General features: G+C 34.0%; 1 protein-coding gene and 1 long non-coding RNA gene across 3 annotated transcripts; one reads left to right on the top strand and one right to left on the bottom strand.

Moving 5' to 3' along the window:
• Positions 1-5,831: 5,831 nt before the first annotated feature.
• mirr (mirror) lies at positions 5,832-49,511 on the bottom strand. Of its 2 annotated transcripts, none has more exons than XM_053768368.1 (5): positions 49,113-49,511; positions 32,678-32,991; positions 28,913-29,022; positions 8,400-8,698; positions 5,832-8,288 (listed from the first exon to the last, which is right to left on the bottom strand). In XM_053768368.1, exons 2-5 carry the CDS (start codon positions 32,957-32,959, stop codon positions 7,780-7,782), a joined length of 1,200 nt encoding a protein of 399 aa, XP_053624343.1. In that variant the 5' UTR covers positions 32,960-32,991; positions 49,113-49,511; the 3' UTR covers positions 5,832-7,779. The 2 variants fall into 2 exon arrangements, with proteins under 2 accessions (XP_053624343.1, XP_053624342.1); XM_053768367.2 differs by having other exon boundaries at positions 5,833-8,288; positions 32,678-33,007.
• Positions 49,511-54,456, top strand: LOC128683111 (uncharacterized). The gene is made up of 3 exons (XR_008406252.1): positions 49,511-49,840; positions 53,696-53,770; positions 54,118-54,456. It is a non-coding gene; the product is annotated as an uncharacterized LOC128683111 (long non-coding RNA).
• Positions 54,457-72,089: the final 17,633 nt, after the last annotated feature.

Genomic DNA, 72,089 nt, shown 5'->3' on the forward strand with positions numbered 1-72,089 from the left:
CAGGTCGGCTTATTAAGGGAACAACTAAAATTTTTCCAAACGTCGTAACAATATATTGAGCTAATACATCAAAAAAATGTATGAAGTATGTTAAATACATACAGTAATAGAAATACTATTTTTGTTTTGACTTTCCTAGATTATGAATTATTCTATTAATTATATATTTAAATTATCGACAAAAGATATGAAAGTTTTTAGATCACACTAGAAAAATCTCATTTTAGATGTAATTTTTTTATATCGATGAAAAAATATTATTATTTTTTGTTGGATGTTAGTGCAAAGGTGAACACAAATTATGAGATCTGCAGTAAATTATCCGTAGTACATACCTTAGTATTATAAAGAGGAATGATTTTTATTTGAAATGAATAAACTTAAAATTTGATGAAATTTGGCACACCGATAGGCGAAATCTTCAGGACTGACATAAGTTACTTTTTTATGGTTTAACCCAAACGAAGCCGGGGCGAGACGGTAGTATTAATTAATTTCGTGCGTGATAAAAAAGATTTGCCTCGTTTGGCGGGCTTCCCTATCACAACCTAAGTATTGATCGATTGTCCTTAATGTTCGCACTGACTTCTACGTACTAGATTCGTTGAACAATGAAAAATCTGTAAATATTTAATTTAGGGCTTGTTTCTGGCTGGCTTGTTTCACAATCTTGCTGACAATGTATCTGATAGGCTAAGTATATAGCGACGTATTGTAAAAATTTAAGTAGTGTTAAAAATTGTGTTTCACATGTGTCGATTAGGGCTTAACTGGCAAATTACTTCAGGCGGATTTATCAAGCAGTTTGTTTATCTATCACATTACAATATGATATTTTATCAGCAAGTGTATAAATAGGATTTAAGACTAGTAAATTTTTAGAATTTATTCTTTTTTCGACCTAGTGATTTTCGCCCCCATAGGTATAGTACTCGTCCTTAACAATAACTTCGTAGAAATCTTGTGAATGTTCGAAGGAAGAAAGTGATAAAATTATTTACTCTAATTTAGTTCAAAAATTTAACGAAGATCATTTTATTTTAGCTTCCTTTTAACAGAATTTGAAATGAACTGAAGATAGAATAAAATGTGAACAAACACTCGTTTAAATTATTCGTTTGGGATTGAATTATTAAAAGCCGAATATTGAAGAACATCTGAATTCACGAGCAATGAATGGACTACACTGATTGAAGTCCAAAATTAGCTGAGATATGAATAAATCAAAAGGAAAAACTAAGCGATTGTTTTTGAATTCCAATAAAATAACATATATTTGGTATGACAAAACCTCCGGTCAGGATTGTTGGAATACTAATATGGCTTAAAGAAGAAATAAACAATCGTATAATCTGTGTCGTATTTGTAATACGGCCGTCGATAAATCATAGTGGAGGAACACAATCGTTCCGATGATATGGCATTCCTACAAAAAATTATACAGGCTATCATTCAGATGCTCGTTGAAATGGGTGGGAGCTCAGCTCTTTCCTAGGGCTGAGAAAATTAAAATATTCTTATAGAATAAACCGTTATTTACTTAGAAGATTCGATTTTATATCAATGATTTTTGTTCTCGTTTTTGTCTCCTTTGGGATCTCAGCTCCCTTGATGTTTTCAAAGTACACAAACAATTTTGAATTTAATTTCAGGTGGATTTATTTTGACATACACTATAAATGAGTTATTACATTTCATTAAAAACTTAGGGTGAGTTTCACAGAAATTTAATTAATAATCCAGAAATCTTATTTTGCCGTTGATTTCTGGATAATTCATTAAAATTACGTAGCAATAATGATTCTGCATAGACAAAATTAAATAAGAAAAAAAATTATTAAATTCCAAAAGAAAACAGCGAAAATAGAACATTAAATCTTACATTCCTAACAGTTGAACAAGTCCAATCAGCTGATCAGCAAATTAATTGACTGACATGGATTTCTGTGGAAATGAACTTAATCCATAACTTATATAGAATAACACGAAGGGTCCTTTCAATTCCAAATTACCCACAGAAGCGAAGTCCCGGAGTGGAGCTAGTAAAATTATAAGGAATTCCATAATAAATAGGTTCCATAAAAATGTTATTTTGAACAAAATAAATAAATAGGTTACCTATACAATCATTTTAAAAGTTAAAATGTTGCTTCATTCAATTTTTGCCAACCATTGTCGTTTTGAAACAAAACCGCAAAGCATGTTGTGTTGAATATTAATATGACAACTTGTTCCTAATTTATCTATCTATTGTATTGGTTGCTAATAAACCATAAACTATCTATAGCATTATAGATACCATTCAGTATACCATGACTTAGTTACTCTACAAAATAATCAACGAGGCAGAATCGGTTTTGGATTTTCCTTTGAAATAAATATTATACTTTGTATTAACAAGAACATGGCTACGTACCAGTATTTTACTGGGATTACAAGCATTTACTTAGGAAATTATAACCACGTGAGAGAACAGTTTAACTTATTTCGAAGTATGCATGCATTCCCTTGACGGTCCCGGCTCATTGTTTGCGAGCAGAAAGAGCAAAACACCAGCCAAGATGGAGATGTCCAATATTTTAGATGGCATAGCAGTCGCCGCGCTGCTAAGAAATCGGCATTCTTGACTCAAGGATTCCCTGCAAACATGACATCAAAAACGTCTGTAAATCAATGTACCTAGGGTCCTTAATACCCTGCTGCTCTCCACCACGACGAGACTGTATCGGAACATTCGAACAACGCTTTAGTAACCAGGTATGCAATAGATAACCATGTTTTATGCTAATCCTATAAACAAAAACATAACTTACAAATTTTCGAGGGCTTTCGAAATATTTTGTGTTTAGTCACAAGGAAGTCAGTATTACGTCGATAAGTGACGCCCAAGTGTGCGTATGAAATTATGAGCAATCAGCTCGTAGATTGTTGTGTTGACTTTTGCCCGTCATCGGCTATTAAGATTTCTTTGTTATAGAAACATGTTGGACTATTTACACAACACGTTGCCCTGAACGGCTTATTGAGACTTTTTCTGTCTGGTGTTGTGGATGAACACATATCGTTCTCATGATTTTGAATGAAATATCCAAGTCACTTAGCGATGCGACGTTAGAATTTGCTTTCAATACGAATCGCTGGGATGAGTTTATAATGCGGGTTGAGTGATGGCGTTATAGATTGGTAAAGATGTAACAAAGAAGGGATCTTGAGTTGACAATGAGAGGTGATTGGTCCGTGAGAGTATGTAATTGAAATGTGAGGCTAAACAGTCGGATCTGACTCATTGGAGAAAAATGTTGATTGGCCTTGAGACGTTCCGTCCACCATGCGGGAAGTTTGACCTATAATGTCTCCACTCAACAAAAGATAGCAACAAATAAGCTTTAGCTAATATACATACGCTAATACGCAGATTGCGTAAACTGGAAACTTTATCAGAAATATTAGTAAGATTTTTTATGGTAAAATCATGGAATTATTGACTAAATCCATGGGTAAAATAGTTTTTTGGTATAGTGCTTGATGATTGGGTAGTAGTCCTGACAATCCTAAGTGTCATAGTACGTAATAAGTATTATGACACTCAAGATTAAATCCAAGTCGTTTCTCACACAACAATATTTGTTTCCGTTGATTTTTCATCGGATTAAACCGCTGCATAAAGAAATGATAAATCAGTCATTACTGTTGAACTCATAAACCGAGGCGTTTATCACAGGATGGATAAAAGCGATTGAGTAGTTCTCATGAATTCCAATATTATAACTCCATTGCAGAAGCACGCAGTCGTAGGAATATCGACAGCGAGCGCGGTTTAAGGTTAAATTAAACGAAAATAAATTACATTTATTTTATTAAAATAAATTACATTTATTGTAGTTGATTATTACAATACCAAATAAAGGGTATTTCACCAGCCCAATTTTGTCAATATTTCAATAGTATACATACAACTAGTAATTAAAAGGCACATTCAGAAAGTAGACACGTTCCATACTAAAGTCATATCAATCAGTTGATTGGTCGGTTGGTTGGATTGGTTGAAGCGGTAACTATTTAGTAGCTCCCCATTTTTGTTCTACGGAGATATTTGAGGGAAACGACAGAAACATTAGAGTATTATGAAAGAAAGCTAGAAAAAAAGTTGATGTCTAAAGTTGGTGAAACTTACAGGCGCTAAGCGACAGAGTCCAACTCCGCGCTAGTCACCGCCACCGCTTGTCAATGTAGACGCTCACTCACGCGTCCTTTTAACGTTGTCATAGGCTGTGCTTCACACGATTTGTTTATTTATATTGTGCTCTTTCATCTATACGTGAGCAAATAATGAATGTAAGGCGTATCAGCATGTTGACGTCATCATACACGTGAACTTCAAAGACGCCCCGATGATTTACTGTATTTTGTTTTCGACCTAATTATGTGGTTGGAAATTTGTGCATTCTAAGTACTTTGATGTCTAATTAGAAGGAAAGACGCGAGATAGAGTCAACAGCTTGTACGACTAGGTAAATTTGACATGATTTATACAAGTTGCAGTGTTATAATTGGCATGCCCACTATATTACAGAAATTCCATAGAAAATATCTATATGTTGAATGTATCGCGGTACCTTTGCATATGATTTTCGCTTTATCTGTTATGTATATATAGGTTTTGATTTCATTTTGAAAATATGTACAACATAAGCGATCATATATTTTGATCGCGTTTACTTAATTGTTATGTGCGTTGACTGACTTTCAGAAGCAATCATAAAACCGAATTTTTATATTCGCAGAGAATCGATACACAATAGATAAACAATTGTTATCTCCGGCTACCGATTAGTAGGTGACGGGCTAGTTACAGAGACAGGACCTTGATAGACAAACGGAGAGGTAACAGATCCTGTACCTAAGTGTTTACTTTACTTTACTACAACTTAAGGATTTTTATCTAAAATCATAGATGGACTAGTACCTTGTGTATTTTTATCATCTGCACCAACTTGTTCTTGGGAGTTTTCTTAAGGTTACTATAGAAGCAATGCGTGATGTCTGTAATTGCATACTTACCTCTGGTATCGCGAGATCAAATTGCAAAAGCGCATGTTGTCATTAGACTCGTGCGAAATTTTATACATATCTACTTACTTGTGATTTATTCAAGTAGAACGTGAAATTTGTTTGAGTATCATTGTTGTATTATGTCTAATATTAATTATTTTTATCCGAGGCCACCACGTCCATCCTCTCGGATCCACCTGGGTTCGATTCCCATGTGCGGACAAATATTTGCAACTGTTATCACAAATATTTGGCAGCGGTTCAATGTGTTGCGCCTGTTTCTGTGTTCGGGTCCATCGGACTCATGAGATAAGTTTTTTGCTTCATTATTTATTTTTAAAATAAAAGTATTTAATTATAAAATTTCATCGTTCGAACTAAGTAGTTAATAGAATAAAAAAAAAACAGATTTCTATAATTCTGATCTGTTTCTGTCTTACGTTTAGGGTTATGAATAGGAGATTCATAAAACAAGTGACTACAGTCAACGTGTAACTAAATTTTTATTATATTTTAGCTAAATTATGCAGTAGGTAATTATCAATTTTTTTCTACATGAATATATATCTATATCGATCCAGTTTTAAAATCAATTAGAGTGGGTTGCACCTTCAACTTTGATGTTAACTTTGACCTGCGCAGAAAAAGGTAAGGTACGCCAAGATGCCTATCAGTAGCGCGCAGGTTAAATTTCAACATCAAAGTTGACTGGCGCAACTCACGCATGAAGTAGGTACTATTGGATAATAAAATTACAACACAACAGATGGGACTATAGGGTTAAATAAAATAGATAAATATTATTTCTGTATTAATTTTTATTGCATCTATTCACACACCTTCTTGGGGAACGGTTAAGACGTTTGAATCTATAAAAACAAAATAAATATGTTTCTATTTAAATAAACTAAATTGTTGAAACATAAACGATAAATTTATCGTCCATGACATGAAGTATTGTTACAATGATAAAAGTATGAATGACAATAGTTAATTTGAAAATTAACCAATGACTTAACCTGCGAATAGCACAAAATATAATCTCTGCTATTACATCACTAACATATAAACATTTTGAATCCTCCGCCAGAACATAAAAAACACTAACTATATCTCATTCGTCTTTGAAGAATATTTCGTTGTATATGCCGAAGGTTTCCCGTCTCGCCAGAACTTTTATTTACATCAAAAGGACTGCTAATACAGAAAATTTATTGCATTTACCTCTCTTAAATATTGACATTATTATTACAATATATACTTACAACAGTGACGTATGTACAAAACTATAGACTCAATTTTGGACTTTCAGTCTCTACAATATTGAAACGAAAACATTTTACTGGTTCGGAAACAAAATGAGAATATTATTACTTTACATTAATTTTACTTTTACAATATACAAGGCCATTTGAGACTTAGTAATTTCGTAACTACGAAGGGATAGTCTTAGGCAAACATTTCAAACAGAATACTATTTTACGCGGCAGGGTTGTCGCTTAAATATTTAACAAGAATTTATCCACTTAAATATCTGTACATAGGTACCAAAAGTTTTAATTTATTTTGGTTACAAAAAAATTAAGGATAATTGTAACGAACCATTGTTCGTTGCAATGTGAGTTTTTACTTTTAGTGACAGAATAGTGCCGTAAATAAAACCTAATAACCAGTCTTTATTTAACTTAAAATTATAACTTAACAAAATGTCATGGATAGAAAATTATCAAGTAAATACAACTAGTGTTTCATATAATTTTTACCATTTGGTCCCACAAATATGTATTTTGCTGGGATAAAATAACCTATTTAAAGTGGGGTTTATTATCTTGTTTTTTTTTTACTTATTATATGTATATATATAGTTTTATTACTTTTAAAGAAACATGCTAAGAATTGAACCTTCAACACATTTGCAAATTTGATAGCACTTTCTCTGTTTTACTAGTTTCCTGAACAAATATGTATAAAACAAAATTCGTTTGCAACAACCCTGCCATTCTATTATTAACTAAAATGTACATCATTCTTATATGAAAGAACATATTGATTGTAAGTTATTAATGTTTAACATAGACAATCATAGTCTGCTGACTAGAAATTATTTTATACAGATTTTTCAAAATCCTCAACAGTGTCTATTGAATAATTAGTAGATTTTAACTTACAATAAAAGTTTGATATAACTACTGACCTCATATCAATAAATATTAAAATTCGAATGTTAGATATTCAAGAAACTATCAAACAATAGAAAACACTGGACGTAATTAGGCACTAAATATAAAGAGAATATTTTCAAAATAATAATTTACACTCTACATACAAATAATAGTCTAGAACAGTGTTTGTTATCTATTAGAAACGTAACACATATTAATACCTATTTTTGATTTAAAAATCACTTCGTTAAACCACCTCCGTAATAATTACAGCAACATGTCGCAAGGTCCAACTTGTATAGCACCTAGTATTGTCGGTCAGTCGGCGCGACTTCGCTCCGACGTCGTTTGCGAGTTGTCAACCTCACGGCGCGGCGTCGCCTGTGTCCACTATCACAAATCTAAGCTTCTCTACCGGTGCATAATTATTATCACGTATATATACGTATGTATACATATTTATATTTAGTCTATAGCTATTTACAGGTGAGAAGGCCCTCGTGGCACTCGTGGGGCGAGATCGCGGTTATTGTCGATGCGCCAGTGGCGGACGAGGGGCAGGGGGTCAGGCGCGGGAGGGAGGCGGCTCCGCCAACGAGGATGTGGACGACGAGGACGGCGACGGAGCCGGCGGCGCTGGCGCAGGCGCGGCCAGCGCTAGTGATCGGGAGTATTCCAAGAGGGCCACATCAGCGGGATGTGTTGGCGGGTACAAGCCCCGGTACAACTCTGGCCGGCCGTAGGGATGGGCGAGCCGTGCTGCCGCCGCCGCTGCCGACTGGTAGAAAGCTGAAGCAGAAGTAGGCGGCGCCGGCGGTTCTCCTTCTTTGCTTGCCATATCCGCAAGGGACCATATTCTCGGTTTAGCTGAAGCTGGAGTGCTACCTGGTGGAGCACGAGATGGTAAATGCTGGTACGCTGGGTGTATTGGCCGCTCATATGGCTCTGGTGACTCGGGACCACTGTCAGCGCGTGATTCTGACCATTCCGATTCCGTTCTCTGTCCGAGCAAGTCTAACCTTTGTTGTGGCCGGTCACCGTCTTCGCTCGATCCTGTACCGGAGTCTTTCCCATCTATAACAAATATTACATTTCAAAACATATTCATTGTCTTATGAGATGGCGCAAAGCATTAGTCGTTATGGCTTAGAACTAATAAACTATTGTCTATTTAATTATACACACCTAAAGCATCTTTTCCATCATTACTTTTGTGGTCGTCGTCGTCATTATTATTGTCATCATCATCAACCCTGTTTCTCGGTTCCCAAGTCATCTTGTTCTCCTTCTTGAGTCGTCGTCGCGCGTTCGCGAACCACGTAGATACCTGCGTTAGCGTCATCTTGGTGATTATGGCGAGCATAATTTTCTCTCCTTTTGTGGGGTAAGGGTTCTTTTTGTGTTCGTTGAGCCACGCTTTGAGAGTGCTGGTGGTTTCCCGCGTGGCATTTTTTCTCCTAGCTCCGTTTAGGTCCATTCCATATCTGCGAGGAAAAAAGAAAGTTAATGTGTTTGAAAAATAAAAGGTAGCATCCCTAGAGAGCTTAAATTTAAAAAGTACAATCAAGCGTAAACGGTCGAGTGTGATTTGGGCGAGATTGGAGATAACGGGGATCGAGACCGCCCCAATCCGCGGCGCCCCCGCGAGCCGCCGACGCCGACGCCCGGGCCAATGAAAGCGGCAGCATGATAATTGAAATCGAGATAAACCATCGGCTGCTGCGCCAGCGTTAAGCTGCAGCTTATCTCAGACGCCGCGCGCGGTGCTGCCGACCACGCGCTCTTATTTGATTTGTCCTATCTTTATTAGAATTCGGCGTCCGTATCACGTTTGCTAAGCTCAGTTTGTTTTTGTTAGTAATGTCGGGACGATTGTTTGAGAAGAGATGAATGAAAACGCTTTAATCAAGATGTCACAGTAAATAAGATATGTTTTGGGGGGCGGCATATCGGATATAAAACTTCTTCTTGCTATGTGTTGCGTTTAGGTTTGACAACTTTTTTGGTGTGGAAAACGCTATTCACTATTTTATGTTTACCTTACCTTTACGCCATGAAATATAATATTGTTACTATACAACGTTATAGAAGAAATTAATTATTAAAAAATGTGTTTTACAATAGTCGTTATTTGTAAAATAGATTTATATATATTTATATATATTTAGAAAACCTATCCTTAGATATTATAAAACAAAGTCCTCTGCCGCGTCTGTCTGTCTGTTCACGATAAATTCAAAAATAACTGTACAGATTGTCTAGTGAAATATAAATTAGTAATAAATAAATGGCTATGACATATATTTCATAGACAATAATCGCAAAGTCACAATTTTTATGGCTTTTAAGTTGTGAAAGCAGAACAGTGCCGGCTCCATATGCCACCGCTGCAACTGTCGGAAACTGAGGGTGGAAAATAGGGATGAGTAGTATGGGAAATTAATAAAACTGTCACTTAAATCGCAGAAGTGACGGGCAGCACCCCTTGGCTTCGAGAGCAGCACTCGATATTGTATCTTAAATGCAATGGATACGGTTACTATTCGCTCAATGCACCTCTCAGCGAAACAAACGATATCTCCATTGTTGGGTTCGTTGTTGACTTAATTCTTCTCGCCCCACGATCGAATGAGACCTCGTAAATAAATATGAAGCGAACTCCTTTTATTTTATTTAAACAGCAACGTGTCGGGAATACTGTATGATTCAATACTCGCCGTGGATGCAACCGCGCGTCCTATATGATAATTTGTGGATAAAACGCCGCTGAAACGCGACATAAATTTAATGACGCTGCTGGCGTCTCGGGTATATGAATGAACTAACATCCATAGAATTGAAGCGACAATACGAAAGTGGAGCGATGCCGGGCTTAGGCGTATTCCACAAACAAAAAAGCTTCATTTATCCACAGCGTGCCACTTTCACAGTATCCGCGCTCGCGGGGATAGCGCGGCTTCATTTTTTTATTATTTCGCTTCCCCGCGGTCTGCCGGCGTGGCGGCTCCCCTCCCCAACCCATCGCTACCACCTCGCCTTCAATTAAATCCCTATCTCTCGCGCCACCTCATGCTTCCTACTTAAACTCATAAAAATGAGATAAACATAAAAATATTGCTGGTAACCGCTGTTATATCAAAGTGAGCCAATGCCACAATGGTTGATGCGGCCGTTTTATTTGAAATTCGTTGTCTGTGATTGCACCTAATTAATTATTTTGTCGTGAAATGCTGAAAGGTGGTGCTTTGGAATGTCCGTCAACACTTGAGTTGGGCAATGAAAGCGGCGCACCTACTGGGCGGTTCGAAAAAATGAAATGAAGGTGAAACGAATAGAGACCCACGGATTTTTAAGCATAGGGTATGTGCACTTGAAATTTATGTTATTGGACATAGAAGCAACAGTCATGATTTCCTATTTATGTATTTTACACTCAAATATTTAATAATACTACTTCAAGTAAAATGTATTTAGGACTATACTAGCTACTACTCGGGCCTAGTTTATGTGGGAACTTCGGGATAAGAACAAATTGCCGTACCATTGCCTTACCAAATTTCACTTAAATGCGTCCAGCATATTTGATTAATAAATACTCGTCATATATAAAAAATAGGATACGATATTAAAGATCAAGGCTAATTTGTAAGAATTATGAACAATTATTTGACCTTAAAATATCCTCCGTTGGCAAGCACTTATGCAAACTTGATTATACTGTCTTGTATCCAGGTCATTTCATGTTTCAATCAAAATCACAATTAGTCTGTACATCAACAGATTTGAATCGAGCATTAATTGTGTTTATGTAATTATTACATGTACAGGAGTCCATGGTTAGCGATAATGCAATCAGGACTTATCTGATGACATTAATATTATCGATTTAATTAAATCAATTGTCATTACTAGAGCAAACGAGGTTTGAATGATATCTAAATATCGATGTAGTGTCTGAATAATGAATAATGAATATCTATTCTAAATATTATCATGAGGTCCAGTCCACCTGATGATAAACAGTTATCGGCAGCCTCAGTATAATAAATAGTTAGTACCTACCTACTTGTCGCAGCTTATGGAAAATAAGGATATTCACACGCGTGATGCTGGCTTTGTTTCTATTATTGATGATGATCACGAACTATGGACTAAGCTACATTTTATACTCGTATTAATTTATCGATATTCTGAGACGTTGAAATGGAATAAGTTGAAAATTAATAATCCGCTACGGCTATAAGGGATATTAATATGGTATGGTAGAGTAGAGTCGAGTCCTCTAAAAAGGGTCTACAAGAATGTTTGAAAAAACATTGGTGACGACTTTTTCTTGGGTCAACTTAAATAATACGATTAAGATGACACTGGTAACTCGATACGGTACACGGCACAATCTTTAAAGCATTTTATAAAAAAAGAACTGTCACCATACGTTGACGGCCTCTTTTAATTTCATAGTGGATCCTAATTTGATCAGGCGTAAGGAATAGGTACATCTATTACCTCACAAAATATCGGTTGTAATTTTATATGCAGCGATGTCTTTAGTACAAAGTGTAGGGAAACTTTATATCTCCCTTGCTACATGTAGTGGAAGTGGATTGACATGACTACTCGTACAAAAGAGGTAATATGCCGTTAAGAGCACCAATTTGTCTGTCCGTTGTTTCGTATACTGTTCGTGCGTTACTGAAGTTATTATAACAACATTCTCTACTAAATATTCGTAGAACATTAATCACAAGATTTCTTTCCACATTCTTCCATATAAAATCACAAAAAACATTGTACAAAAGGTCCGTTTTCGACAAACATCGCCTTTCATGCTACAAGTAAATTACTGTTCGTAAAATTATATCAGATGAAGCTAATTATTCGTAGTAATATAGAAATGGTCGCACGCAACGACCAATATCGGGTGGACGATTTTAAAGGTACAGTTGGTAAATTGGTGAGATAGCAGGCGGTTGTGACACGCCAAAAAGGCATTACGAACGAGCGAGCGACTGTTGGGGCGAACCACACGCGTCAGGGTTACCGATAGCACCACCCAAACATGCTATATACCAACTAATTGGTCAGCTCCATGCACAAAAACCCCCAAAACGAGGGAGGTTATATCGATGTAAATAATTCACAACTGCTTCGTGTTATGCCCCGTAGAGAATGTCAGCGTTGTTTGTGTGCGTTTCTGAATGACACAGCAGTTTCTATCTAATGATTTCTTTGTGATATGTCAGGATAATAATACTTAATACGTAATAGAACATACGTACGTAATAGATGCAATGTTGCTTCGGTTTCATATGTTACTGCCAGTACTCTTTATAATTTTAATATTTTTTATTGTTTTTTTTTTTATTATTTTAGGGCTGGATTCCCAATATTAAGTCAATTACCAAAATCAAACTTAATAAGATTTTTAAATTAACATTCTTTCTTTGGAATACTTGATGACTACTTGCAATTTTGAAATTTTATAGAGGTAGCGATGTTATAAACGACTTATCGCGATACTTCACCTTAATCGAATGAAAATCTTAATCATTCACAGCCAAAAATTGGCTACTAAACTAGCTCTTATCTTAAGCTAGTTAAACATATGAAACCATATACCCCTTATAGGTAGACAGAAATAATATATCCGGTTTTGTTGTTTAACATTATTCAAACATAACCTTTCCGTTTTGTGACATTCCAAAAACGTCCTCCACATGTATTTTTACGTGTAAATACACCCCTCTTTAACATAAGGGACAACCAACCGTTAATAAGATATAAGGGCGTGTTATTCACCATATTGGGCGTCGCCGGCAGGTGACCGGTATTGGGTAAAGGTGCGACTTAAACTGGGCTCTTTGATAAATTTCAGAAATCTCCACATTTCAGCTTAAAGATCGGCTTCCACACACTTAAAAAGAAGGACACTTTCGCTGAAATGTAATCCTATCTAGTGGTATGTTAACCATATGGTAAATGGGGTTTGTTCTGGCAACGAGTTGGCCGGTTTGAAAACGTCCAATTTCGATAGGTCGCCCGATACTCCAGGTGGTCGCCATCTTTATTTGGGGCTAGCTAATTTTTGGTTTCGAATTACCGTGGTTATGTGCAGTTGTGCACCCCATGTATGGGCTATGTTCGGATTTGGTTAGCTGAGGTGAGGTTTGGTTACATACAAACGGATGTAAGTATCTGTTTCTTTTACAATATTTAAAAGAAACGTAGGTACTATAGTATGTTTCCTATCGATTTTAAGAAATAATGTACAGCACTAATTTGGTCCATACCAAAGTAAACTATAGTTATTACATTAACTTTCAAGATTAGTACTTATTGAAAATTTAATAGAAAATAATACTTGCCTATTTCAAAAATTAATATACCAAGGAAATGTTCAAGAGCAATTGTTTAATTAAACTGTGCCAACATTTGTTACTCGGTCTTGTCTCGACATTTGCTAGCCGTTATCACCCGGGACCACCCTCGCGGCAATAGACTCAATTAACTCGCAGATAATTGATAAATTGAATTCAATAACTCTTTGAATTAGGTGACTATATTTTTATCGTCAAAATTCAAATCATGTTACATAGTTCTATTAGATTTTTTTTAACGTACTTATAGAAATTTCATGAAAATATATAATTTTATAATTTTGGTCAGTTGACTATATCATTTTAAAGATGAACGACACTTATGGTCTGACAGTTATGGCTATGATAGTATAAGTGTGACTATTATTAACTTTTATCCAAATGTTATTGCTAAACTAGGACTTTCCTAAAATGTATCAAAATTGTATACACTACACACGTCAGTGGATGCTGATCGTGGAATGGAGTGCGAGAACCAGCCAGAGGAAAGTAGTAGCCATGAACTACGACCATGATGATTGTAAACTGCAAGACATAGACGCCCGGGCAAGAGGTAATAATACTTATATGATGCATATTGCATATAACCGACAAGATGATTACGAGCTGAGGAAGAAAGAAGAGAAGAGATCATGGATTGAAAAACATTATATAGTATCGACCAACGCCTAATTTATTGATTACGTGCATTGGACGGATTTGTCGGCTGCGCTGTTGATTCCATTTCAAATTTAAAACACAAAATTCCTGTGAACATTTGAATATCCAATTTAGTGCGGATCTAGTATCATTATTCCTGTAATGCTGACCAATTCATATTTTATTTTTAACCCGATGACGCAAAAAGAGGGGTGTTATAAGTTTGACCGGTAAGTGTGTGTGTCTATCGGTCTGTCTGTCGGTCTGTCTGTGTACGTGTCACCACAGCTCATCAACGGGTAAACCGATATGGATGCTTTTTTTATTTGATAGCTAATCGTAGATATGTTTGATCAAAATCGATTTAGCAGTTCAAAAGTTGTAGCCAAATTAATATTGAAAGTCGTTTTTTTAAATATGTCTAATAAACTTATTATTCGGTAGCAATATTTTTCTGTCAAATAAATTAAAATCTTCTTGTTCCACCGAATTAATGTTAATTACGGCATAACAAATTATGAAAATAGTGCTATAACGAAAATTTTAATTATCTAGTGTCAACTCTAGCGTTAACTGCGCATGAAAACGCAAAACTCAAAATGGCGTAAATCATTTTGTCTAAACGTCAGCAGTGTGCAAGTAAACGTAAAAGTTGGCTGGTACAACTCATCCTACCCTAAAACCTGTCAAAAGTCTAAGGAGTTATTGTAGATCTCAATTTAAGTGATTCTTTCTCTCTAGCCTATTCATATCGCTTTCTTTGTTTAATTTGGAATTCTGTTTCTCAATTTTCAAGGTAAGTTTGTAAGCAAGTTGTAAAGCCAAATAATGTGTCAGATTTTTCAAATTATTGTATTCCAATTGAAATAAAAAAAAAGTCAAAATCCAAATCGAATTTGGTTATCGTTCTGTTATAGGACAACTTTCTAACTAGTGTGCTTACAAATAAAAAAATGAAGTTTAAATATACATATCAAATAAAGTAAATACTTACGATGACGAAATTCTTAATTATAAACAAGCTATCAGTGTTTGAAAATTAATGTAAGTACATACAAAATCTGTGAACTACTCTGTTGTTCTGATATCAAGTGAAAAACAAGGTTGAAATTGTCCCGCCTTATCTGTGGCAAATTATTTTTCTGTTCAATTCTGTGACCCCAGTTGCAGCGCGATATGATAACGCGGTCAGTCCCATTTTTATGTATCTTCACAATAACGGCTCTGTTTTCGAGATTTGAAGACATGGTCATTTTTCTCAATGACGATTTAAAGTGAAAATGTATTTCAGATTAATAATTGAAACTGATGAATTGGTTATATTTTAAGTGTGAAACGAAAAAAAAGCCTAATATATTAAATTTTCTGGAAAAATTAGTCCACTTAAGTGAATTAGATGACTGAACCAATAGAAACGATAAATTACATGTGTATTACGCGTGCTATGAAAAGTCAGGAGTCGAACGCTTACATAATCCAATTATAGGAAAATCTCGTAGTCTCAAAACAGCAATTAATAGATGCAATTAATATTAATTGAAATCTATTTTCAACTAAGATTCAATGAAGATATCCTTAACAACAATGCAATTTTTTTTACAAAATATCGCTAAATTGATACAGACATATATTTTGCCCAATAATGGGAATTATTTTTGTATTATAACATAGACGGCATTAAATAATAATAAAGTATATGCCTACAAGTTTGACTTGAATTAAAAGCTGAATAATACGTCGGACTAAAGTTGAAAAACTGAAGTTATTCAATGGATAACGAAGTATAAATCACTGGATTATTTACAAAAGTGCCTGATCTTGCCTAGCTAGTTAGGAAAGAAGAAAATGTAACGACACCACACAAACTTATACCATTTATGTTAGATTCCCACTACTGGCGTAAAGTTCTATAAGTAATAATATTTTTAATCGAATGAAAATCCGTTGTGGGTCGCGAATAAGAAGAAGAGAATCACAAATAAAGCATAGTGATAATTATAAGAAGATTTAATTTGATGTAGACAGCATTCGTCGTTTTAGTATCATTAGTAAAATGTTCTCCTTTCACTTGAATCCACCATCTTACTTGATCCACAAATGGATATGTTTTAGGTATTCGCTTCCAATTTTCGTCAATTATAATGACTCTCCATATTCATCAAGTTGACGATAATTTTATTTTTCCCACCACTTCTTACCTATGTCAGTCACATTGTTATCTGGCAGACGAGTGATGCCTTTTCAACCGGTCGTTATCGAGAAATTTTATAGACATTTTCATATCTCAAATTTTATTGAATGTCTTCAGAGCACAACTTGTTACTATAATAGATACAAAATAAATTACTGTGATGTTTTGTGACACAGATATATTCTAAATGGCACGTAAAATATGAAGTAAAGATCCATGTTTGCTTATCGCGATGTTTAATTAAAAGCAATAAATCAAATAAACAGTAGGTTCTTTGTCTCGACAAACAAGTCCAAATGATTTGTATATTTATACAAATCCTTGTATGACACGTGATGCAATTAAGGTGATAAAAGTTTTTATGCGGATTATTAATTTTTTTAATAGTTTTTTTTTATATAAAGACAAAGCAATTTCCGCAACTATATTTATCATCTGGCTACAGGGCAGAAATAGTTTTTATTTTGATACGAAAACATTTTAAAATATGAAATGAATCTCTCTCGTATGACGTATTCTCGTATTCTTATCTAGTAAAATATTGCATCTATTAATTACTAGGTATAATGTACATAACATAAAAACACAACAACGCAATATTCTACTAGATACGTAACATAAGTGAACATCTTCGAAATATATTACACAGATCACTTTGATTTGAACATTTAACTTTCCATCTCCCAAAGTAATTTGTACAAAATTACTTTTAGGTATTTACATGAGATATTTGTTACCATGAAATTATTAGATTCTTTTCGAATCAAGTACTTCCTAGCCATAGCTAAACTAAAAAGTACTAATATCGGAAGACAGAAGGAGAAGAAGGAAGTTTTCATGGAAAATCTATAAACGCTATTCCATTGGAACTATTTCTGTTTTTTGCTAGAACCGAGCCACTTCGATAACTTAATCAGAGCTGCCATAAAAAAAACATACTGTGAAAATCATGTGTAAACATTCGCCATAGATTTTCCACACTTATATTAGGTAATAACAATTTATCATTGACCTCCCAAGACAATCAGTATCAACTTTAGTGACACTATCACGACGTCCAGCGAATAATACGTTGAAGTGATGGGTTGGCGCCACTGATACGAGGACCTCACAAGTCGCTGTATGTGGAACATATAAAGTAGTGAAAATTGAGTGTTGCGACCATGGTTCACACGCTATCTAGGGTCACAAGAACTACTGACATATTAATAACATCGATGCACAATGAGATAAACATCGGGAAGTGACATAGAATTTTGACTGAGCAGATCAAACTTAGGGATTTATTAATCGATCAATGATTCATCAGTTTGTAAGTTTGTTGCAGGAGCAACCGAAACTGATTATGTAATAGATAATTTTATTATAAATTTATTAGCTTTTGCTTTCATAAGTTTATTCCTCGACTCTTTTAAAGTTAGTCTATAGTTAGTGTTTGTTGATTTTTGTTGTATAGCTAAACGTAGTTTTCGTAACCCTTGAACCTCTGCCTAATCTGTAAGGTAAAAAGACGTTAAATGTGTGTATGTATACTTGTAATATTAGCTAGAATACGTAATCAAGTGCATAAAACATGAACATTTTGATAACCTACGTGTCGCCTCCATACAATATTTACTCAATATTAAATTAGAAGCAGCGATAATTTCGAAACGCTGCCACAAAAGTGAATTGTGCAACTGCACGGTTGGACATTATTAAATGTCTCGATGTATTTTTATATTGATAAGGATAATTGATCAGACCATAGGTCGCTGTTTATTTCTATTTGCAATGTTTTATCTGATATTTAGGGTTAGAAACTTTAATACGTTTTTTTTTTATTACACTTATGTTAGATATCAGTGATTTGGTTTGTATTTTGATAAAATTTAATACGTCATAATATCGCCAAAGCAATTTATCGGCAAAAATAGGTCAATTTTTTTTCCTGAATTAGAAATTGAACGCAGATTCTATATTTACATATTCATAAGTTTTAGAAGTTGTTTTTAATCAGTTCAGACAAATCCAATTTAATATACTTTGTTATTGTAAGCATCGGCTAGACCGTTTATGAATTTGATGCACTACAACATCCGTTTACAAGCTAGCAGCAAGCCGACCATGTAATGTCGGCCGGGACCTGTACTACAACGGCCTACAAGCACACCTTCGTTCGACGCAAATTACTGCTCTAGTAAGACTACATTGTAGCTTCAGTAATGCACAGAATATCTAAAGTTCTGTTATCTGTAGTCAATACACCATGTACGTATATGGCTGATTAAAAAAGAAACGGATTTATTTTAATGGTGGTCATATTACGAAAACTTGTGAAACAGAAATATAAATTACTGATTTTACACCTCCACAATCAACTGATCTGCCAAGAAATACCCAGTCTGATCTGTGTAATTTCACAGAATCCGATCTAGTATCGGGAGATCTCGTTAAAACTATATTTGTTGAAAACCCCTACCGGGTTTTCAACAAATATAGACTAATGTCAAGTTCCATAATAGAGGAGCGCAAGAGCACATTAAAGAACCTCAACAAGGACATGGTAAGCCTATTGCAGTTGCCACATATTGACCTAAATTAGTATAAATTGACAGTCATATCGTCTCGAAAATATGACGAAATTTATTGGACAAATATGTCCTTCGAATCTGGGATCGTTTCATCCCATATAGCAGACGCTTACGCGGATGCATTCCAATAGAGATGATTAAACTGGAGTCGTAAGGTGAAGATTCATTTAACCAGTGGAGGCGCAATCTCATGAGTACCAACAAAAAACACGCTTAATACAAAGGTACTGACACTATTTTTAGAATCTCATTTTATAAGTCTCCCGGATTTCCAATTTTTCTAAACATTATTAATGTCATTACTTCAGTTTTATTGGGAATATGTTTTATACCTTGAACTAAATAATATTATGGTTTCATGTAAGGTCATTACAAGGAGACGCTGTCCCATTAATTGGAAAGTTGATGGTTAAATATACTTAACAAATTTTAACATTATATGTAATAAAGTTGCAAAAGTATAGATTAAAATGCCAGATCTATAGTCCTATTTATAAGTAACAACTAGGAGCTGATTAATAAGGATAGTCAGACAAGCAGTGTAACAGAGTTACAAAATGCCTCGTGGCTGACCGATAGGAAAAAGGAAAGAGGAAGCGTCCAATGCGTCTAGAATGAAATTAGCTGGACGGTCAATTACTCCTGCCCGCTGTAGCCTACTAATGTCTCGGCCGGCGTTGCCTGCATACGGCACCGCTCATTTATATGCCTTCGCGCGTTCTCTTTATTGTTCCATAGATTGGTAATACACGGGAGGACTGGCACTTTGTGCTGTAAATCGTGGTACATACACGTCTCCGATTAACTGTGTGGTACGCTCGGTAGTGTGTGCAAGTGTGTCGGTGACATCATGTCCGGAATATGGCCGGCCACACAAACTCGCTACGTGTCCCCGGGTCCTATTATCGTCGCACGTTCCATAAGTTCCGCGGGTGACGCATGCCACGGCCCTTCAATCGAGAGGCTATCAATTTGTTCATGTATGACAGCAAGCATTTCACTCAGCTGTTAAGATGTATTTGTTTTTGTGACTGTCTGTTGCTTGAATTTATACGCTTCCCTTACTAGACATTTTTCGATTAAAAGTGTGTAAAAAAAATTATGCATTTTCAAAATACGGATTTTAGTTGGAAACCAATATTGAAATTACTAAAATTTATCAAAGCAAAGAAAATATATCAATTGGTGATCAATTGGTGATATCGGATCACCAATTGTCTCGATGAGACGCGTTGAAATCTCCTTCAAAAATTTTTTTTGATTTTTTTAAAAATTTAATACAGAATTTAGACTTTCGCCCATAATTAATAATTATGGATAAAAGAAACCTTTTGATGCACAAGTACTTGTGTGATACATTGACCATTGTCTCCGTCAGCATAAGTACCTCATTGTATGTTCACCAGCAGTATCAGATTGCTCCTGATAGAAACTTGGTAAAATATGACATCAATAGACACCAGTGTCAATTGACAAACTAGATGGTGGACAAAAAGTAGTCATTCTTGTTTCACCGTTTCGTATTATCTTAAATTAATAGTTGATCTAAAACGAAATGTGATACAGCAACCATATTATGCCGTTGACAAATTATTTTCTGGCGTTCGTTTTTTACCAATGTTCAGTCTAACATTTACTAAATTATCCATGATAATTTATAAAATTTGGTAGCATTACATTAAAATAGCATTTAATGTCTTGTATTAGGTGGGACTTCAATGATAATTCGAATGAGAAATCATATTTCATCAGTATTTATTCGAATGTAACAGATTGACAGCCAATTTATTTCTATTTTCTATAATCCAAGTTCCGTGTTAGACATTTTGCTAACATATAAATCACAATGATCAGTGGAAAAAGTGGAAGTCTTAGCCATTTCCCTTGGGCCGTGATTGACAAATCGTCAACGTTAAGCTTGTGGCCACCCCAACCTAGATGTCCCCTAAGCTCTTGGTGAGTGTGAAAAATCCTGGGATTTAGTGGACACCACTTCGTATTCCTTGTCTAATCAGCAAGTAATTGTTAATATCTTATGAATTTCTAATATTTATTTCTGTTTATGTGTTTATATATTTATAGTAAAAACAGACAGAGATTGGTAAATACATAGAAAATAATTCCGTTAACAAACAAGTTTGTCGAGAAAATTCGAAATCGGCTATGTACTTGAGAATAAAGATCGAATTAATAGTCCCGTCAAAATAATATTAATTCTAAATTCACAGGTACAAGGTAACATTTCTATTTCAATCCGAAAACCGCAAGCAAGACAGAATATTATTTGTTGGCTAGCAATGTAACACAAGAGAAAACGACTCGATTTTAAGTTTTAAGTACATATGTACTTAAAATCACCGTTATTTAATAAATAAGATAGGTAAATTTTAAAATAAAATTAATTACGATCCGGCGTCCACGGATAACTATACGAGTACCAAGAAATTTCAATAGTAACCATTTTATTTTTTGGAACCTACATTGGTATGCAAACACTGGCCATAATTTTGCAATGATAATAATATACTGTGATCATAGCCTACGTGGTGGCCATCACATATATCTTGTTCAAACACGAACCGGCGCCTCTTATTGGGAAGTTATAACCATTAAGAGAATACACAATCGCAATTTCTTCCTGTCGTAAATAAACTTCGGCGGGAATGAGTAACCGCGTGCAATATCGGGCAGCCGAATAGATGGCTACGTGATTGGAATTGTGGTTAGGTTCGTCGAAATTCGTCTACTTTATGGTGTAGTTGAATTTTCCGTCTGTAATTATACCGGGGCGGAAGTGTGGGTTGCTATCCTGGTCACGCCGAGGCGGTTGACCGGCGGTAACGGTGCCGCCATAAGGAGCTGGACACTTGGGACACGCCGCGGCTTCTTCAACCAATTGTAATTATGTTTCATGATAAAATATTATACGTGTCACAATTTCATTATTATACAATAATACATTGTCTTCATTTTTTAAAATAAAATAAAAAATTAAATCGTTGAAGATGCGCAGCAGAATTTTTTTAACTCTATTGAATGTTAGGTTCATATTAATTCTTCTAGATCATTACATAGGTCAAGATCATATCAAACCTGGACATTGTTAGTCAGTAATTGAGTCAAAAGTATGAAGTATCCGGCCAGATTCGTATATTGTTTTGTTATTTAGGTTTTCATATATCTTTTAAAATATGTTTTACTTGAGTTTAATATATATTAAAATAATGGACATATATATGCCTGTGATGTTTCACTATGGTGAAACTGGGTTCGGTTTCAAATAATCATATTTAGAATTCGGTAGCACAAAATATCACCTGACAATAGAATGACAGAGGTTAGATGTAGTGACCACTTAGCCGGGACGCTCAAGATGAATTAATCATTACTCTCCGATCTAAGTGACCAAGGGGTCAGTAAAGAGGGTTTGTTTGTTCACGTAATTCCAAAACGGGAGCGTTGTCACTCTTCATTCCCGCCGAGTTTCCCTAAGGCTAATTGTCAGTGAGAATTCTCGACTTTATACGGGAGACGAATGAGTTTTTAAATTACTCTGCTACTATAATAAGCACCCATGTGAAGTTAAGATGCACTTATGATGATGATGCTGTCAGAGTTTCTGGACATAAATCTTTTGTTGACATTATTTACAGAGAAAATATTAAATTATGGAATTATTTATTATAAAGGAAATCTTAGAAATCAAATTAATAAAAAAATACAGGGGAAAATAAGTATTAGCCGCTAAATTAATAAAAAAAATTATAATTTATAATACAGTCGACCGCACTTCAATCTACCAAAATTCATTGCAAATTGTTTTTTTGTACTGTACAGTAAATATTGAACAATTGGCGTATCAAATTTTATATAAATCAAAGAGATTTGAATTAAAAATTATATAAATAAAGCGGTTGATCATGACAAGAGGGCATACATTATCGCAGTATTCACCCCTTTACTTCACGAGCTGCACCGACACCAGCCCCTGTCCTCTTTCAAACAAAACCTTCGTTTGAACGATCACTTCCCGAGTTTAATCCGCGTAATTTCCTTACACTGTTACTACTTAATTGTACTTAATTACGGTGTATTTTCGTGTTTCTTTTAGTAAATATTGAGTGAGTGATAATAGTTTGATACTTATCAGGATTCTACACCTGCCGTGGACTCAACCCGCCTATTGAGTATAAGCACCGTTTACAACCTGATAAATGCCTTAACGCTTGTTAGATTCCACCGAATGACCGCCAAATTTCTAAAGAGCCTTGTATTTTTTATTACACGTGCGATAGAACAAGTTCTCGGAAATTTCATGTTTTCTCAGGAGTTAAGGAAAATGCGCGTCAGAGGGATTTTTTGAACAGATCACTATATAAAACGCGATTTTCCATTAAACAAGTTATTTACTAAATGTACAGTGATAGATAATATTTTTTCATTTATTGCATAGTTGGTCTGAATTAACTTATATGCATATTTTAGGTTAATTCAGACCAAACTTACAATTCACATGAATAATTTTAACACGGACACGGAAACCCAAGGACTAAATTGGTTTCGATAACACAAATAAACGTTGCTACACAAAGCCAAAACAGTATGTTTGCTTGTGATTACTTCGTTTATGAAAAATGAGTAAATAAATGAGAATTAACAGAACGACACATGTAAAAATGTGAACTTATACCATATATAAGGGTGCTCTTGCAGAAATCCAGCGATATTTTTACATATTCAAGTTGAAATTAATAATATCAGAAAATAATGAAATAGCGAGTTGCTATCGTTTCGATCTATATTCATTTAGCAAAGTTACCGCCGCTGCGACACTGCAATTAAATTCAAATAAATCAAGACATTTTCCCACCAGCGCCAAATAAATATTGTGCAGAAGTGCAAGTGCACACGGGCTTTAATTTATGGCTTTTTGACAAATTACCTATGATATTCTTTCTTATTAAATGCTTTTGACTTTAGTAATTTTTATGTACATATTTCACAACTGTAATATTTCTGTGAATTCAATTTACAACATGTGAAATCTAATTGTTTTTGTTGCAGGCACTGTTTTTGACTATTAGACAATTAAATTTATAACATGCTTAGAATGCGGTTCTTATAATCAAATCGTAACTTTGATGGACGTAACGTAAATATTATATTTTCGGTTGGCAAAATTTCCCTTCTACAACACAATTTAGTACTTCCTGCATTAATCAAATAGCATTATTATAAAATTACTCAATAATAATGTGCAATAAAGCTGTTCCAAAAGATTTCAGGCAATTTGACTTCACAAGTTCACAACCGCATTCTGAGCGCGTAGCAACTGTAATTTTCTGAAGAACATGCGTTCTCTTCTACGCTATCGGTATTTTGTAGCACGCTGCCAAATGCGCTAATGTATCAGCTATTAGCGATGAGACAGGTTCCAACACGTTTTTCTGCTGCACATTTCATTATTTAATTACGTTTTCCATCGAACAATAGAGGCTGGGAGAAAAAGTGCGCTACGGACTTTTTTAAGTGCGCGTTAATGCGGCATGATTATTTAAAGATGAACGATTAATTTAACTTTAAGTTTCCAAAATTATTAGCAAAATAATTATGAATATATATTCCTAGGACACAGTATAAAGTACTTTCTTAGCTCGAAATTGTAGTATGGTGTAAAGTACATTATCATTAATTTCATGAATCGTATTTACTATTATAGTAACTTCTTTGATATGGTTCCGCTATAGAATAGGACCACTCCATATCCTGTCAAGGATTTCATACAAGGTAGTATAAACCTCCACCACTCAGACTGTCCTTGCATCATTTTCATCTTCAACTTTTGCAGTCTATTGAACATCTTCCAGGCAGCGCAAAACAAGTCGCCACCAGATGGTAACTGCTATATAATTATTCTTATCCTGATTTTCATCATTAAATTAACGTTACCAATTACCTCTATTAAAGTAGTAATCATAAATATCTGTATGACTGTGACATTCAGATGTTTGTCTATACATTATATATACTAAGGTCTAATCTTCTTTACAGTATTTCTTATTTACACGCATTAAGAACTAAGACTATTGAGATGAGAGAGAATCGACACTCTAATTGTACGCGTTACGTAGACTTCAATCACTTGTCTAACAGAGTTACTAGAGTTGTGCTAACAAAACAACCTAAATTAACAGGTCTAGCTCAACTAGTCAACTTGTCGTCGCCAACTTAATCCTCACGAACTCCGATACACAAAGTTGTCCTGTTAGGTCCCTGGATATGTTATTCCAACACTAGTGTTTTCTTCTGCTACGACGCTTATCTCTTTTTTTATTTGAGCGTGTCCATTTTGACATTCTCGGCTGTGGCGTCTTAAAGCCGCTCTTCTCTGGCTTTACGACCCACCGGTTGATCTCATCCCTCTTTGAGCAGGCTATTGTTGCCTCTTAGCTGTTAGGCATTTTTAAACTTTAGCCAACTGGTAAGACATTCACGAGATGTGGGGAAGTCTTACTCCAGGGCGGAACCCGTACGCCCCGCTCAGAAGAGAGGAAGAAATTTACAATTCAAAAAAATGATTTATTATTGGACTTGTTTTAAATATAATGTGCCGATTATACTATTAATTAATCCATGCAGTATTCATAATTTTCTTTTCGCCGTTTAAAGTCTGGCATACTACATTAGATATGTTTTATCTCGAGTCAGACTCGTAATGTACATAAAGCACATGTAGTAATCGGACACAAATTATGCACGACTCAAAATATAAACTGATTTTATAGGAACTTAATTACTTTTAGATATGCGTTTAGATTTGATAAAAAAGTGCTTAACTTAAGCCATATTTAAGTCGACATACTAGAGTTAAGCTCCCTTTGCTTTGTACTCGAAATGCACTTTTAAACACCACATTTTACGATGAACACGCACAACTTTTATCTAACATGTTCATAGGAAATATTGCTTCTGTATGATAGGTAAAAAATTGCATAATACAATTTAATGTGTGAATTCAGAATCCATAAAAAATTAAAAAGTCTCTCATGTGTACGACATGACATGATAATGCTTTACGTCTAAAACAAACATCTGTGAAGTTTACCCGCAATTAACAATAAAAAATCATGTAAATTCCTCATGCTGTTGTTAGTTAATGATGTGTTTCAAATCAATGATATAAAAAGCTGTTTTCATCCTATCATGTATTTACACAATTCTTTGTTCAATAGTGTGTTAACTAGAGCATATTATATTAAGTGCATTGTTCTTCTATTAATGGTTCGATCCATTTGAGAGTCGAATTTAAAAAAAATATTACAAATTGTAGCAATATTTGAGTACTTACAGGAATTTAGTGTTAAATTGTGTATGTAAATAATCGCAAATTAAGCATAGTCACAGTACGACAAATATAATTATGACACATTATAATAATCACGAACAATGTTGGTATATCAAAATTATTGTTAATCTACAATGTTCCATATAGTTTGTTTAAGTTTGATCTAAAAAGTAGTAAAAGTATTCGATAAAGGTCATTTTACTAAAAAATTTGTTCTTCAAATGTGTCATCAAATAATAATAATAATCGTTTATTTTCAGACCAAAGATCCATATGTAATAATCCATATGTAATAATCCATATGTAATACACATAAAATGAAATGATAAATACATTAAAACGAAAGTTCGTACATACAATCATCAAATAAATTAATTATTTAATCAAAGGAATTTGAAAATTTATAATAAAAGACTGATTTTACTTTATTGGTGTGTAGAAGTCAACTGTGAATTTTGTAAATCCATAAGTTAGCAAAATGTCATCGCGATGTCATTTCCGATATCGATTGTCACATGTTATATGCGTAAATACGGTTGTTATCTTGATTGGTGTAACAGTTATCTTTTGTATCTGTGATTCATTTCTGTCTTATCGACTTATTATTTTCAAAGTTGGTAAAATAGGCTGTATTCTTGTCGTAATTTTCAACCAACTTTCAATAAATACAGTCTACTTTTTGCACTTTTGCCCATATTTGGATATTCACCATGCTTTAAGTATATTTATTGAATTGCTATTTCATATATTCGTCAATCTTTTTCATTATGCTGTTATTGCCAATATACAATCTTTTTCCTTTTTGTAAAGTAACACAGCCAATAAGTACCTGCAGTGTTTATTTTTTATTTGTAGTTTAATCATGTGCTCCCATCAAAATTAATGCACTGACTATATTTTGATTATGATTTGATTCATCATTATATTTCTCAGTAATAAGCATCATTGTGTTGAAATATTATTATTTAAATGATTTTTTACTATTAATTGATTATGTAGGTAAAAATTTAGAAGATTCATTACAACTCCAAACTCCCTTTTTTCCAGTTGAAGACGTTCAAATACCAAAAAATAAAAATATGTGGAAAATGATTTTATCCACAGCGGTAAACGACACCGATAGATAAATTTAACATTTATAATTATCTAATAAACTCATGTTTTGTGTCCTTACATGTTGCCGCTATCGTCTTGTCTGCCTCGCATCCATTTTACATAGCTGATAACGATAAGGCTCATGTGTCGATAGGTATGCTTAATAGATAAATCACACTGTATGTAACAGTAAATTCCAAATATTAAGCTGTTCTGGTATTGATATATCACGTTGTTAAAAAATTAAATTCAATTTGGCGCAGCGTAAATTATAGCGTTATGCTTGGAAATAAATTGCTCGCCACAGTCCGACATACTGAAATAAGTAGGCAGCTAAAGTCTTTGCTCAGCAAAAGTCGAGCTAATGCCTTTCCCATTAGCAGGAGTGAGGATGGTAGATTGAGTTGGAAGGCTGTTAAATTCTAATAGGGACTAAAACAGAAGAAAACGCATAAGATATACCGATGATATAAATCCTTCAATAAAGGCATAGATAAGAAGTGCTCAAGGCCGAAAGAAATGGTATTTGCATGACGCCATCTACACTCAGCAGTACATGAGAAATGATTTAAGATGACATTTTCGTTGCGATAAATAAACAAAATTCGATTTTGAAAGTGGCCGTACTAGTGCAGATTATAAAACTTTTAGATTATCGATTTAACACACTTAATAAACTTTCCACTTCCGAACATGATCACAAATTGATGTACTCAGGTCACTGTCAATGCAGCACTCAATCAAACACATTCAAAGATAGACCCGCCATTCAATATTCACTATCAATGCAGTCGCATTAAGTCAGGTGGACACAGGCTATCCCTTAGCTGTCCTAATACTCGACAGGAATTATCAATTGACAAATTTCTGTTCTGTGTTAAAGGTTACGAGCATATTCTGGACCGATATTAGGATTATTGATTTTAGCTTTACTATTTGAATTCCCAAATACAGCAATCCAGCGGTAGACACTATGACAGTAAAAGCCCACCTCTTTCAGAGATTTGTGCATCCGCCTGTCGATCCAGTAGCCGTGGGGACTTATCTATCGACGTCGCTGTCTACTGACAGCACCGCGCGACTTGCTCAAAAATTAATTATGCCAGATCCAAACTCCCCAATGCTGTCACAACGTCGAGAGAGAGCACTGAATTTTAGATAAACTGGACCATTTACTAATCGTTGCAGTTTAGTTTGCCATTGTATACCTGTGTCTAATCAAAAAACTTTATCTATATTGGAGATTCGAAATGTGGACAAAGTTTCGAAATGGACATAAAACTATTAAGATAGATAGACCTCTAAATAGAATTTTTATCAGGTTTAGAATGATGAGGTGAAGAACTATATCGAGTTATTACAGTGAAATTTGAAAATAAAAAATTATAACTAATTCTAAAAACCAGTAGTAAATCCCGTGGAGTGAGCTGATCCTTGGAAATTGAGCATAAATTAAGTGTAATAAAATCATGACTTACCCGTTAAAAGGGTATCCTGCGAAGGCCGCGTCGTAGGGGTGATAAACAGTGGGATACGGCCAGCTGGCTGCGCTCGCCGCCAGGTTCTCCTTCAGTTCGATGCCTGCAGCCTGCGATCAATTACACTCCATCAAATTTAAATTAATTCAATACAAAATTTAGTAGCTTGAAGTAAATTGTAAGTATGGCAACTAAAATTGAAACACGAACAAAGAAAACTCAGAAAGCAAACGCAAAATTAAAAAAAAGTGTTCAACCGAAGCGGTTATCTCACACTTTACAGTAAAAGAGATAAAAATCAGACACATACATGGAATGATAACCTTAATGAGAATCACACTACAACAATAAATCATATCTGAAGCTAGATTGTCGGAGCCACAAGTTTGTTCATCGTGATTTTTAATAAGCCCATCATAATCTCGTTAAACATGGCTATTATAAAATAAACATCTTCGAATTCTCCTTCAACGTTTCCGGTAGCTTTAACCCGATCCATTACGAAAATGATCCTCATCGGATTGATTTCTTGATCGATCGCTTTAGAGTTTCGTTCTAACTATTATTATTTAATGGGCGAAGATACCAGCCACACGCATCAATCATCTTTCGGTCGACAAATGTATCTTTTTTTGTCTCTCAAGATTGTTGAACTTTGCTTTCTTTTATGTCGTCAAGATAAACAACTAAATTTATTACTACGATTTGTATGTTCACCATTATGATTAATAACTTACTGTTAGCTAAGCGGTACATTTTATACTTATGTCTTCGCTGAAGTTTTGTAAGTAAAATGGCAAAAAGTGGCATAAAAACTCAGGCAAACTAACGGACAGAAGGTCCAAAAAATTTATAGCAATGCATTAAAAATAACTTCGGAGCGAGTCTTAATGCGGTCAACCAGGATAAATCTATCAAAAGATTTTGTTGTCCAACAACTTCATTGGTGGCCGAATCGAAAATCCGATAATAAATTTTACTCAAGTACGACAGCGTAATCCAGTCGCGCTGTCGCTCTTTGTTGCTCCGACCTCTCCTCTCTGATAGCTATAATTCCAGTTTTCTGTTACCTCCAATAATCTTACTAAGTCGTAACGCAAATATGCACTTCGATTTATGAATGCTAACGACATTTGCCTATAAAATGCAGCTTGAAACTTATTGGCTAAAATTGAAATTGAATTTACATGAGCTGTGAATTAATAATAAAGCGAAATTTATTTTTTGTCATTCCTGTAATATTTTTGAAGGTTCAAATGACTTACAAAAATGTATTTGTTGTGTTTCCGTTGATAAATATTATAAAAGCGACCGCTGATACATTCGAACATCAATCACGGCATGCTGGATGTCATAATTAAGATTATAATTTGTATTTATTAAATACGTATCTTTCATACACTTAAATATATTTATATTTTTGTCAAAAAATATTATAATCACAATATGTAACATTAGGTATCTATATTTTGTATTGTCATTCGAAACAAACTAAAATATAACAAATTACCGAAATGAGCTTTCACTTAAATCAAAATATAATTTTTGACGATTATTTAGATTTTTATTAAAATGCTGCAAAACGGCCGTTGGATTTTCTTTGTTGATTTTGATTACGTAGATTTGTTTATAGTATTTTTAATGTAAGGCTTTAATTTAATACTATTATTTTTTTATCTACATAGAAGTAATACAAATACTTAATATCCCATATAACAACTCCCAACACGATGACAGGTATTAAAATATTTCAACGACAAAAAAAGGCACATAATCTTTATTGGTATCAACATCATAAGTTTAATGGAACCCACCTATAATCCTTTTACATTTACAACTTAAACTACGAATATTTTGTGGAACGGATGAATTTAATCCTTCAAGTGAGGTAGTCAGCACGGATACTGTAAAAACTTTATATAAAAATGTAGGTAAAGACGGACGAAACCTATAACCATTGAACTCGGATTTATTTTATTCTAAGTAATATTATATGGCAAATTGGCGTGTTGATAAGAATCAGTTAATGTTATAAGTTAACTTATAATAATAGAAAAATAACTGCATCAACCGCAATTTTTATGTTTCCAAATAAAACCTAGTATATATGTAGTAGGCTAAAGGGTTAATGTGAATCGCGATCGCAATGTATAATTCCGCAATAAATTTATTATTGCAGCCGTGAAATAAACTCCAGCTGAACTATTTCGAACCAGACTGTAATTATGTATTATTTCCGACTCAAAATACGGCCGAAGTGAGTCGAGACGTCGTCGAATCGAAACGCCATTGATGTTATTATTATCTTGAGTTACGACAAACATAAACCGCAGATCAATTAATGAGTTACATAGTGATGAGGATGATTTATTTCAGAATTCATTGGAACTATAAATTATTATTTTTTCAATATAAGAACGTCCGTTTCCTGTAAGCGGGCCACATGTGTGCAAGAAGTAATAATATCAGTGAGCTTTCAAGTACATTATTTTTCCACTGAGACATCAATCAAATGAACACACAAAACTCATAACAAAATTTAGGAACAGACAAAGAAATATTTCGGTTGCAGTCCTTGAGAGTCAAAACAAAATTATGAATTGTAGACAATATAAAAGGCGTGAAAAAAAAAACGAGTGAGGATCCCATTGAAGGCAAGGCTGCGGGCGGTGAGTTCACACTTTCGCCGATGATATATGATCATATCTATATGAATGATTGAATCATCTGCCGAGACACGTTCAGAGCCCCACCTTTTAACACCTTCCTCCAAAAGTTTTACTACACGTCATATATTACGCACCGTGGCTACTTTTATGTTGTTATGATCATTATCATTCAAAGTCACTACCCACACACATGGATTACGACGGAACTCGCTATTATTACGACTAGCATTTTTGTTACAAGTATTGTTTTCCCGGCTTTTATGCGATGAAATGGAAACATCAGTAATATTGATTGCTTATCGCCAACGATACCAAATCATGTAATTACAAAAAAAATCGAATTCGAGTTACAATATATATTTGATTCCATCAATATCCTGATAATGTCCGAATAGCATAATCTTTGTGTCAAAACATAAATAGCGATAGAATAAAAATATAATCCCGCTGCGCAAGCGATATAGGTTCCAGGAGATAAATTTTAATCTCCAAGAATGAAATTGTTAAACTTATTAAGTTATTAAATCGGACCAGCGTAGGAACAACTTTTTTGAATTGACGGACAAAAGAATATACATCAGCGGATTATGATTCTAATTTATGTGTATTTTTTACGTCGTGTCTTTGTGATTCGTTAACAAGAGGCAGTGGCTGTATCCATGGCTCTATTTTGACATCGTATCCTAATTATTATAACGTAATACCTTTCATAGACGAAGCTGAGAGAAAAAAACACTATCGATATAAATAGAGATTTGTAGTTGGTTATAATTCTTTTGATTTTAAAGATATCGTAGCGAATGACGCAGAGTTTAGTTTAGTTCTGTTCGAGCGAATTAATTTATTCGAATTTTAATGCTATTAAACCGTACTCTATCTTGATGTTGAACAACAATATTTTTTGTTCGTCTATTGTTACTTTTTAGGTCTACAATTTTCAACATTATTTTGACCAATGATTTTACACTATATTTCTTTATTTGAGACGACTGAACAAATTTGTTAAACATACCAAAGAAACTAAGGTTTTGATAATTTAATCGTTCCACTCTGTGATTCTTACCTCGGTACCTAAAAAAAATGAAAATATACTAACAGCATTTGTGTAAAACGGGGGTTGGTCAGCGGCAAGGGCTGGAAAGTAGGCGGCCATGCCGGCGGCGGTGGCAGCGGCGTCGGAGTATGGCGCGCTATACATGGACAGCGGCACGCCAGACGCCAGCCGCTGGTAGTTGAGAAACTCGTACTGGCACGAGCACACGGTCTGCCCGGTGATGGGGTCCTGAAAGATCGGCCGGCCCGTGTCGCAGCATCGAGCTGCGCCCGCCGCTGGGGAACTCGCGCGCCCCGCACCGCTTGCACCCCCTCCGCTGCTCATTCCCGCTTGCGCCGGCGGCGGACTGTTTGAGGCTGTCGATATGGTGCTCTGTAAGTTGTAAATTTTGAAATGCCTTTATGGCACGTTTCCACATTCGCTTTGCAAAACAAACTCAATTAGGAGGCCTCCGACGACGCACAGCGCAATCGCTTGGCAAATAAATATTCTTACGCTTACGTGGTTACTGATAACAAATGACAAATGAATAGTGCATTAGCATAAAATCAAACTGATGGATAATAAATGATCGTTTAATGTGTGAAAGGGGTGTGCTGGGCGTGCCTGCAACGTCGTCAGTACGCAAATTCGAAACGCTCCAGAAACTCTTTTTAGTTTAATGAACTGTGTGAAAAAGCCATGCATCGGAAAGTAATACGATTGAAGGATTAAAAGTAAATGACAATAGAGCGTCGTAATGGTTTTATTTGGCCGACTACCTGAATCGATGAGTTGTAACAGAATAAACATCCGTTGTTGTTCGATCATAAAGCGGAGACGGACACGGCACGTACTGCCTTTTAATTGAACATACGTAGATAAATAACTTTCTAAATATTTGTCATTCGAGTGAAAAATGGTCCCCAACCGTCCGATGCTCATTGTGTCCTGTATGGGATTAGAAACCGAGAAATGCCACCCGACCGCTTATGACACAACCATGTGTCACATTTTGAAAGAAAATCATAATTAATTCCCCCATTGTGTCCTTCCCATGTTATTATAGGATATTTCCGGAAAAAACCTACAGAATGAGAATACTCCCGATAGATGACATTAATCTTTTTGATAGAAAGTCCTAGTGACGTATTATTTATTTGATCAGGACGTAAACTGCGGTTCGCGTTATTTCTTTGTACAAAAAACTGTACGCACCTTTGTGTGTTTAACCTTTAATTATGTAAGGAGGGGGTGTTAGCGCTTCGTAAGCCTAGCAAGTTAGTCCGCGGTTGACTGTGGTATAAGCCGCCGTGACCTGTCTACCGGTAGGGCTTCATGCCCAAACACGCCATTCTCCACATCCCCCCACCACACCACCGTAGTGTAAGCTTATCAATATCCTACAATTCGGTACGCACACATTGGATCGCGGCGGGCTAAAAACATTTGTTGTGTTAAGGGTATTATTGAGGTAATCCCGAAGCCGTTAAACGTCGAAACCCTGTATTACCTACATTACATACCCTGCATAGTTATTTAATCCTTGCTTGCGAACATTGTATATAGTAGCAGCGGTAGGTGTTCGCCGCACACCACACGTCATGCAACCTAAAGTGTATAACATTAAAGATGATTTTGATTTAGCCAAGGTGACTATGAAATCGTCGAAGTGCTTAAATGGGATTCAATCTGTTCAGACGATAGGAGTATCTGGATAAGCGACATAATTTTGTACCTCTAGTTCAACATATCCCACTATTCTATCGGCCATTTCAATGGATCTATATTCTTTGTAAATCCATTACATTGATTTGCGTATGTGTGAGTGTGTAGTAACATATGTCTCTCCTTTGTGAAATTGACAATGGTCGTATCAGATTTGTATATACCTGAAGTCTATAAGTCTAGACATATAAATACGCTACCTACCTAAATGTCAGACTGAAATGTGTTATTAAACTAATTTACAAATTTTACAACTAAATCTGTGTATTCTAATTGTCTCAAAAGCTACAACTTGTCAACACGAATATGAATTTAAGATAAGTGATTTGAACAATTTAGCTAACAAAATTTTGTTGTTGAAAACGTTATGATTAGATTAATTCTGTTTCCACGGCGGTGTGGAGACACTTTTAAGGGGCCATAATGAACACTTGGGAATGAGACAGGTGCCACTTTCACACATAACAGACACAAACTTGTGAAATTGCATGTAAAACGTTGCATCAAGTTATTTATTAAAATTATATTTTAGTTAGGGTCGACGTTGCTGAACTATTTGAGAGCTAGTGCATTATCTATATCTTTAGCCTTGTCGACAATCAGTAAATGTACATCCATAAGTATCAGTTATATGTGCTTATTAGATAAAGGAGACAAAAAAGTTGTCATCATATCCTTTTCAAATATCGGACGGTGCAGGATTAAAGTGCCGCTGCGCCTTATCTTTAGCAGACATCTTTTAAAAAACAAACATGAGAAGTATTCTCTTTTTGTTGCGTTTTTTATCGTAACCCGCAGGATGTGTTAGAGTCGTTAAGCCCTTTTAAGTGTTAAACCATGTAACTGAATATTCGAGCGTATAAGGGCCCGATCTATTTGTTAAATATGTAAAAAAGTTAATCTTAGAGAAATCAGGCCAAATGACATGAATTTCGTTAAAGACATCAGTCCGGCAAAAAATATCGATGACATGTAGCTGGTGCAGCCGACCGACGCTCCAGGTACTGGCCTTTTTTATCAAAGTCGGACCTTTGGAGACATCATTAAAGTATTAAATTTACGATAAGACACCGTATGCTTCGTTGGATGCGGTATTTGCTAATGTTTAATATGTGGAAGTACATTCTCGTGACAGGGCAAGGAACGGGTGTGTTACGGTAATCTTGTAGTATTGGACAAAGGGTCGAGCACAACCAACGTATTAGGCTCCATGTTTACAGTACGCTCTAAGGCTATTGCGACCGTTGTCGACAGCATGTTCTTGCTGTTGTTGGATAACAAGCACCACGTGATGCACTCAACCATTATGAACGCTGATATGCGATACTATTGTTTTAATATCGAGGTTGCCATATAATCCTTTTTCGCACATAATCGCCCTAGAAAAAGTATCACAATTTGATAGATATGCTGATAAGGAGCCGAGCGTCACGCTACCCGCGAACATTCCTCGTCTTGAGAAAAGCGTGTGCGAAATATTCCAATCTAGCACATTTTTTCCTCTTCTTAACATCAGGTTAATTGCCACTGATTGGTATCTGTAATAAAATCATTTGTTCTACAGTCACAAGATATTTTCGTGCGTGTAGCCACAGATTGTTAAGCTGTGTGGGGATTAATGCAAAATAAATATAATAATTTAATTTAAATTTTATGTAAATACTTTTATCTAGATTGAAGTTGCACACACTTGCATTGTTAATGTTACGGTTTCATTGATTCTACAATCTGATTTACTCTTGTATGCGTTGTATGAACAAGATACGATACAAAAGATTTATTTTAAAGATTTGAACATATATTTTTATAATTTTAACAAATATAGACCACGACAGAATAAGAATCATTGAGGAAACAAAGAAATGTCGACTTGATAATCTCTACCTCTTCAAAAGTCGGTTAAATCTGATTAAAGACCTTGCTTGCTTGCTGGGTTTTATGGTCGTTGTTTTTAAGTCTTTAAAATTTATTTTCTGTTCAAGGGTTATTGATCCCCTGTCGCAGTATTCGAGGTTGGAAGTTTCCGAACAAAAAATAGACAAGCTAAGTTTTACGACGGACACTAGATATCTAAACTAATCTGTGGAGGAAGCGATCGCCAGACTTGGACGCCAATAGCGCCAATCAGGATTAACTGCTCAGCTCCAGCTTAGCAACATTCAGAAACTAGAAGCCTTTCAACAGTCTCCACTAAAAACCACTAACACCTAATTAAATAAACAGCAACATTAAACTTGGACATAATATTTTTAACCACTGCAATTAAAATTAACAAAGCAAAAACAGCGAACAGAAACCGTATTAAGTTTTTGTTGCGTATGATGCGAGTGTGAATTGTTTTTCAAGTTTAGTCCTCTTCACATTGTCATGAATGATTATCAGTTATTATTAGAGTGTGCGGTCGTATCGTGTGATCCGTTCTTAATTGCGGACGCGCAACTGATCGCGTGAATAGGAAAACTATAATTAATAAACGCCCATGCTTCTAATTTTTTTGCAGTCAGTTTTCAATGATCTAAGATATAGTGATTAAGTGTGCTCGGTATAGCATGAATATGTCCGACATGCGGCTTTCTCCAGAACTAATCCCGATGTGCGCGGTCACTCACCCCGATAAAACACCTTTTCTCAAACATAATTCAAATTTTGGTATCATTTTGGGTTATTTACATAAAATTGTTTAATTGGACAATTATATGGCGGATCGCGGCTGCGTTATGTCTATTTCGGCCACATCCTGTGTCAAGATATCTGTGTAGATAACGTTTGAATTTGGCCCACCCTCAAATGCATCACGCCATTGAAATTCACACTCACACCTTCCTAATTAGGGTGAATTAGGGCAGAATAAATATTGTGAAGGAACCAGGGCGTTCTGACACTCGGCAAAGCTAATGTATAGATAATACGTTATAATGGTGTTAAATGAGAAATTAATACTCTTAGAATAGAAAATATAATATGTTACTAATAACATTATGAATGTATGCCCTGAGATGCCCTGGGTTAAGGTCGATGTGGTATGAAGTATGGATGTATTGTAGTTTTTACGTGACTTGCTTTTTTATGTTTGTGTTTTCTATGAAGAAAGAAAAAAGAAGAAATTTTGTATTCGAGAAAAAATATAAAATTTTCAATAAAACTTAAAAAAGTATAGAAGAAAATAATCGTTGTCTTCAATGAAACCTTACCTACCTAAGTTATAATTAAGTATATATATATAATATACTTACTAATAATACATTAGATAGTTTTATTTTCAATACATATATATTTACTTACAAAAATCATAAAGTAAATGACAAGTATTTGGAAAAATCTTACTGGTTTCTAAGATTTAAGACAATTAATTATAAACACGTAAAGAAAATAAATGAATACATATTCATATTTACCTCCTAATCACTTGTTGATTATTATGCCATTGTATGTACGAAAGTGAACTTAATTTATTTACTGTAAAACTGTTATTATTCAGGCAATAAACGTAGGCAATATAACAGTCGGTTATCAAACTAAACTGATCTAGCAGCAATGTGGGTATGTTGTACTATGGTGGTTCCTTTTTTGTAATCAGTCTATGAATCTAATTCTATCGTTAAACGTAAAGCCATTCTCTGCATAAATAGAAATTGTGCACTTAACGATTGTGTGAACTTTGCAATAGAGCTAAGATAATAAACTTTCATAACGATCTTGATATTAAACACGAGATGACTTTTCCTTAAACAAAAAACAATACCTAGATTGTAAAAGGAGTTTCGTGTGACGATTTGCAATTAAAATTATTTACCGGCACACATATAAAAATAAATTTACGGGATCTTTTGGAACGTATTAGGAATTACTTCATTCAAAATTATTGAATGCTGTGACTGCAGAAAAAAATAATAATATTTCTTTGGCATAGATGTGAATAATTTTTTCAGCAATAAATAAACCACAAGCTGCATTTCAACACCCACGTAACGTAAACAGAGAGGTGTTATAAAAAGTTTGTGTCGTATCAATCGATTTTGAGCTAGTTATTTTATTTGAAAGGAAATTTTGTCGAGGTAGCTTACTGTAATTATAATTTTTCAAATTTGTATTTTTATAGGTACCAACTTGCCGCCACTTTTGCGTGAGTTAAAGAATTCGCCTGAAAATTATTTGTTTTAATGTGTTAGCAACGGAAGCACACATTTTTACACATTCACTCACCGTATAACCTGACTCAACCGAACCTTTAGTCTTCATTCAAGCAACTCATTCATAAAATTGCAACTGCGTCGAAAGGAATCGGAGACCCGTTCGATACACTCCATCGAGTCCACAAATGTGCTCGCGACGGGGTTTTTTTATTCGAATAAGCAATCGATTAAAATTCGAACGATAAATCGTTTTATTCCACTAATGAAGTTGTCGCAGGTTGGTAAATTGGGAAACATGCTTGTTTTGGTTTCTGTCTATTATTAGCCAGGATTATTATGCCTAATAATGGCCGTATGTGAGAACGTCTAGCATTCCTACATCAACTCTGAAATTAGATTGATGCAATCGTAACTGCTTTGTGGGTATGTTGGCATGCCATAAAGTGCATAGTGCAGGGAAACATTGCATTTTTGATTGTGAATACTGTATCTTGAAACATTCAGTTTAGTTCGCACATTTGAGTCTTTTCATTGATTTACTCTTTTGTGTATATATACACCTCAACTTTGCAATAGTCTCGCCTTTACTATTAGGCTGATATTAGTATTCAACAAGAATCTTATATTTTTATATTACATTCCAATTCCGAATATAGTATTACTTATACCTTCATCTAACATCTTTAAGATTTTTATTAAATTTTTTAATTTTATTATAATATAATTATTATATGAAAAAACGTATTTTAACTGAATAAATTTTATACTTCCAATAACGATGATTCTTACATGAAATTTAAAAAATAGATTGTTTTAATATCCTCAATTTTAACCGTTACATTCCTGTGCTTCTGAAATGGATATTAATCATTAGTATTCAAAATGACCGTTTTACACTTAAAAGTCCTTTGTTTTAAGCGTTCATAGTCATCACCAGGTGAATTCCTTAGCTTCGGATTCAAGTCACAGTCGCGACGACATGCTAACAGACAATCGTAACTTTGATAATGATCAGGAAAGAATACCTTATGAGGCTGCGGAAAGGATATATGGATTATATATGGATTATATATATGGATTATAATTATTCAATAATAATCCATATATATAATCCATATAATAATTATTCAATAAATATAATATTTTGGAAGGAAATGAGTTTTATTCAATTCAGCCACTTTTTCATGGATAAAGTTTTCTATTACACTTGATAACTATTTTAGAATTGTATCAAATGAAATAGGTTTTTGGTTAACTACACCACGTTCTGTGGCAGTATTAGGCTTAAAGATGGAATAAATATTATCTGATGTTGCAGTTGATTACAATTTACAAATGCAATTATAAAGGAAACAATGACTTTTCGACAATTTCGTAGTGACCTAAAATGAAAAGCAACACGCGACACACCGCACAATTCTCTCCTGACCCGTTATGTCGAGTAAATGGCTATCTAGTGTTGTGCCATGTTGGTTTTAGAACGGTGCGGTTCGAAATTTGAATTATCGGTTAATACAGCTGCTATTAAAGCGGTGGCGATTCAAAACATCCCGCGCTGCTCTTAGCGGACCTTTATTGCGTCGCCCTGTCGTTACTCACTAATCGACGACTGTATTACCAAAATAACTCAGTGTAGGGACGGGGACGAATTGTATTTTGGCCCGATTTAATTATACTCGAATTGGAGTGATGAGAAAAAAAAGTGGAAAATAAAAAGTAAAACTTTTTTGATACCTATTCTAATTTGGTGGAATTAGGTAATGATTTAATGATAACAAACAGTCTTTACGATTGTTTTTTATAAACCTTAAAAATGACAACTGTGAACAATTTTACGAATTTATAATTTTTATATACACTTGTAATTTTAAAAACAGTTTTACTCTTAATTATTACTGAAGAGTAATAATTAAAAGTAAAGAAAAAGTAATTCATGTAACATTATGTAAAATTTCTGAAAAGATATTTTGGCAAATGGCATTCATTAGCCCGTGACTGCCGCTACAGAAAGTACAGGATATTTCAAGTGACACGTGACACGCATACGGATAACTAAAATGGCAAGTATTGCAGATAATCAACAGTTTCTGTTCTTTGGTCCGTACAATATAAATTATTATAAATGTGTTTGCTTTGACAAGACTTTAAAAAAGAAATATAACACTGAAATTAAAACACAAAATTTAATTAATTTCATCATTGTTATTTAAATATATCGGTATAAATGATGCATGTTTTTACAGTATTTACTATTAAATAATTTTAACGAAAGCAATATAAAATATGACGATGGAGAGTTTGAAACTTATCCGACACACGAAGTTCAAGGTTCGGTAAAGGGAATCCAAAATTAAAGGTTTCTCTATACATTAATTAAGGCAATTTATTAAGACAAGGGATCGTTACCTTCTTTCTAAGTATTTTAATGTCGATTTCTTCAATATAACTAAGAATGAATAATTGTAACTAGTGCTTGGTTTACGTCTTAGCTTAATTATTATTATAGTGTTTGAATTATTTTTACTGCTGTGATTATACATTAAAACTTCCTGCTAAGAATTTTGATTTAATAGATAATGATGGCTATAAAAGTTTGCTTTTCATTATTTTGGTTTTATGTAGTTATTAACCGAGACTAATATAATTACTTGGTAATCAAGTTAAATATATAGGTTAACATCGTGTGTAAAATGTAATAAGTCTAGTGTTGGTGTAGAATATGGCTGCGATATTTTTTTATGGTTGTGAATATTGATTACTACTTTTTATGTCAAAGTCAAGAAAATGTCTATAAATTATTTGGTGTTAATTATATTTATTGTTGTTGTTTTATTGTGCTAAGTATTGATTTTTTATGTAACAGTTGCAAATAAGAAATTACGAATTAAAGTTTAACTATTTAACTCGCTTGTCGTTCTTTCTGTTCGTGTGTCGCGTTGCCGCCGTACCGCCTCGCCCGATTCCCGCGACGATGTGTGAACTAATGATATGTGAACACCTCATCCGACGCAGTGTAGGCGAGACACTGTAATCGTCATACATGTGTATTTTAAGTTCACAAAGCAATAAACTTCCACTCTATGGCAATTCCCTCTGATTAGGACCGCTAATGACAGATTCGTGGTGCGCGTGCGACGCCTGAAACGACGCGGAACAGTGTTTACAGTGCTGATGATCGTATTATGCCCTTTTTCTGCATTTTCAGGTAATAATTATCTCACTCTACACATGTTATTCGACATTATACGAAATTTCTCAACGGTGTCAACTGAAATAGTTTTTTCTTATAAGATTTGTTATTCTCATTAAAACCTTTTGATATCTATTTATAAAGATCTAATATGAATTAAATTACTTAGGTATGCTATTTTTGTTTCGGTTATTTTATACAATTTGCGCTATACAATATACATACATAGTATAAGTAGAAATTTATAATATATATTACTAACATCTTTAACATCAATAAGCGCTGCAATATTTCCTTACAATCTCAAAGTAAATCACCAAAGCAATGCCATTTATGAAATAAAAAAGAACACGAACCAATAAGAGGTATTGCGATTAATGCTTTATTGCGTAGAGAGAGGAATCATAACTGAAAGGCCATGGAGGGTCGATCAAAGTTCTTGGCGATCGCACGCACACAGTTGCACGGATCCGGTTGTGCTGGGCTCGAATGGACATCACTATCAGAAATTCGTCGTCGGCCGTAACGAGACTTGGAAATTTATTATGACCGCGAGAAGCTCCTTCATTTCGGAGAAATTAATTAAATTTTCTGGGAACCGGCGTTTCATTCACCTATCTGATTAGGATGAGTCTCGGCGACTCGAGGAGAGGTTAACTCGAGACCGATTTTAACCCCCGCTTAATAAGGTGTCGATTACGGTATTAAAGGTGCTACACAGTTTACGCTCTGAGGTTTCATTGAATGAGTTTCATTTTTCGTTATTATGATTAAAAATATGAAAAACTACATATGTACGTCACATGTATATTTTACCAATCGAACGAAGTAGAAGGTCCAGTCAAAGATTATTAAATTATAATAAATACTGAAAAGAAAATTATTTTAATAATGAACACCTCTGCCATAAACATTTTAAAACGTAAAACGACAGCTGTATGGACGGACTGTTTAACAAAGGTTTCAGTTTCCGAGGGATATCGCATAACACCAACTTTATTCGAATACTTGCGTTACATTTGGCTCATTATCAAGAACAATAGGTTACCAAACGAACATTTACTTGATCACAGCTCTTTATGATGCTTTATTGAAGTCGAAAAAAGGTATGAAACGTTAAATTATGAATCCGAAGAAAAGGGGTCAGAGCGAGCGGCTGAATGTGCAGAAATGATGAGAATTGTTCATGGCTCATTACGAAGTTAAATGAATGGCGAAGGTTTTGCTTTTCGGTTTTCGTGTTTGGAGACCGTGCACGCATGTTCACTTCATTACTGCAGGTCCTGAAAATTAATGAGCATAGAAATTTTTTTACCTTCCACGACATAATATTATCAAGACGATCAATGTCACATCTAGCATATTTATAGCTCACATTTTCATGGGGTGCTAAATTAATCTCATGAAGATCAAAAAGCATTTCTTTTTTTATGCACACGGCCGAAGTGAAAATAAACAATTAGATACGGTTCGGTAACGAGCTGGTTGTAAGCAATCCCCGTGCCTTTAGGCATATTAAGGTACAAAATATTAATCTGAAAGTTGACACTCGTCCGCACGCCCCGCTTCACTCGCATGACCTAAATAAAAACAACTTTGTAGCCTTTTGTTCCATCTTGTTTGTGAAATGCAAACGCAAGTAATGCGCGCAACTGGACAGATAATATTTATTTGCACTCTGTCAAAGACATTTATTTAAAGGTGAAAACAAGTTTATTTTTATTACAACAATAATTATCACAAATCACACGATGTTTTTGTAAGCTGAGATGCTTTGCTACTCTTGTACAATCTTCTCAAGTTAGGGTGCAAAACGGTATAGTTAAACAACTGTTTACAAAGTAGAGCAACCCTTCTCTACATTATGTATAACGGGCTGGCATGGCGGTGTTTCATATAGAATGGCTTCCTAACGCATTCAATTTGGACCCTTCACGCTTGCTCGAAATTCGTACATGAATTTTATAAGATCATAATAATTCAGCGTGTGAGTATAAGGAAAGAAAGAGGGTTGATTTCACTTAGGCTCGGAGATAAATGTGCTATGATTTAGCATAGAAATAGTATACTGAGTTGTAAAATAAATTAGTTAGTGCTTAAACTTAAACCTGAATTTAAAAGGTTCAATTTTTTTTATTACTAAGACCTATCAGTTGTTCAAACGACGTAACAGTATTTTTTATAATAAACGTACAAGGTATGAATTTTATTGTAAAAATGGAACAATATGATGGTGTACATATAAATGAACTCATCTAGTGACATTTCTGCCAGAATTTATTAAACCGCGTGAATTTGTTAACAAAAGCGGAACAGACACGATTTTCATATAAACTCCCCCCCCCCCTCCACATTTAGGTCATACGGGAGTAGATTTTTGAAAAAAGTCTTTAACTACAAGCAGAACGGACAGACAGACAGATAGACAGACTTTTATAATATTAGTATGTATTGGAGGAGAGTTATGGGAAAGTTATTTTTCTGCTGATGACGTCATATGAATGCAGTTTAATGAAATACTTTGTTTATTGCTGTGATTATTTCACTGATGATTCTAGAATTTATGAGGTGTTTCAAAGAGGCGAGAGAAATATCTGCCTATATTTAGACGTATTTTTATTTTAGTTTTTGTTTCTCGAACGGCATACAAAAGCAACATCACGTGCGAAGTCCAAATTTCAAAAGTTTAGAAGCAAAAAATTTGTCAAGAGAAGTTTTAGTCGCAAGAAGTCGTTCTGGGTAAATAAAGCGAGTGGTTAAACATTTTTATTTGAAGAGGAAAAATGATGCCACGCAGTGTTGCGGTCTGAGGGCCAGCTCTAAAGCGTACGATACAACGCAATACAAACCTTTACAGCCCATTCTTGTACTTAATTGCTATTTAAATAAAAACGTACCATGAAGGCAATGGGACCCGGCCTGGCATTAAAAAACTTCGCATTCCTATTAACTAAGTATTTAAACGAATTTTATGACGGTTTTAATATGGTATAAAGATTGGTAAAATGAGTGCTGTTGTCGACTGAATTAACGAAAGTGAAAAGGCTCCGAAATTAAGAAGTAATGCGTATAATCCCCCCTTATCAGGGGAATTTCCCCTCCCCTAAATGTAAGTCTTATCTTGCAGATAGCAGGAGTAGATGGTTCAGCACGCATACGTCCGTTGGCTGATATATTTCCATAGTATTATCTTTATTAACTACTTTTCACCATTTTAATTATAGCTTACTAACTGAATTGGTAGATAAGTGTATCCCAATATTAATACGGGCATGGTTTAATAAAGTGATATCTGATAAGGAAGGGAGTCGCGAAATTAATTTATTAACAACATGCACTCCACAGATAATGTTAGATTTCAAGCCACGAAAGCAATAAGAGGCTTATTCAGATCAATTGTAAAATTAGTGTTTATGTTTTGCAAATAAAAAAATGGTTTTTGTTTATCACTAGTTTTGCAAGTACTTTCGTTTAATTAGTACATTCTGTTTACTGTGCTTATGGTCGTCCTCTACATTTTTCAAGTTTAGGTAGGGCATTTTGCCTCATCACATGTCCTGTCCATATCGTCGCACATAGCCACCAGTCATTTAATAATTTCTGCTGGGCCAATTCTTATGACATTTTGTAATAATTTTATACCTAAAGTCTCGATTCTGTAGAATTTGGTGAAAAGGGCTAATAGTCAATAGCGCTTTATATAGTAGATGGCGCTACTGTGCATGAAAACGTAAGTTGATAGATACCTTAAAAAATATTTTTAAATAGGTAATTACGCGTGTAACACGACTGAGTGCAGCATAGTAAAATTAAAAGAGATAATATTTTAATAACTTTGATTGCGCCAAAACTACTTTCAACGACTTTCAAAATAGTTATTTTTTGTAATTTGATTTTTAACAAATATTGAAGGTGCTTATGCACCTTGAAGGTGCATAAGTGCGTTGCTAGGTGTACAGAATAAAATTTAATCTATCAAACAAATACAATTTATGATTATTTGTTTGATCATGAAAGTATTGAATGTTCGACCAATCTCGCTGAGAAAGAGAAGCTTTGATCAATCGACACCATAGCGCCATTGTACTTATGTATTATTGTTTAGCCAATGAAAATCCATGATTTATTGACCGAGCGAGCGAAGTCTAACATCCTACTTGGGGCAAAAATATTTTTTTTGTATGTATGTTCGTTCGTAACTCAATAACTTTCGAACCGTAGGGCCGATTTTGATGAAATTTAAAAGGTATGTAGAATATGCCAATAGATTTTTTAGTTCGTGGGGCATCAAAATCGGTTCAGTCATTTTTGAAATATTCACAATTTTGTAAAAATGTATTATGTTCGCGAGGTCCAAGTTTAGAATATAAGATTGGCACTTTTCATTTTACAAATTGTTTAAGGATAACCAATCTCTAATTTATTTTCTTAGCCGGAAAATTACAGATGAACTAAGAAATTGAGCAATGGTACAAAACAAACAATTTTTCATTTCATTGGGATTGCGTTATTAACATAACGCAATCCCAATGAAAATGATTTGTCATAGTCAATTTGCCATAACCAATAGTTTGTAAACAAAAAAGTGTCAATTTGCCATTAGCGGCAATTCTTTAAATAAACCTTCTACCTTAGATAATATGATTTAAAACACTTGATTGAAAATTTTGATCAAGTCATAATTTTTATCAACTCCGCAAATTGATTATAATTCATAATCGGTTTGCATCACGCACTAGTTGGTAATTTTTATATAGTACCTAACCATAGTTCTGATTACTAAATTGAATAACACATATATTTTATTAATATAATCGGAATGTTTTTATTGAATTAAGTTGAAAGTTGTATGTTGACAGAATCTTTCAATAACCCGTATAAAATATAAGCAAACCGAATCTTATATCCTTTCGGATTTTTATTGTTATTTTTATCGTAATTCATATGTCATGTTTTATTTGATTTTTTAATTTATAACAATGTCAAGTTATATTAAACCTAAATGCAATAAACTTCCATTGAAGAAATAAAAAGAGCAGGTAAGCGTAAGCATGTCGTTTGTAATGTCGTAATATTTGTAATTTGTTTAATAATAATTTATAATTAATCATGATTACTTGCCAACGTAACAAGTAATTGTAATCGCAAGTAATATTTGATTACAATTTTACAGATTACACGAAATGCAATTATTTTAATTATAATTACTTCGCAATAATTTCATGATTTATCACAATCGATTAAACGATGCAGATTGTAGGTATGCTTTTATCACGTATACGATTATAATAATCATGATTACATTTAGTAATCACGATTATAGTGACGTCCTAGTATTTTTCGAGATTTCACGATTACTGAGTATGTTTCGCATTAAAAGATTCAAATGATGGAAAGAGGAATGTGAAATTTAAAATACAATAAGTAGATAAACCGTAAATAACTAAAAAGTAAACAAACACAGATTTCTTTTTCTTTAGGTCTTTTTCTTTTACTTTCGCAATTATATTATTTGTTGAAATGACAATCAAAACGCGACAAAAACATCATGTTCGTGCGCAGTTTACCATTGTAGTTTCTCTCAATGGGAGCCGATCCTAGGTGTAAAATCCGATCGAACATATCATGATAATGCATTATCATAGAAATAGCAAGTATATATACCTAAGTTATAACTCTGTAGAACTAGTGGAGGTAGGTGAAATTTAAATTGCAGACAGACGGGACAGACGAAACTAAATAAAAGCTTGTAAAAATTTGTACAATCGGAGAAAGTGATAAATAATTAACATAGCATGAATTAAAGTCAATAATTGGCAGTACGGTACGAATTCAACAATCAAAATCGAATTGCATTTTTGCACTACGCCATGTCTAGTGAGAATTTGCAATTCGTTTATCATGACCTATCACGACTGAAGTTTGTAGCACAATAATAAAAAAAATCAGAAAAATTATTAATTAAAAAAAAATCAGAATAATTTAGTACACAAACGCAAGTACATTGCTTCGTTTAATATCACTATGATGACTATACTCCGTTACAGAAATATTATTTTCTTCCTATAACATGAGAACTGAACAAAATTTCACTATCGTCTAATCAGAATTTTTATAAATAACTTCATACTTATAATTATACCTATATTATAAATTAAGTAGCTTGATAGTTATTGTAACTTAATGATAATGGGATAGAGATGTTATGGTTGTCGGCGATATGAAAATAAGAGACTTCGAATTTGCGTGTGTAATCCTAACTGCCTATAAATGTCGTATCGTCATTTAATTAGCAAAGTAGACTGTAACCGACTTTATAAAAAGAGGTGATTAATATATTTTTAATTTAAAATATTATACAGTAATAACAAATGAAATAAAATAATTCAAATTTACAGGAATAGGTCTCCACAGTCGCGCTTATAACTTTAGCTGGATTACAATTGGACCTCGAATGTTCAGTCATATTTTTTAAAAGTTAAGTTCGTTAATTTTTTCGAAACCTATACTACGGCAACTTCGGTTTTTGCTTCAGTGGTGATCCATGAATCTGACAACTATTGTCGCAACAGCAAAACGGTAAAATAATTGTGATACAATCGATATTCAACTGTAATCCAACTGAAATTATAATCGATATTGTCTGTGAATTTATTTTGAGCAATTGTATAAATATCCAAGTCTTGTTAGAAATTTCACATCTCCAGAGTTAATATTATGTGTCATAGAAAATATAATTTAAAAACTAATGTCATATTAAGTACCTATTTGGTAATAAAAAAATGAGTTTGAAATAGACTTAGAAGTGATGGTTCAAATCATCTTAACCGTGCATTCCAGTTTTCAACCAGAAGTGCGATGCGACTATTCCAAATAAATCATCAATTAAATTTAATTGCAGTTACATGAATAAATAAAACTATATTTTGTAGATAAAAATAATGACATAACATGCACTTTATGTACAAATTATTTTGGGAGTGTCTTGTATTTTTAGACTTTGATAAGTACTGTTTAAGTCGTAATTTCAGTGTATGTCGTGTAGTCTCACAACACAATAACAAATTTTAAAGTGTTGTATATTCTTCTAATCATTACAAAAATGATTAGAAGAATATACAACAACACAATTTTCTGATGTGGATAAAATAAGTAAAACAAACGTTAAATAAATTTTAAAGACAATTATAGTTAACTCTACATTTTGGTAGTTAGACCACAGAGTGTCACACATATCTTTTAAAATTGATATTTGAACGACGGTATTATTTGTTATTAAATGTGTATGAACATACAGAACAATTATTTTATCAAAAAGTAACCACGTGAGTGTAATACATTACAAAAATATAGATAAATCAGATATGAAAATATCGCTTTGCAAAATTCATAAAGAATGTAGAGTCAAAGTTATCAGCACAAAGGAGTTCATAATTTGTATTTTTACCTGGTTCGGCGGAGATCCTCTGAAGGCGAATTGGGACGTCATTTTCCACAGTGGAACTTGGTGGAAAACTTGTAAATAATCACGTGGATAAGGTCTTTGTCACAGTCCGCACACACTTCACAGTTGCATGTTGTCACTAGTCCTTGCGCTCGGCTTCGCCTGGGTCTTGCCAGGGTAGGTCGGGGTGCACTCGCGACGGTAGCCGGTGGTATCGATTGAAGTGCAGACTCGGGTAGTCCGAGACAAGAGGAGCGAGCCGCGAGATGCAGCGGGCGCGTGTAGCGCGCGCGGCGGCAGTGGGTAATGCGGTAGCAGCCCGCCAGGTGATAGTAATTGGCGCCGCTGTCTCGCTCGCTCGCACACGTCTCGCTCACGCACGCACGCTTGTCCTAGTGTGCGTGGTTCTCGCACACCGCTCCTTCTTTTCACGCTCGCGTCGCCGTTTGACCCCGCGCCGTCGTCGACGCTCTCGATTTTTGCGGTGCGGTGGGTGGCGCCGCCGCAGGGGCGGCCCGCCGCGGTGGGGGCAATCGGAGGTGGGGGTAGATGCACTCCTTTCTTTTTAGCTTCTCTTTCTTTTCTCGTATTTTTTATGTTAGTATTGGTGCGAAGCGGTCTCCTTTATTTTATTTTACACATATATATTGTGATAATTAACAGTGACGCTGCGCACGACGAGCGACTTTGCCGAAGCGTCGACTTAATGATAGCTTTGCATTTGATTAAAGGTAACCACGACATTTGTAATTTTTATTTTCCTACAACAGCGACTGAGCGCGGATAAGTAGTTCTATAGGAGCCCGCTGGTGATGTATACGATTGTGGCCTGTAGTGTACTCCATGGCTTATATTACTGGGGTCGCTTTAGCGGTTGGAACATGTTCGCGGTGACAGTATTAAACGCTCTTTGAATGTGTTTCATCTGAGTCTGTATTACTTACAAATGTATACAACGTGTTCGAGTGATATATAGTGGCTTCTGAAGTTAAACTTATTTTACCCGATTTGTACTGTTCTAGTATTTACAACCTGTCAGGTTGTAATAAAGTTATACTTTTTTATCACTAATGAGAAGCTACTTTATTAACAAAATCAACTTATTTTCAAAATTACCATTTGGTATCATTAATTTAAATAAAATAAACAAAACTATATATGTACCTATACATATTCATTCATAAATTTACGAATCAAATCCATTAGGCGTACAAATGCATAGTGTTTGTGTGAACAGGTACACAATGTTGAATGAAGTTATTTGTGATTGTAGATGATTCGTTTAAAAGTTACAAAATAGTAAAATTTGGTATATTACTTATCTAATGTAAGTAATAGATTTTATGAGAATTTTGACCAAATTTCAAAAGGAATGTGTGTCGACGAAATGGACAAACACTACGATGTAGTAAAGTCACCGCACCTCTACAATTAAGCTATGACAATAACCGGCAAGTATCGAAATAAAAAGCGCAACGTCCCGATCGATCTGTTCCCCTCTTCTTTCTTATCGCGCGAATATTTCACACTGAACGCATACCGACCGAAAAAACTCACACAGATATAAAATATTCAAACGGTATAACATAAAATAAATTATCTTAGGTGAGTGTGAGAGTGTGTGCGCTGCCCCCTCCCCTGGGCGGGCCGCGAGCGACGGACCAATTGGGTCTCGCGACGCGCGGCGGCGTGTTCTGCTGTTCTCAATCGCTTCTCCGCTCTTGCCGTGGCCGCACGCGTCGTTCACGCGATTAGCGATACGCCGGCCATTACAATGCCCTGACCTTAATCACTTATCTCATTACTACCTCACCTACACACAAATCGCTCCTAAGTAGTGTGGTTGGTATAGTCTTATCTCTAGCGTTAAGTCGCTTTAATTTTACGATTCAATTATTATTATTTTTTAAAATTGGTAATCACATATAAACTACACTGAAAAGTATTTTAATTATGCAACATTAACTTGGAATTAAAAAATTAATTAATTATATAATGAGAACAAAAAATCCATGGTATGCTTTACAAATACCACTCACTTACACGAATACACGGAAAGAATAAAAGTAATTGTAAACTGTATTGAAAGAGTATAATTGGGACAATCGTACAAATTTCCGAAAATACCCGGCTCACCCAATTTATTCTAAATGCTCAGCCTAAACTCCGAATGTTCGATTACTTCATAGTTGGATCTGCTAAAGTTAGAACATTTACAGTTCTGAATTCAGTAGTGCTTAATTTTTAAGCTAACTTTGGGCTTTGTGGCATCACAACCTCGAATGAAACTGAGAAGACGAGGATGAGCGAGAGAATTAGTTTTTGATTTTAATCCCAAGAAAATCATAATTTGCACAAACAGTTTAAAATTTGATTTGACATCTATGAAGCTTACACGTCTACACTCTAGTACGGTGTGCAAAATAAGCAACGCAAATAACACGACAATAATTAGCAAAGGAAGTACCCTATATACTGACCGTATTGTAACAACAGGACGCGCGAGGAGGTGAAACTGGAACTGGAGTTCCACGTAAATGGTCAACAGTTAATTCGGCCGGGTAGTAGAGATTTTTCAATAGTAGATATTATGCATTATCTTTTGTTTTATTAGCGAAATAACGAACTAAGACAAGTACCAAAATTTACTTCATCATCTCCTTTAAAAAAGCCTGCTGGCTAATAGACTTCGAGTTTCGAACAAAGACCTACATGAAAAATGTGTGTACCTATCGTTTGTTAATTTTTAGCAAATAGTATTTAAAAGTAGTGTAGATATAACTAAATTGTATTTCTTTACCTAATAGACCAGTTTGGAACAAGATGTAATTAGTTCAATCTTGTATTAGATTTTAAAAAAAAAGTTAGTCTAAGAGCTCGCTTAATGCTTCAATTTAGGTCAGTAGAACATAAATCCATCATACCTATCAAACTATCAAACTATTTTGGCATCTATGAGTAAATTGCATGGTATAAACTATTCCTGTGGTGATTAACTATTTATTGTATCAGAAATATCTGTAATGCGACATCATGTTCATAAAAAAGAAGCTTTTAAAACTTATAAAGTAGGTAGCCCCGTTATTTATAAAAAAAGTCAAAGCATACTTTATGTTTTATTACTATCGCATTGTATGATGTTTGACATTGACAGAGACAAAACAAACTTAAGCTTACGCGTACGTGTGTTTTTACTTTTTTATAAATAACAGGGTAAATATTCAATCAGACAGTTCTCGTTTTATTTTTCTATTTATTATATTAGAAGACTTCTCGAGTTGAAACACAAAATATATTTTGATCAATTATTTTTTTAATGATAAGTACTGTACCATAATATTATATCAGAATATTTATAATAATAATATTAAACAGATAATAAGAAAAATAAAAAGTCACCAAATAAACAAAATGCCTAACCATTATTAAAATGCCCGGCTGTTCTCATTTTGACCTTAACACGTACACACACACCCAGTTGCCACAATGTAACTATTTCCTCGCTCTCAGAATCTACGTTGAATTTTTCATGTAAGATCAAAGCAATGCTGTTAAGTTGGAATTGCCACCGTTTCCAACAAGTATACTTTACAGAGGTGCCACTCCCAATAGCCACGTTCCTTCACGCTTCATCAAGCCATACTATTGTTTGAAATTTTACGCTTAGATAATTTTGATGCATTCTCATTGGTTCAATTGCTTAATTTTACTGATGTCTCCATTTGTACGCAATGTCGGATTGTCAGAAAAAGTACCTACTATACTTATTTATTTCCTATATAATTCAAGATATTTATATTATTATGCGTGATGTGCTTAGTTGCTCCAACTTACATTGAGTCGTCAGCAAAAATAACTAAAACTATGTTTATTATAAATAGATAAAGTATATAATTTTCTACCTATTAGTAGTCAGTGGCGTAATGGTTGGAACACTGGACAGACAGCAATATCACGTCTTTATTCGAAGCGACCAGCAGAAAGGGGGCCCCTTGCGAAGTTAGGGGCCCGTGGCGAATTGCCTATTTGTCACCCTGTAGTTACGCCATTTTATAACCTAGTTTCATTCAATCTGAGTTAATACTAAGATAGCCCTTACCTCGACTTTAAAAGAAGATTTTTTTTCAGTCATGAAGGAAGTAGTATGTCATAAAATATCAGTAAATCCTTTGAGAGAATTAGTAGGGAATTGCTAAGAAAAGGGATTTATCTAGGTCTGATCTTAAGTAATTAGCTATTTTGTAATAGTTATACAATGATATACTATTGCCGTTTTGTTATAGTTACAGCTTTGTTTCTAACCAGAAAATCATTTGGCGGTCTTCATAATGGTATCTACCGAGGTATCAAAAGCAATAAGGACAGAGGTAATAAATTAGAGACTGCATGAAAATCTGAATAAGTAATAGTAAAAAAATAAACAATATATTTTATTTATACATCAAACAATTATTTATGAGTAACAAAAGGAACAAACCACAATTTTGCGCGTTTCGTACTAAATGATCTGTAAACGCCATTTACTGCTGTATTGTTAGGATTTCAGATTTTGATACGGAATTTTCATTTATTTTAATATGTTACAGTACCGGTGTTCGATATTGGCCATTGCTATTGTTCAGAGCTACACCGTGACGAGATAAGAGAAATACCCTTTAAAGGTTTATTATAACATACATTTTATTTATTATAACATACATAACAAATGTTTATTTTAATTTTACCTATATGAAGCTATTTATAAAGTTTTATTTCTTTCGTTTATCAAAATTTATCAGATGTATTAGAAAAGATATTTTTATTTAGTTATAGAGAGGAGTCGAAAATAGGACATTGATTTTCTCATTTGCCAATAATTATACGTAATTTGGTTGACAAACCTAATAGAGTCCCAATTTACAGTAACAATGATAAAATAAATCACAACATTTCGTTACAACATAAAATCAGTAGTGTTCAAAGTGTAGCAATGAGTTCCACAGTCAAAATAATGAATAATTTTTTTCAGCACCAGCGTAATATGCGAATGGAGAAGAATATTGTGTGCACAATGGGGTCGGCTCTCAGGCAACGGATCAAAACAATCCGTGGTGCGCGGCGTTTTAAAAGGCGTGCGTAAGAAAATAAAATGAGAGCGACTGTTATTTGTTTAAGTCAAATGAGTTTCTTAGGTCGCACCTCATGCATACACTTCGTGGAAGATCTTTATTAGCCATGTGCCTAACCGCTCAAAGACACATCGCATTTAAATATCACACTAAAAGCGTCAATCTACATACGTCCTACCGAGCAAATCCTAAAAGTGATTTATACTGAGACCCTATTCGATTGAAGTAGATTACAAATAATGAATAAAATTGCATACGAAATGAGTAGATGGAGAGTCCGTGGGTGTAGGTTGTTTGAGCGGGGTGCGGGGGGCTGCAGGCGGGATTATTGCCCGTAAATACTTAGGTGTAGTATAGACAGAGATACGACCGATATGGCCTCGTGTGAGTACGCCAAACTCGAGTCGCGCTTTTGATTTAGCCGGTATTGCAATATCTCGCCAGAATTCAAAACGTAAGATAGGTGGTGATATACCTATCTTGCATTCACGATTTCACTATTATATTCCTAAAAATATATAATTCGTAACGTTCTATACGTGACTTGAAAAGGCAAGTACATTCTGAGATGATTATTATAGAGGAATCGAGTTAGATCTGTGATTACACTACATAATATAAAACAAAGTCGCCCTCCACCTCTTCCTGTTTCTAAACTTTCTTCTTTTGAACCAAGCAATGGGATTTTATGTACTTCTCGATGTTATTTGTACAATTTATCAGAAGATTACACATAAATGATCAGTACAAGTAGCAACTTGTATTTATTTTATACTTTATTTTATAGTCGAATTTGTTAAACTATAGCAATAGTTTAACAAATTCGACTATAAAATAAATTTATTGAAACTGGTTTGTTAATTAATCTGTACATGTGTCAGTTTTCCATTAAACAACGACACAGTTCTGTAAACAAAAGTGTGAACCTCCACGAGAGTGGTTCACCTGTTTGTTCTGCTGATGTTAATTGAAAACCGTTGTCCAATTCGCTTGTAGTTATGTACGACTTTAAATACGATTTTTTTTTCTATGAAAATTTATCTCAGATTTCTGAGATAAATTTTCATAGAAATTTCATAGAAATTTTTATTCCATGGCAATGTGGTCACCTGATCGATTTATGGGCGAAAATGTAACTCTAAACGGATACATAATTTCATCCTCACATTCTTTATTAGTATCATCTTCGTATGTCACAAATTGTGCTATTTTGGAGCTGATTGATTCAGAAAGAGTTGTCGTTTTGGCAAATAATAAATTAACAACAATTGAAAATCTTTTCCACTCGAGAAGTTTGAAGATTCGCTGTGATTCCATCTTCGCCCGTTGCTGTTTTTGAGCTTTTTAAAGGCAATCCGAATCTCACACAGGCTGTTATAGAAATATCTCCGGTATCAGGTGAACTGTACTCTCTTAGCCAAATTTATACTAAGTTTAAAAACCAAGTGTACTTTACTTGATTGATATCTATATAAAAGTGAAAAACATTCACTGACTCATCATGAAATCTCGAATACTAAATCAATTAAAATGAAAATTAGAAAGGTATATTGTGATTATGAGATGTCCGCTTAAAAAGGATTTTTGGAAATTTCATTCCTAATGTACGTACGAAGGTTTCTTCACTCAATGCTTTACAAAAAAAATCATTTTAAAATCCAATTGATTTGACATGCTTGCTTATTATTGCTTTAATTCATTCAGAAGCCCAAAGATCGCTTAAAATATCAAAAGATTCAGGTGTGATTTTACGGCCAGCCGTGTATTTGACGTTAACTCTCTTTGGAAGTACTGTTATGCCTATCCTCTATTGAAATGATCGGCTGAAATCATACGTCACTATTATGAAGTAAGAGTAATTGTTACTATAAATTAATGCATACCTATAATACTTAAATGTATATGAAAATTTACCCAATGAATATTCACGACAGCAAAGGTGAACGTTCGTCGGGTAAATTTTCGAGTAAAAGTTTAAAAAATCAATGTCTAAAAACTTAAATATTAAAATCTAATTCCGCGTCTGTGTGAGTCGGTAAATACAAAGACGAGTAGCAGCAATATGACAGTCTACCTTTTTAATTTCGTCGCTGTCGGCGAACTTGGCTTAGGGACGGGGATTGAATTGGAGAAATAAGTAGGTAAACATTTCTCGAAGAGGGAGAAGACAAGTTGCAAAAACAGTTTAAGACAAAAGAGTAGCGAAAACCAGAAATGAATCCGGTCGGCGGAGTACTTCCGCTGGCCCCGGCGGGCGAGGGCGCGGGAACGACATGGGAGGCGGACTACAGACTCTGTAAACTTGTAGAGTAGACAGACCTATAAATTAAAAAAATCAAAATTAAAAATGTTGAATTTCTATAACAACTACATATGTATAGATTTTTGTGATATCCTATTTAGTGAAGTACACTTGTATCAAGAGGTCATGTTTTAATAGCAAATTATAATTAAAGTACCTACTGAATAGTTAAGTAGGTGTTAAAATACCCGTGCAAAATTTTCCTTCTAAGCTTCCGTTAGAAAACATGGTATATGTGACTACCACCAGAAAAGATACCTTGTGCAGCAAAGTCACTCAAGAAGTTTCACTTGCTTGGTTTATAATATAGCTATCTATATTACCTATGTAAGTATCGTCGTAAGTACCTGCCTGCCCTCCACAAAGCACCTTTTCTCAGTAAATGTTACATATATGACAGTTTTAAAACCAAAACCAAAATTTGACTCGAAGTAAATGAATAGTTTACGGAGTAAATTATTATTAGGTACTGTGAACTTTAAGAGAAAAAGTACTAGAGCTAAATATTATTAGAACTACTTATGACACGCACTTTTATTGAATTTATTTTATGACAGAAAGTTTACCCACAATCACATTACATTATCGCATTTACCGTTTATAAAAAATATTTTAAAATAAATATTAACGTCACCTCTATTCATTTTAAACACTATGTTGTTTGCTACACTCACCGACTCAACTGTTTGTGGATGCGGTACAGAGGAGGGATGGTCATTTAGTGGAAAATACAGTCAGTATCAGAAGTACAAGATCAACTCGGTTCTTAGCTCGTTGCAGTAAGGTATAAAATTACACACACAATAGGTGATGAGTACGAATTTCTTGTTGACCGTACCTTGTGTCTGTGCAGACTGATTAAACGGTCTGTCTCGCTATTGCAAACTTTGTTTTGCATCGATTCGGCTTAAAGTATTAAAAATTGAGCAGTGTTATTGGTTATGTGAATGTGCAATGTGCACGTGTACAGTTGAGGGACTTTTAGGATAGATTTTGGGGAATGTTTGAACGCCGACATTATACAAATGAGTGTTACAAAATATATCTACTTACTTAAGGAGTAATTTATACTAAATTTGTCCTGTTTGTAAAGCTCTTTCGCCTAGCAGAATGAAAATAAGAGACAGATTAAAACATAATAGATGCGTATGATATGAATCAATATTTTTAGTTTTTATTGACTTAACAATGATTTTGCATTATCCTTATTCGATCAATTCCGCTGAGGTTATTAAATTGGTTTTTTGTGTTGTGTTAAAGAGTAGCAAATATATACACATACACACATACAATACACCCTCACAAACTTTCGCATTTATAATATTAGTAGAACTATACATTAAGCCGGTACAAGTCAAGTTCCAGTTAAATCTGCATAATTTTCGTGTGAATAGCTCTAGAGTACATTCACATCAAAAAATAATAAGGTTTTATAAAAAACCTTACAAATTAAGTTTCGATGTAGTAGATAAGGATCGATATATCCCGTAGTTGAACCGGAATTTGCCGCGATATATCGTCCAGTAGAAAGGCAAGTTACTTGCGATTTTACTTTCAACTTTTGATTAAAAGTTGATTAATATAATATGAAAATAAATTAATTCTATGGGATTAACTGAAAATCGCAAGGGAATGAGGAAAAGCGGATTTTTTATGCGATACAAAATAGTGAGTAGGATACTGACAGACTAATACTAAATACTACTATTATATTGTTGAGTTCGTTATAGCGCTGGGCTCTTTACCAGCACTTCACCAAAAATATTGGAGCATGATCAATATTTAAACATAAAATTTAAACTGAGTAAAAATATGTATGTTTTTATTTTTTTTGTAAAAATTAATGAGAAATATAAGCTATCTATACATATATATAATATATACTTACGTCATTTTTTATTTTAGAAATATACCCCCAAGTGGAAGAGTGATGCATCCCTTATGAATGGAAGTTTATATGAAATTTCATCATTTTAAAAGTGTATTTGCGTTTGTGGTCAGTAAATATTAATAATACATTTATTGGATTTTACCAATTCCATTCCTAAGGGGATGAAATAAGGCATATAATGTAGGTATAATACATAACTCATTTTTGAATTGGTACACGTTATATATTTTTTATTTGTGGATAGTAGAAAATTATAATATATTATTTGGATTTTTCATCTCATTATGAAATATTAACTGAATGAAACTTGTTTTGAAGTTAGTGAAGTTTGTTTGTTAGTAAGAAATAATAAGTCCAATCCATATTTTGAAAACTGCAAGGAAAGGTGAAACTTGTATGAAACGAAACGGGACACTTTGACGGTAACGAGATGGGACATATAGCGAGATACGGGATAAGACACGGAATATAATGCAAATTCATATCAAACAAATTACCAGCTTATTCTTTTTTTGAGACGAAACAGCGGAGCTGCGGGAAATAGCTAGTATTGAATAATTATAGTTATAATTAAAATGTATAAAACACGACATTAAATCATCTCTCGATTAGCATGAAAAATATTATCCGTTTGGGAGCTACGAAGACAGTCATGTCAAACTTACAACACACCTGTTATGTCGGGGTTAAAAACATCATTTATATGACATACATTAGTAAGCCAATATACTGGCCGAATATAGTAATTAAAACATGGGTTGCTTTAGAGTAATTAGCATTGCAATGAGGCTACTGACGTTTAAATTAGTTTAAATTACAGTTGTATGTCTGTCAATATACAAACATACTTACATCTAGACGTACTCAATAATACTTCATGGACATAAAAAAAGATCTTAAGCGAAAGTTTGGGAGGATGTATGTGTGTATGTTTGTTACTCTTTCACGAAATCTCTATTACTTACGGATTTGGTACAGGGGTAGAATGTAACTTGGAATAACACATAGGGTACTTTTATCCCGGAGCGAAGCCCGGGGGCGCAGCTAGCATTCTGTAAAACTAAGGGCCTTTTTTCCTTACACACATCGGACTTCGCGCGTCTATGCTTTCACCTCATAGTAATTATATTATTAATGTAATAAGGAAATAACAATAATAACAAAATTGAATTATTTTGTTATGTAAGGTTTTTAAAATCAATTACACTATTTCAATTAATAGCATATATTAACCTAATACAATTTCCGTTCGTTTAACCTTTTTATTTCGGTCCCAACTATTAGCGTCCTAAAGCCAAGCTTATCTTTATGTTGTTGAATGAGGAATCGTAAATTAAGGTTTAAATAAAAGACGTCTTGTAAACAACAAACCTTTTGCTAAAAGCGGTAATAAATTGCCAGAACATTGTTTTTTGTTACGTTTTTTTTTGGTTTAAAGTTTTATCACTTTCTGTCTATACCGTTTTAACTGATTTTAATCGCGAGACACATTATGGATCATTTGATAATTCTGTGTTAGTTTTACTTAGAATTACTAATAAAATACCAATTTTTTATTAGTCATTAACTAAGTAACACAGAATTATCAAAAACGAAAACGTGTAACTTTTTGCTTTGGATCCCAAGATCTACAGTAAAAAGTTACACGCACGATAGCAATCTAGATATAAATTTGTCACCAGCCATCAGTTTCGGTATTGTATATAATTGTATTATTGACATTTATACGTTTAGTATATAATGTTAGCTTATTTAAGCACTATGTGTACTGTATCTTAATATTTAGGTATTCTTAAAGCCTTTTTAATCAGATTTAATAATGTCAAGATAAATTTATTAAACAAATTCGATTTACTTAAATTGAGAACAGTTTAAATTGCCCTAAAACTGTCGTAGTATTGGATCGAACGTAAAAATGCGTGAAATATGATTTACGATATTCATGTGTTTTACCAAATTAAAAAAAAATTAATCGGTGGGACTTTTTAGAACATGTAAAACATGAAAATAAATCTTTTATTTAGTGAAAAAAGTTGTTTCAAAGATTATTATATTGTAGATAGACTATATAGATTATTATGTATAGACTATTTAATAGTCATATTTACCATGCGTGCCAATGGTCTGAAAACTGAATATATGCGAATTGAAGAAGAAAAACTAGGAAGGTATTTTATGCCACATACATGAATGTTGATTATCGTTTACTTCTATTCATTTCAGAACAACATGCCTTACATTTGTCGAACAACAATGACAGTGCTATATAAAATAGTGATTCAACATCAACATTGTTTGCGTTCGAATTCAATTACAATCGAAAAACACATTAACAAAATCGGACGACAAGTTTATGAATATTAAAATATCGGAATAACTAATTTAAACACAATGAACTACCGGTGGGTCAACACATGCGACCTCTGGTGCAAGTCCATCAGCTGATTGTTCGTAATTACCAAACTGTTTTGGAACAAACAATGAATTTTCCTGAACAAGTGCTATTAAAATTACTAAAAAAATGTATTCTTTTTGTTCAATTTTAGTTGAAAAGGCAGTGTCAAGTTTGCAATACCGCCTGCCTGGCGTCAACCTTCCTTGAGAATGCTATTGTAGCTGGTTAGCTGCCTAGGCTACGTGTCGCCTAGGCAACTATGTAGTCGCGTTGTACGACATCTACGGGAGGATATGGTGTTATCTTTTTCTAAGCGAACCAAACGCAACTCTCTACTTCATAATATTTTATGAATTAGGCAGCTTTAATTGACTAGAAAATAATATTTATTCCTCTGCCTTCCCGTTTCATACCTTGAATAAACTGTTTATCATTCCGAGTCCCTTATTAAACTAGTCATCATCCAGTTGGCTTATTGATGAAGCTTAATCTGGGGGCACGGGAGTGCCCCGCCAAGACGAACCAAGCGAAGCGCAAGGGCACTACCTACCTTTTCTCATTTCGTCGTATTTTTGAACCCTCGTAACTTTGGCTTGGATAATGCCAGATAGTTAAAATTTTCAAGATATAATACCATGAGTACATTAATTAAACATACAAAGTTTAAATGTCGTAGCTAGTATACTTTAGATTTTATAGATGTCCAAATACCTATAATTTCGTTACTGATCATCAAAATTGCTAGGGTACTTCCTGAAGTCTTTGAAAGCTGAAATTTGGTATGTAAGCTAATATTAGTACAGAGACAACAAAAAAATTAAAAAATCCAACCCAACCGTTAGGTTAGGTTGGATTTTTTGAAAAATTACCACGCACGTATTTTTTTATTAGTTACAAGAATCTAGCAAAAGAAATAGTGCTAGTCTCATACAATTTTACAACAAAAGGTAATTTTTCAAAAATCATCCCCTAACTCGTTAAAAAGGGAGGTGAAAGTTTATACGGTAATAGTGACGACGGCCGTCATTACAAGATGAATAAAGAATAAAAAAGTAAACAAAAAATACTTAATAATAAAGAAAACAAAACAAAAATAGTGGTACTAAAGAAATGCAACAGTAAAACACTTAGTTGTATAGGTTTTTACCAACTCACAAAAATAAATGAAATCCCACCAAAAATATTTTCATGTAAAAATGTTGCCAAGACGAGTCTAGTTTGCGTCACTAACTACACTTTAGTCAAAATGTATGAAAAAGTGATCAGATCAGTTAGAGCCAAGAATCTTGACATATGCGCCCTAACTTTACTATATCTAACTTCACATACTCTACCTACATTCTAGTTAAAACGTGTGGCTTTTGTGTGGAGATTGTGATGCAAACTAGACTCGTCTTGGCAACATTTTTACATGAAAATATTTTTGGTGGGATTGCATTGTCTGTATTTCAGGCACACGGATATTATATTGGATAAAGCTAAAATTTCACCGAGAATTTCACTTGTATTTCCTCTAACTGCCTAGGTCAGTTATCATGATGCGTCCTGTCAGTGAATTAAAAATTCAGTTTGCAGAGCATTCATTTATTCAGTTTTTCTAAAGACTTGGAGTGGAGGATTGCAACCTTCAACTCAATCAACCTTCACTCCAAGTTTTTAGAAAAACTGAAGTGTTTTGTCTTGGTCTGGTGATTTGTGTGTAGAAGTAAGTATCAGCAGTGTTTGTATCTTTAGACATTTTAATTTGTGTCGTGACATGTTTTTTTATTTGTTGGAAGTGCGTTCTAATGTACCAATGTAGAAGTATTAAAAAGTAATATGAATACTACGATTTACTATTCAATGCAATAATATTTTATGCTATAAACCATTAATGGACAAATCAGTTTTCTTCACTTTTTTAGATACCAAAGACGTGGTTGATCTACACGTGTTTTCTTTTTTCAAAACTTTGTGTCAATAAATGAAATAATATAACAATATTTTGATAATTTTTTAACAATAAAGTTAAAAATTTATCGAAATTAATAATAACCTGATGTGAGTATTGACAATAAATCTGTCAATACTCACATCTGACTATTACAGTGCAAGTATTGAGAGGCCATCTTGGAATAGAGGGAAGCTAGAGACTGCATATTGCAGACGGTTGAATAATCCACATACGAGTATCCTAAGGTTCACTTGATATCCATGCATTTACTCCATATATAGAAGCTTATACGTAAGAATGCATTCAAAATTTCAGCTTATATAAAAATATCTCGGATATGTGTTAATCGAATTTCATTGCAATTAATTAATTGCTTATCTATTAGTTATTTAATTGTGCTATACTTGCATTTTTCATACTACTTACATAGAATTGGAATAGTTCTGCGAGACTACATGGAACTTGATATTGGCCACGACGGAAATAAACTGACCGCAGGTCACAATATTATTTCTGATTGAAAATTAGGCCACCTCCAAATAGAGCAAAGTGCAAAGGCACATTTCTACTGATATGCAATAATTGCAGAGTTATTTGTTTGTAATTAATTCACGGGATAAAAGCACTTTGTCTATCTTCATTGATATGATTTAATGCATATTTTGGGATTTCAGACAAATTTTGATTAGTCTAATTTTTATTACGAGACCAGGCATTTCTGATCTCGCAATAAAATTGCAATTGAAATTGTAATACCCAATGTCTTGAAAATAATTTTCGCGTCATTAGTTTTTCAAAATGAAGCAAATTTAAATCATAAAATTCCCGATATAATTTAAATCGTCACAATTTCAAATCCGTGTGAAAGTCCGTAGTGTGCTTAGTGTAATATGTATACCTAATTAAACTATCAGACAATTTATATCCTCACAAACTTTCGCATTATTAATATTAGTAGGATATTGTTATCATATCTATAAATGAATATGTACCTAGTTATTATTAGAATTTATCATACATAAAGTTAGGTGAGCAGATATTGATATATTTTAGAACACATACCCTTTTAGGACACACTTACTCGGCCGACTCGTGTATGTTTTCTTTCCTCCGCCACTCGTAGCGGTACCACATGTTATTATATCCAAAATGTACCTACTCGGCTACTATTAAACGTCAAATGACAATCTTATCTAAAGAAACAGTCAACTGTTCTCAAACTCCGGTTTATTGGTCGTCGTTTATTATCAAGATACGTTATCTGTGAGGGGCCAATTAAATTTGAAAACAAAGGTAACATAATAAGGCGCCAGAGCCGAGTGGAGGAAGGTGAGGGGAGGGTCACTGCCTCTACTGGCTGCGTAGGCGCAACTCCTTTGTCGCTCAAAGGATTCGTATGCAAACATGAAATGGAAACGGCTTTTGTTTAATATAAAATAGAAAATATCTACTCAAAACATTTTATATTTCTTACTTGTAATGGTTCATTTATTTTATTGGAAATATAAATAATAATAATAATTCTAGTGTTACTAATGTATCTTGTGTCAACAAGGTTGGATAAACATTTATAGATTTCCGTTTTAATATTTAATTTTTTATTCATTATAAATACTTAGCAATATAAAACTAATATTAAACAAAAAGTGTGTATAATAAATATAAAAATATATATTGCAAAGTTAAAAGTTAGGTGCATGTACGGAAAAAACAGTCGTGATAAAGTAAATCAATAAAATTTATTCCGAAAAGCCTACTCCACATAGGACCCATGAAAGGCAGTACCTCAATCTTTCGACTTTATAGCCCTTATTTCTTCCGAAGGTAGGCACAAAGAACTGTGTTTATAGCTAATGATACTTAGGTGTGTATTTTAACACAAAACCCGAAAGTCCACAAGGCACACATAAAAAATTATACACACTATTTTATAAGAATGGGACTGCTGTACTCATTCGGATTTTAGGTGGTGGCGCCTGTTTTTTGCCGACATTTTTTGGCCGCATATTAAAGTTGGGAGTTGCCAGTAATAAAATGGCAACAGCAAGAAATTCAACAGCCACTTTCGGTCATTATAATGGAAGAATGTTTATATGGAAGCGATCCACTGATTTCTAAGATTAGTAATGCCCTTCATTATTTTCCGAGGGCTGTTTTTAAATGCTAGTAAATTATACTGTTTGTTGAAACTATTTGATAGGCTGTTTAAATTTGTAATAAACCATATAATGTTTATCAAGATTTTTACTACATAAATATACTCACACATAAAAATCATTAATTCTCGTATAAAACTTTTGTTCAGGTGTTTATTAGTGTTTACAAAAGATTTTATATTATCCGTATGATGTTGAGAACTTTATTTGGATTTAGCTCATTACCTCAATCGACGAATTCTTTTATACGACTGGATAATAACAAAGTTTCCTAACAGTTTGTATGTACAATACATTCCTAAGCCGGGACTCAAAAATAAATCAAAAAAGCTATTCTCATAAAAAGTAAAAAAAAATACAATGAAATTAGGGCAACAAGTCAAACTTCGGCTGACTTACTTTTGCGTGTCACGCGAACCAAACGACAAGGAAACATAATGTCACAGGAAAATAGGGTAGTTATGAACTCGAACAGAAGTTATTGGCTTCCAACTCGAAACGGAACGTAAAAACGCAAATAATGTACATTTTAAGATTCATAAATAGGAACTATTAAACAACGGTATCTTACGACTTAAATACACGTAACTTTCTATAGCTGTTATCTGCGTCCAACAAAAGTCAATTCATCTAGTGACACACGACAAAGCAGCCTTTTGAGATTACCTCCATCAATTTAAGATAACTACGCTCCTACTGTTCTCTTGTGTGGCCGAAAAAAAGAAATCATACGATAGCTTCAGCTTCCTACACATATCATTACTGATATAATTTTAATATACAAATATTTCAATGTTTGTTAAGTAGCTGGTACCTTAAATAATAAATTTACAATTATCCTGACGTGAATAGTTTATTGTTTATATAATAAATCTACTACTACTACTATTGTTTATAAATAAATATACATTAAGTCTAAACGCATTAAAGAAAATATTAATTATTCTTATATTCGAAATTTGGATTTCTTGATAGCAAATTTTGACTACAATTTCACCACGGTTTGCGTTAAAAAAAGGGTTAAAACCTAAATGTGAGCATTTCTTCAAGCAAGCTAAGCATGGCCAGTAATAGACAGAAGCACTAACGAACAATCTTGATTACAGCATACAATACTAAGTTAGCGACGCGGCTCCATTAGTGTTGGCTACGTGTCACGACTCGCACGCCTTTTATTATTTATTCCTACATTTCCCACTTTCGAAACCATAAACAAATGAACGTTTATGCATTAAATAAATAGTCAGCCGGGAATCTTTTGACGGGGACAGTGATGGCTGAGATGTCCAATATTTGGTAAAGCTTTTAGATGCGGTGTTCACTCAGCTTGCGTCCGGCTTTTATTTGCGTCCACTCCGTATATTCATTTTTAACACTGTTAGATTGTTTAATGATTATTATAATGTAGGTATATTTATAACAATTTTTTTAAATTAATATTTTGTGGTTAAGGGACAAAAGAAAATTGAAATCGATAGCGACATTTTATCGGGTTATAGTCATAGTGATAATAAAATTATATGGATTATTAGACGTAACGACATAATTTAAAAAGGAATAGAATTTAACACCTTTAGAATGCAAACAAAATTGAATTTCACGCGTTTACATTTACAGACATTCATTTAATAAATGTTTAATTATTGAATATTATTCTTTATACAACAAGTATCTTATTAATTATTTCCTTTAATGTAGTAGCCTGTCCCGGCTAAAACATAATTAGTAAATCATAACAAACATAATAAGAGCAGTAGCTTTTTTAGTCTATCGCAGATAGATGCGGCAGATGACTTTATTTTATAATATGTAAGGATAATGAAACTCGAATTACGTTAGGTTAAACCACCAATTAGGCGAAGATTTAGTATCGCATCGAAACAGTCGCCCGCGCCGCGTCGCTGATTGGCGCTGATCTGGTACATTCCTCAATGTCCATCACTAGGACTTCCAATCAGCTCAACTCTCATGCTAATTTATTAGACTATCCACGCTTCCCGGCCTCGCACAGGTATAAATTATACCTCCAGCTTTAAATGGACAAGAGTACCATGTTATTGAAAACTCTTGGCTCTTTCACTGTGATTAGCTAGTTAATTCGAGATTTATATTAATTTTATCTCGATCTGAAAATCTTCGAACATAAAGATAGAGTTTTTCTATTGTTTTGAGAAAGAGAAATGTATAGCTTTTGCCCGCGGCTTCGCCCGCGTATATTTTATAAGTCAGTATCACGGTTTCTAGGCATGCAACGTGTCGCAATATAAGTGCCAGATTTGTAGTTAGACTATGCGCTATACAACTATGGAAACTCCGTCCAATTCCATCTAATAGTTTTTGCGTGAAGCGCGAACAAACGTAAAGACAGACTGACAAAGATTTAAAATAATTAATTGTTTTAGCTTTTATCTATTAGGCCCTTAGAAGTCCCAGATAAAATAACAATAAATTATCAATGGTATTCAAGAGTATAAGTTATTAAATCACCACCTAAAATAAAATAATAAATTGAATAAAAAGCGAAGGGCATCAAAGGATTCCTTCGTCGAATGTTCGCCGTTTTGAAGACAATGCCGCTAAAACTGTTTAATTTACATCGGAAACTGTGAAATAAAAAGCCTGAAAGCGAGACATATGCGGACACACCAAAAGCCTAGAGTCAGTGAGCGCCGGCCGCCGCAAAAAGGACCAATCGTTAGGAGGCGCCACACGAGGCCCCATTTAAAAGTATGAGAATATTTCCACAAAAAGCCTCACATTTAACTTCCAGCACATTCATTTTATGAGAACAATGAGTGATTTTTGTATTTTTATTTAATTCTATGTCGATTTTATCCGCGGCAGCGTGGTCTGTGTGGTTGTCGCCTCGCTCCATCTTCGACTTTTTGCTATCGGGCAGGCGTCGGCGCACATAGGTCATTTTGCACGATTTAGCGATGAATAAATACTGTGCTGGTAATTTTTTTTAGGGATTCTGAATCTCATAAATAATCTTCAGTTTTGAGCCCTTAACAATTATATGCTGTTGTACAATCTGTACTACAAGAGAAGTATAGGTAATTTTTTTTTATCGTTACCATACTAGTGTTGTACTTTTTTTTACTTACTTGAAATTGTGTTTAAAATGTTTTTTTTTATAATTTTTGTTCTAGAGTAACTTGTTCTAGAAACAGTTTCATAAAATTTCTTTAACATTTCATTTTTTGATTTAAGCATTAAAGAGATTTTTCGGAAAAAATAATAATTTATCTTTTCCTGGTAAGATTAAACTAATTTATATTTATAATATCTAGAACGAAAATGTAACTTTGCAACCGGAGTATTTATCATTACTATTTATATTTCACGTCTATTTAGCTAAAAATAAGAATCATTACTCTCAAAAAGTACGTAAAATTATTTGTTGATTGCTAAAAATATAAAAATGACCTCTGTGTTGGCGGTGCGCGGCTGTATCCGTATATAGACGAATACGACCACGGCGCCACATATCACACGGGATCCGCGCATTCGAGATTCGAGTTCCAACCACACTTGCATACATAGAGCGATGTCGCTTACATTGTCATAGGCTTAACGAGCGCATCAAACCATACAGAGCGTCATTTTCGACAATCAAAATATGATTAAGAGCCACTTATTTGGACAGAATTGATGCTGTCAATTGCATTATTTATCCGAGAATCGAAACTAATGAGTGGACGCTTGGGTGTTTTTATTTTCTAACAGATCTATGACGGGTTCTCGTGGCCTCGTCGACGTGACGGCATAATGGTTCGGAGACAATGGACTTGAAGACTTGTTTATTGAATGGAGTTGTTTTGAAATAGAGTGTGCGCAGGAGTGAGGGCGGGCCTGAGCGAGCCAATGATAGCGGTGGGAGGACCGGCAATCATGCATTAAGCGACTCTGAGAAGATCCACTCACGTTGTTCCAGTATTTTCTGTAGGTATCGCTTATTAACTTCGATACGATGAGAATGTTGTTGAGATGTTACGTTTTGAACTTGATAATATTTTGTGAGACCAATTCACACACAACTTGTCTTGTATTGTCACTTAATTTTTTTTTTAATCTTAATCTGTGTTATTGATCCCTTTTATTTACAATTTACTTCACGTTTTATATGGTAAAAAATATGACTCACGAAATCTAAAAATACGCCTTACAGAACATACAGAACAACGTTTTTTTTATAATAAACATCAATACATTCCAAAGGAAAACAATTATCGCGTGATTTAATTAACTTGGTATGAATTATAACGACAGGGCTGGCAACCTCGCAATAAAAAGCGTTGGTATCGACAAGGCATAAATAAGTTGGGCTGTGGACATCGCCGATTTCTGATTAGCATTGCGTGACAAAACCCTATTTGTTCGATTATTGTCTTGCGCCTGCGACATCAAAACGGAACACACACAGCTTGTTTTCGTTGTACAATATGCAAGATTTAATGAGAAGAAATTGTTTTAACTAAAATGGCAAGTTTTCATAGGAATTTGAGAATGTTGGAACTTTTATGCTAAAATAGATATATGGAACTTGATATATGGTGTGCACGCCGCGCTAACAAACGTTAAGCAGTCTAGGAATTGCCGTAATTAAGATTGGTAGCTACAGGAAAATATGACCGTGTATTTTAGTTAGCGCATTAAGACGAGTTAAGACCTACAATTGTTATTGACGTCTTTGGAGAATTGGAGAAAAGGCTGCGGTGAAGTTTGTTGCGCCGCTTCATTTTCACCTGCGTTTTGACGCAGTCGGCGTTAGACTTAGTTTAAGTAGATATATGTTATTAAGTGATGTATATAATCTTAAATTGCATAGCATTTTGAATTTTTGCTTAATACTTATTATAAATGCGAAAATTTGGATATTTGTGACACATTGGATACATTCTTGTAAATATTCTCTTAATTGATAAAAAATGATTAGCAAATTAGTTTAGTTAATAAAGTAATACTGCTAGATTGGAGACTAAGGATAGGACAGAAAATGTAAGGAAAACCGCCGAAAGTAATCATTAGATGATAATAAAGGTTGTAGGGTCTGAGCAAAACACCGAAATGGCTGGAGTTTATTAAAGGATTAATAAATAATTTAATTAAGGATTAATTAAGGAAAAGTTTAATCCAGCGCCGCAACGCGTGTGTGATACCCCTGAATTTTAAGTCGTTCGTCGGCTGCGGTGCCCACTTCCTATAAGGTAGGCGCATGCCTGTTTGCTTGATTTAGTGAAGTATCTTCACAGGTATTTATTTCAAAATAGTAGAAAACCACCATTTCGATAAGCTAATAGCCCTTTCCAAGCATAAGTCTGATATTTCGTCACAAATTGCAATCCCTACAAGTATAGCTCCTCACGACTCCGTACCTCATTGTGTGGTCTCGCCACAACTACGTAACTTTCATTGTACCTTGGTACTGTTCTAATTTCCATACAAATGTTTTCCTTTCTTTCGACACGATCCCACTAAGAATTCAAAGTAGTTAAAAACTACTCACCATAGCATTCCCTCGTAATTCACTAATCATTCTACGTAGAGATAATTTCTACGCAGCAATTTTTTAATTCGTTGGTTTGAATATGTATGATTATGATATCTACAGTTTTGCCTGTATATGATTGTATGTTCATTACTAGATATATTTTTTACTAAGGAAGAAATTCTCCAGAGCTAATACAAGTACCTACATCTGTTACAATGTTGTGTAGAAAAAAAGAACAGTATTTTTAATTGTGCTAAATGATCCTATTGCCAGTGCTTATGTATTTACATCTAGAAGTTTTTGTTTGCGTGGTTATTAGTCAGATAGGTGATCATACATTTTAAAAGAGAATAAACTGCATCTAAGATTTCAAATGTAACTACTTATCTATATGTTTCTTTCATCTTTTATGAAAAAGATTAGCTCTGTCATGGTAATTTGATTTTATTTTCACATAACTTTTCTTCATTAGACAGAACCTTCACTAATTAAAATTTAGTGTGGAAAACTAGTTTGAATAACTTAAATTCATAATTAAAATATTACAAAGATAAGGTTATCTGCAATTTTCTTATTTTAATTAGTCTACTTTTTTATCTCGACGTGATGTATGGAGAAACTAAAGTATTTTCTACGAGTTTCGGTGTATACTGTAATGAGTCAGGACACCAAAATATAGTAACTATAACAAAACAAGAAGGTTAATTTGTTGAGTATTCAAATGAACATAATATAGGTACAAACTATATTATGGTAGTGAATAGTAGTAATACTACAGCGATAGGTGGGGTATTGTTATGAGTTTAAACTCTTGTAAAATTGCTAAATCGTTATAAATCAAAAAAGAAGTAGGTGATAGACCGAAACATACTCACATAAAGTCTGCAATACTTAATATGGAAACGTAGATTGAGAATTTAAAACAAATTATATAACAACTCGCCTAGGTTATTAGGAGAGTATAATTAAAAGATAAATATTTCAGACATACTTTTGTATATCCGAATAATATTTGCGCATATCTATAATTTCGCATAATAGTTTACATATAACTTTTTAAAGCATAGTAGTGTTGAAGCATACTTTTCGAATTATTTTATTTCACTTATCGTATAATATTTTAACAATCACTCGTTTCGCTGACTCGCTGTCTATTTTTAATATATTCACCATATTTTGTATAAGATAAAATATCATACAATATATACAAGAAAATGTAAAAGCTCAAATTTATAAACATTAAACACGCTCGCGTTATTAAACATGAGATCACATACTGAAATATAGAATAGATATTACCTTCTGACAATGATCATGAACTGTGCTCACACGCTTCCTAACTCATTTTAAGAATTGTTTTTAATTTATTCGGCGTGAATGCAGGTACGATGGCTGTTCCGATACGATAATCTCCCTTACAGGATGTTCAAGATTTAATTGGCACTTGAAATGCTACGTTTTTGCGCCTGACTTTTATTGTACCACAGATAAAGACTCGTGCGGTGTAACGCTGCTTTACAATTAATTTAATTTTTTAACACTTGACTTACATGCCAATTAAATTATGTAGTAGGTGACACATTGCTATAAGAAGGATTTTATTCCGAATACATTTTTTATTTTATGTTTTCCCGGTTGATAGTTAAACTTAATCATGAAATATACATCAAAATTTTTATATTAACTTTAGCCAGTGTAGAA

Source organism: Plodia interpunctella, chromosome Z, assembly GCF_027563975.2.
Source record: "Plodia interpunctella isolate USDA-ARS_2022_Savannah chromosome Z, ilPloInte3.2, whole genome shotgun sequence".
Lineage (NCBI taxonomy): Eukaryota > Metazoa > Arthropoda > Insecta > Lepidoptera > Pyralidae > Plodia > Plodia interpunctella.

Coding starts and splice junctions, on each gene's coding strand:
- mirr (XM_053768367.2), bottom strand. CDS start 49,154: ATGACGTCCCAATTCGCCTTCAGAGGATCTCCGCCGAACCAG. Junction 29,023..32,677: donor CCCCGTTTTACACAAATGCT/GTTAGTATATTT, acceptor AATTGATCGCAG/GCTGCAGGCATCGAACTGAA. Junction 8,699..28,912: donor GCAGGATACCCTTTTAACGG/GTAAGTCATGAT, acceptor TTTTCCTCGCAG/ATATGGAATGGACCTAAACG.